The sequence below is a fragment of the Myxine glutinosa genome, chromosome 13 (genome assembly GCF_964187855.1).
Source record: "Myxine glutinosa chromosome 13, kmMyxGlut1.1, whole genome shotgun sequence".
NCBI lineage: Eukaryota > Metazoa > Chordata > Myxini > Myxiniformes > Myxinidae > Myxine > Myxine glutinosa.
The window spans coordinates 53206678-53278766 of NC_136273.1; the positions used below are offsets into that span (position 1 = coordinate 53206678).

At 46.3% G+C, this 72089-nt stretch overlaps 1 protein-coding gene across 1 annotated transcript; it reads right to left on the reverse strand.

The window, feature by feature from the left end:
• Window positions 1-6019: 6019 nt before the first annotated feature.
• Window positions 6020-53618, reverse strand: LOC144888681 (sterile alpha motif domain-containing protein 9-like). Its single transcript, XM_078767500.1, has 7 exons — window positions 53505-53618; window positions 41348-42375; window positions 28902-29032; window positions 28362-28530; window positions 20809-20939; window positions 20261-20438; window positions 6020-12810 (listed from the first exon to the last, which is right to left on the reverse strand). Exons 2-7 carry the CDS (start codon window positions 42180-42182, stop codon window positions 7898-7900), a joined length of 6357 nt encoding a protein of 2118 aa, XP_078623626.1. The 5' UTR covers window positions 42183-42375; window positions 53505-53618; the 3' UTR covers window positions 6020-7897.
• Window positions 53619-72089: the final 18471 nt, after the last annotated feature.

A 72089-nucleotide genomic window follows, 5' to 3' on the forward strand; every position in this document is an offset into this window, starting at 1 on the left:
AAGTAAACTGTTGCAAGTAATTCTGCAGCGTGTTGAGCCAATGAGCAAACGCCGATGCAGATCCTTCAGCGTGTGGGTCGGCTCCGAGAATCGACACCACGGTCCAGCTGGTGGGCAGCCATTCGGCGAAATAAATGATATTAAGTGTCGTGAAAATCAAGCTCAGACACGACTTGACCTCTGGGTAGGTTTAATATCATTTAGATCGGCAATTACATCCTGTGAAAATACATACATGGAACATACATGAGCATACATACATGAGCATAAATCAGGGCATACATGAGCAGCAAAGGGGTAGTCACCATATAACAATGGTTAGCGCAGCACAGCATTTGGGGGGGCGTACATACCATTCATACTACTGGATAATGTCACAGTGAGTCCCGCTGAAGTGTCCGCACGCCCCAGTTGTCCCGGGTCTTATAGACGGCCCCTTCCGTAGCGAGCACCCCTGGGTTCACCTTGGTATATTTTCACTACAGTTACCTTCCAAAACCAGCTCATCTAGAATCAGCCAATGTTGGTTTGACGCATCAATTAAACACTTGCCATAAGAAAGTCTGTGCATACGCTTGTGGCTAGGTGCCATAACAGAGATAGAGACTGGCATCATCATCACAATATCAAGAAGGAAATGCAGAAGATCTGTCGCCAGACCTGTAATAAATACCCGTCTGACATCAATAGTAGTGACCCAGATGGCAATAAGAAGTTGGGATCGTTGGTGAAATCTAAACGCCGTGATCAAATGTGAGTTGCGCCGCTGAATGAGGGAAATATTATTCACTGCGATCGCGAGCACAAAGCGAACAGCTTGAACAAACAGTTCTCTTCAGTATTTACTGATGACAGTGGTTTATCACTACCTGATTTAGGCCCCAGCCTCCATCCAACCATGGATGACATCACTGCTGGCTGCGAAAGGAGGAACCAAGCTTCTCAAAAACCTTAAACTGCACAAAGTAGCTGGGCTTGCTCTGCGAAACTGCTAAAGGAAACAGCTGAAGAAATCTCACCTGCAGTCGCCTTTCTCTTTCAGGCATCCCTGAATCAGGGCAGTCTACCATCTTCTTGGAAGAAAGCACCAATCGTACGTATCTTCAAGAAGGGCTGCCGATCATCTGCCTCACATTATTGGCCAGCTCACTTACATCAGCCCTTTGCAAGCTGTGTCAGCATATCGTGCATTGTGCCATCCATAATCTCATCAACCATCGGATATACTAACAGACACACAGGATGGATTCAGGAAACGTAGATCTTGCGACCTCCAACTGATCCTCACCATAGATGAGCTTGCCAGAGGACCAGAAGAGAACGACCAAATAGACCTCATCTTGCTGGACTTCGCTGAAGCCTTTGACAAGGTATCCCACCGAAGACTTCTGTTGAAGGCGGAGTTCTACGGACTTTGTGGATGCATCCTGTCGTGGATAAAAAGCTTCCTCCATGACCGCACCCAGCAAATCTTGACCGATGACCAACTGATGATCAATGGATTGAAGGCCAAGTACAGTGCATACTTGATTTTAATAAAGAGGAATAAATTCCTGTGTGGGGCTGATGTGAAAGAAATCTGACTCCACCCCGAACACGAAGGCAAGGACCTCATCGCTAATGTGGCAACAGCCAACTGAGCTTATTGAGTCATCAGGATAACCTCAGAAATTTCTCACACCAACACTGCAAGCTTTACAATCACTGACGAAGAGCATGAGGGTAAATGTATTAAAATCCTAGCCACCTGGTGTAATTCATTAGGTGAGAGCTGATAGGTTATTCCCTCCAATTACCGGTGAGAGACGTGATTGGGTCTTGTTATATATTGTGACGGTTGTAAGTGTGGGGTTGGTTGTAAGTGCGGGGTCGGACTTTGTGCACCCTCCCCTTTTCCCTTCTCCTTTTCCCTTCCACTCCTCCCCTGTGCAGGTAAAAGCACCAATACATAAATATTAGTCATTATATCCTTTTGTTTAGTTTAGAAATCATGTAAACTGTATACAGGTGATCAATATGCAATATACGTTGTCGATGTCGATGATATAGGGGTTTCTCCCCTGCCTCCCATATCTATTTCCCTATTTCTCTATCTTCCTTTCACTTCTGTTTCTTTATTTAACTCTTTATTTTCACCATTCACATTCATTACAACACCTGCTTACTCAATTGCTCACCTGGTGGTAGAATGACAATGCTCCGGCACCAGGAAGACAGAAGTTGCGGAGATAGAAGTCGCAGAGCCAGAGGTTGCTTTGTGCATCTTAGCGTGACTTGAATGCAGCATGGCTAAGCCAATGATGAGCAACCAGCTCATCCAGGAAGGACAGGGTATAAAACCCAGAGTGGAGGCAAATCTCTCTCTTTCTTCCGCTCTGCCTCTCTCCTTCTCTCTAATCCCCCTGCCCCCCTCCCCAGCCCCCCCTCCCCCTTTCCTCTCTCTCCCTCTCTTTCTCTCTCTCGCCACCTGCTGGTGGTTGCTGCGTTGGGCGTGGCGCAATAATGGTGGTTGCGTGTGCTCAGTGAGGGCGAGCTGCTCTGCCTTTCGATTCTTCTACCCCTTTTTCACATCGTTTTTTCACTCTTTTCATCCCATTCATTGGTGGCCAATCAGTATCTCGCTCCTTCCACCTTCCTTCCACCAATCACGGGGAGGCTTCCCTACCCTGACCAATCACATGTCCTTCCCCACTCTGCCAATCGGCGACCTGCTTATTACTCGCCCCTCCCGCCTGTCAATCACGCGTCCTTCTGGGCGTGGCTATTTTATGCCTGTTCGATGTTCCATTGCCATGCTTGCGTAGTGCGTGGTCGCTTTCTGGCTGTTCTTCTGGTCAGGTTTTATTAAATGCTATGTGTGGTGCTTTTTATGGTGGGATTCCTAACCTATGTGTCTATGTGTGTTGCCATACGGGACAATGGATAGATCACAGAGGGAACGACGTACAGTGAAATTTTATCCTTGTGCCCTATTTCTAGTTAACAAGCCCCGCCCCATCGTGGCGGGGACGAAAACACAAGCTTAATCCGACATTCGGGCTAGACAGGTCCCTTACTTACTGTACATCAAAGTGGTTCTTGCTATCCACAATCATCGGAGCACCTACCGATGCAGATCTACCTGAATCTATATATGTCCCCACCCAAAATTCATCAGAGTATTCTATGAATACCATCTAGTTGTTTATTTGCACATCGTTATTCTCTCTCTGTACCCCACTATTCCCTTTTCATCAGGCCCTACACTCCTGTCTTCTGCCCTGCACTCCGCCCTCCTGTTTCCTCCCCACCTCACACTCCTCGCTTGTGTTGCTATCTCTGTTTTATTTCTTCCCCGTTCGTTCTTACTCTGAGATACAGAGACAGAGCCCACAGCGTACGTTGAAGCGGAAGAGTGAGTGTTCTTCCATCGACACTCTGACGGTTTGCCTTGGTTTCTCGGCCTTTTCGTCATTGACAGCTGTGTTTTCCACGATAGTTTCACTCGTGCTGGTATATGCCGAGTGACGTTTTTTTTTGCTTTTCCCTGATTGTCCAGAAAGCTGTATGGCCCCCTTCCCCATTTCCCCAAACCCAACTCGGACTGGCCTTAAATCCTTGTGTGGATGATGACGAGTCAGGTCGAGACTGGACTGGGGGACAAAATGGCCAAAGTTCGATCCCAGTGTTCCAACTTACCTAATGACGACCCTTCAACCCCAATAGTCGTTGTCCCGGCCATCTTAGAAAATGTGCCTCAGCACAATGATAGTCCTGAGGAAGAGCCGCAATTTGTCCAACATGTTGCAGAATCTCCCCTTCCCCCCACATTACCTGACGGCCCGTTAAAATCTCACCCTCAACCTGCTCTTATAGAAACAGTGCAGGCTGACACCTGCACACCACAGATTATTCCGGCGTCTCAGGAGCCAGTGATCACAAGTTTCCCGATAGCGCTCTGACATGTCGGAGGGGGAATCCGATGACATTGAAGAGTTTCCTACAACATATGAATTTGATGTTTCATCAACTAAAATCCTTAAATTTCTCATCCGCACCTTCAGAAAAAGACACATCGACATGAAAGATAATTTTTTCCGATCTGCGCGGCTTTATTAATTTCATAACCTCGACCGCTTCTACGTCAATTCACCTTTCATAAGCCTCTTTGTCCAGAGCCTGGCTTAGAGACCTGTATACATCTGCTACTAAAGAGAATTTGAAGGTTGATTTGAGTAATAGACACATATAGCGTTGAAACTTTACCGGGTGGAATTTTGAAAAACCCAGCACAACCGGGGAATGGCCATGTTTCAAAATGGCTGACACATGTCCATCGACCACCAATAAATGCACATAAGTTTTGATGAAGACATTGTAAAAGAATGGTTTTGCAGTCTATAATGTTTTTTTTAGGTATGTTGAATTCAATGGTGTTGTGGAAATTGATTTTTGAGGATGCCTCGTTAATAACATTCAAGATGGCCGCCCATAGCAACTCGGTGAAATTTTCCCACGATCATAACTCAGAAACTATTTGGCCTGGACTAGAGGGATGAATGAGGTGTCTTTCCCCACTAAATCAAGGTTTCCTGAGTGATGGAAGGGGGTTTCAAGGTTGCCTGAGGTGTAGGTCACCTGAAACCCAAGATGGCAGCCCATAGCAACTATGTCACATTTTGCCATGGACCATGGTCATAACTCAGACACTACATATTTGTCCGAGACCTAGTGGGATGAATGGTGTCTATTCCCATTAAATTGAGAGTATCCTATTCAATATATGTGTTTGGATGTGGTCTGGAGTCAAAATCAACAGAAATTGATGCATATGATATTTAAAGATATTTATTAAACATTTTTGCTTTTAGAAATATATGGTTTTAAAATGAATATTTTCCATAAGAACCTTGAAACCCCCTTCAATCAATTCGGCAACCTTGAAGCAACAACCCAATTTCATGTTGGTACCCAGGCATTGAGTGCCAAAAGCTCCCACCTGGCCACTGGAAGTCAATGAGGCTGTGCTATTACATGGAGGTATCTCCGTGGATAGCCACTCTAACTCTGCTTATACACTGCCTTGAATGTTTCACGAGGAATTTGAAGAAGCTAAGTTTCAAGAAAATACGAAAAGCTGAATTAGGACTTATAAATATCACAAAAAGGTCTGCACAATCAACAGGCAACTACTGTTCATGATCATGAGCTCCACCAGCGAAGGTGAACAAAGGTTACCTTTTCACATCTGTCTGTCTGTTTGTGTGCATGATATCTGAAAAGTTGTGGACTGATTCGGATGAAATTTGGTGGACAGGTTAGGTGTGCGACAAGGCCGAATTGATTAGATTTTGGTGAAGATCCGGATTCGGATCAGGATACTAGAATTTTAAAAGTGATTCTTCACCATTGAGAGATCCGGCCAAAGCGATATGTAGCGCGATATCTCAAAACGTTGTGGACGGATTCGGACAAAACTTGGTGGACAGGTTGTGAGTGTGAAAAGGAAGAAGTGATTAGATTTTGGTCAAGATCTGGATATGATGATTTTTTTACTTTTAAAATAATTTTACTTTTAAAATTCACCATTTGATTGAGAGATGGGGCCAAAACCGATGTGTAGCTTGATATTTCAGAAGGTTGTGGAAGAATTATGACAAAAGTTGGTGGATGAGTTGGTTAGGCGACAAGAACAAAACAATTAAATTTTGGTTCAGGTCCGGATCCAGATCCGGCCTCTCAGTGGGATCCAAAACGTAAATTGTTCAATCTGGCAGAGGTATATACGCTCTACTGAGTGCCGTTTGATTAATGTGTCAAGCAAAGAGTATACTTTACCAGACTTTCAAACTTTAATCTTATTTTCAACATCTTTTTTTCTGTAGAAAAAACTCATCAAAACAGCTGTGAATGAAACGTCATAATGTCCGACATTACAGCTTTCTTGGGTGAATGTCCTCAGACCCTCTGATGAGGCCAACACTTTGCTCGTTCCCATCCCAGACTCATCATTTTTCGAAAAAAAACGACTTGAGACGTCTTTACACTTCCACATCAATCTTTTAATGATCTGCCCCAGTCAAATATGGATGCTCTCACCGATATTAACATATTCTGCAACAAGTTGTAAATAAATTTCAACATCCTCAAGGTGTTTATTTTGTTCAGACATGATTACATGGATATTGTTGACCAATGCTGTAAAAACAAATACCCACAAAAATTATTAATCCGCATTCATTACTCAAAGTATTATAAAGTATTATAAACAAAGGTCTGAATCAAATTTGAACCAAAGCATAAAACATTGCATAGATATAGATAAAGATGGATCATGCATAAGCAGCCATGCCGATAGTAATATATTTCTGCTTTTTGAAAAAGAAATCAAGAAATTTTTATGATGTGAATGAATTAAAGGATTGTAACGCAAAACGATGCAAATTATTTTACTGAGATTTTTTTTGTAACCAATACCAAGTGTAAATCAACATTTGTCTGAGATGCTCATCTTATTCAAAACATCATGCATTTATGAGTAGGTACACAATATTTCTCTCCCGAAACGAATAGATGAGTTTGAAAACAGTAAAATGGTATTTTCTGCATTTGCAACAAATTGAAAAATTGCTTCCACATTCTGTAACATATATCAGATTACTTCATCAAAAAAAACAAAAAAAAACTCGTGCAGTTAGAGTAAATGTCGTCGGTATGTGGGGTGTTGAATATAAAAACGAGTAAGATTGGAAAGATACACAAATAAAGAATCGAGTTGTATATTGTCAAATTTAATATACGATACTTGCATATGTAGTTGTGTCTAAGACTATTGTGAGCATCACATTCATTGAACGTTATGAACAGGACGTCCAATTCTTCTAGTTATATATAGTTATATACGAGGTTATACTTGTAGTTATATACGAGGTTAAATGCGGCCATGTGACCATTGGTGAGTCAGCCCACAGGACGCAAGCAGCTGAGCTACGCCTCCAAGAGAGGGGGAGGGCTCAATTAAGCCACACCCACAAGGCACACCCACTCTGGTTTATGGGTGGTTTAAAAAAAAAAAGATTATGGAGCAGGTAAAATACCCAATGCAACATTTACTTGGGATACAGAACAGTGCTCCAATGCCAGTTGTGTAAAAGTAAATACTTCATTTACAATATGCACAGGAATAATTAATAAAAGGAAATTAACCTTGTCTTATATTATCATTAACACACAGGCCTTCGCTGTACATGGGGTTATGACAACATCTAATAAGATAAATCCAAGATCTTTTGAGGGGATATCTTCATCCATTGTAGGAGCTGGAGTGAAAGTCATGGAGAGAGAGAGAGAGAGGGAGAGAGGGACAGAGGGAGAGAGAGATACAGATACAGATACGACAGTTCACGAAAATTAGCTTGGCATATAGAGCAGTAGTGGCAGTCTTAACCAGATTCCGTGGCCTCTCTTTTTACCACCTCTTTCATTCTCGCTCTGGTCGATGGCCTTTCTGTGTTCAACTGCTTCCTCACTGCCCTACTTTGTGTTCATACCCTCTGTCACCTAACTCTTCCATGAGCTTCGATCTTCCGTGAGTGGAGAAAAGTTTTTTTAAGCTACAATAAAAAACAGCATCAATATATCATGAGTTACATCAGTCATAACATGACATTCCCCATCAAGACCAGAGCAAATTATCAAAGAAAAATTCCTCTTTTTGAAAGATTAAAATGGAAAAGATATACTGTTGGTCATGATTGTTAAAGTACACAACTACCTCAACAATAAAGAAAAAAAAAGATGACAGAAAGATTCTGCCTCACAAACAAAAATAATTATGTCTGTAATTTGCAAAACAAAAAATTTCAGAAGTAGAAATAATGAAACAGAAATGGGTTTTAGCTGCCATTGCCAGCAGAGATTAACCAATTGCCTGCACATCATAAGCAAGAAATCCATCCATAGAAAATCCCATGAAAAAGGAAACTCTCTCGATGCTCCGGCCTCTGCGAAGTTGCCCTTTGCAAACAGGGCGAATTAGGATCTGTAGCCGATGGTCTTCACCTGCGGGGAATCCAAAATTCACACAGATGTGCTGCCCTTCCTCACTGGTTACGCCATTAACTCGGAGGAGGAGATCCTGAACCTTGCTATCCTTCAAGATTTCTCCACTTTGCCACAGCTGTTTCAGCGACTTTCCTGACGTTTTCAGCTCTGAAACTTCGTCAATTTTGCTCCGCGGTAAGATTCTGTTCAAGCCCTCGCCTTTTCCAAGAAAAAACATGACCACTGGTTGTCTGGTGTGCAATCTGGAGCCAAACCTGAGACGATAAAGACGGCGCATCATCTCGGTGCAGTCTTTGAGGAGAATGATGTCATCCTTGTTTATGGGATGATGTTTGTCTGGTGAAAAGAACAAGGAACCAAGAAAAAATGGATCTGGATGACTCCATTCTTTCTGTTTTGCATCCCTCACCACGCTTTTCACCAATGGCACAAGTTGCTGATAAGGAGGCAGGTGTTTTGATTTTTTATTCAAGCAGTGAAGAATGACACAAGCAAAAACGTAGTTTTGTTTTTCACGGATCGCAGAAGCAGTAGTTATGCCTATATTTTCATACTCTTTTACAATGGCCTCCACACCTGTTGCATCCACATGAAGCAAGAGCTTGTAAAGACCAGAAAATCTGTCACCACTCATTTTCTCAATTTTGTTGTGGGAAGAGTATTTGGCAGCAATGCCTGTTGCCTCAGACAGGTCAATACCACTGATGAAAATGTCCAGGTACCGACGAAAGTACTTTGTTGTTGTGTGATAGTTCTTGTTTTCTTCCAATTCATTTTCACTTTCCCTTGCCTTAGAAAATGTGTGAATGCTTTCCAGCAACTCCAGGTTTTCCTTCAGGCCCATCTGTAAGCTCCGCAGATATGATTCATGTCTTTTCAGAACCTGCACAGTTTCTTTCGTTGCTTCCTCCTCTTCAGGACCCATAGGGATTCTTGAGAGATCACATTCCCCTTTGAGATACTTCACCAATGTCATCTTCTTAATTGGATTGGTTTTGTCAAACACTTTATTGTAACTCAGCAATTCGATGAAATGCAAAGATGTCTGAACTTCACCGTTAAATCCAGAAGTGTTCAAATCATCATCCTCTTTCTTTGCCAGTTCTTGGGCTTTTTTGAAGAAATGTGATGCTTTGTTTGCCAACTCCAGTGCTCTTTGAAGTTGCTGCGCTGACAGTCCATCACGTTCAATTTCTTCGAGGTTGCAGGTTTTCTGAAGTTGATGCTTGAAGGTCTGTCCATTGGTGGCCGCAATGTATGAATTTTGTGGACTCAATTCCATTGCTTTTTTGCCCCAAACCTGGGCTTCTTCAAAATCATTTTCTTCAATGTCACAGTATCTTGCAAGAGCTTGGGCAAGAAATGCATCTTTTGGAAACCTGTGTGTAGCAGCAATGAGCAGAATTTTGCTTCTGTTTTCATGAATTGGTCCTTGGTAGCTCTTCACCTCCTCAATCAATGGTGAGAACAAAGTGTTTCTGTCATCTCCTAGCTGTTTACGCTGTCTTTTTACCATCATGCGTCTCACGTCGCGCTCAACCAGGCTTCGTCCCATTCCTGATTCAAACAGGCAATCTTCCTCCAAGAGATCTTTCGCAATATCATCTTGCGAAATCGCAAAATCTTCTTCGAGGATCTTCAGGATTTGCAATGCAACCGAAGGATGATTTATCTTCATCGACTCGTACGTTCCGTTCACTTCATCCATCCGAAACCTTATGAGTAGCAACCTAGCCTGGGAACTGAGAGTCTCTTCCAGAGTTTCTTGTCCCCAAAATGATTGCTTCACTGTTGATACACCAAGGAGAGCTTCACACTTGGACACTGAAATGCAGGAATTTTTCACATAGTGGTTTAACAGAGCCAAGTAACTGATCAGTTTTGTGTCTTTGGTCTCTCTTTCAATTCCCTTCAACATGTTGCCAACAGCCTTCCGAATGTACTCTTCACTGAAACTTTCTTTCATAATCATGAAAGATAGAAACGTTTCGATTTCTTTATGCTCCTTCTTGATTTCTTTCAGTTTTTCTTCAAAAAGGTGTTTCTCATTTGCTGACAGCTGCTGCTCCAAATGCACGCTCTCCAAAATGCTTTTCTTTTGGCTTTCAATTGGGTCCTGTGAGCGCATGCAGTTCAGTATGATCACCACAGGAGTCTCAAAATGGACTTTGCTCTCATAAACGGATGATCGAATGTGATAGGCCAAATTATTGACATTCTCCAACTCTTCCAAGTCATCAATGAGCAGCACAACTGGAGTGTAAACATCTGGATGAGATTCCCCAAATGTAAGCAATTTTACCACATGCTTACTGATCTCTTGGTAATCATGTTCATTGTCTTTCACAGCAGCGCACCTGTACTTCTTTTTCAGATGCCAAAGAACATGCCATGCCAGCGTTGTTCCCCCACATCCTGGGTGATGGAAAAGATTTACCCTCTTCACTGCAACATCACATGTCATTGCTGATTCAATACACTCCACCAATGAATCAAACTGGTCTCTTTTAATGAACGCCTTTCCAGTTTTCTCTGCAAAGTAAAAATTCCATGGACTGACCTTATCACCTCGATGAAAGGCCTCTTCACGTATCTTTCTCGATTCCTCTAATTGTTCTTTCTGCAATTCTACTGCTGTGCCTTCACACTCATTTGAACACAATATTTTTATACTTGATAAAAACTCTTCATCTGCAGCTTTCAATGTGAAATCGGTTCCAGAAGATGTGCGCAAGTAACGCTTGTCACTTCTTGTGGCTGACTTTATTTTCTGAATTGTACAGTTCACATGCTGCAAGCTTGACCTGCTTATTGACCTACTTTGTAACTCTTCTTCGGTCAACCTAGGCTTTGTAATGTTTGTCCAACTTTGAAAAGTCTCAGCACTCCCCGTTATGACCAGCACATCTTCCAGGCCACCCAATTCCTGGTAGAAATTGAAAAATATTTCCATAAAAGGATCAATTGGGTCCTGGACTTCAAACAAGACAAGAAACACCACAATAACTCTTCCACTTGGTGTAATATCTTCATGGCAAAGAAACTGCACGAGGTTCCGGAGCTCCATGCTGCGTTTCTTCCAGAACTCCTTTGGATCCATTGGCCTGTCTCTTGTGTCAGTCATGTCTGCCCGTCCATTGCAAAAGATCCAACTTGTTTGCTCGTACAGATGCAAGTCTGTAACCATAGTTTCTTTGTCTTTGTTGTTATTTTCGACATATTGACGAGGGAAGTGAAGGTTGACAGCTTTCTCAGGTCGAACAATGCTGCAAAGACCTGATGCATTTGATTCTGGATCAAAGTCCAACACAGCGAGCCAATTAATATCCTGAACAAATGCAAGATCTTTCAGCTGATCTTTGGTTGCTTTATTTACAACCAAAATGTGTGTTTTGTACCGTGAATTGTCCAAAGTGCCTTTTCCTCCTGTTAACAGGATTGCCAACTTTCTGCCTTCATCTTCCCTCTTTACTGGAACCTTTGGCATATCATCCTTGCTTTGCCTTTCTTTTGTCCATTTCTGAACATCATCTTTGAGCTTTCCAACGCTATCAATGCGAATTCTTTCATTTTGATTTGCCATTATGTCTGTGGTAGAAGCCCCATCTCTGAGATAGATATGACCATTATCAGCTTCCCATTTTCCTCCTACAAAGACCATTTGCTTTGTGTTGTATACTTTATTTCCACATGTTGTACCTTTTGGGACAATATCAACCTCAATTACATGTTTATTGAGGGTCACATAAGCTTGAGAGTTCACTTCAACAAATCTTGGGGGCCTCACACAATCTTTGGCATCATCTATGTCATTTTTATCAAAATACTTGGTGAAGTTCTTTTTCAAACAGTCTCCAAACTTGTCTCTGCTTCCATCATCCTGAACACCAACCACTTCCCCATGTACATATCGTGACGTTTGCTTTCCAGGCACCTTATCTACCACCCCAAAATGAATTGTACCATTTGTGCGTCTGTTCATGCATCCTCCTGCAAACCTGAACACCTCATTGCAAAATTTCTTCATTTTTGATTCATCATCTACACCAAGACATTCAAACAGCTTGTATTCGTGTGCTGGCTCCAAGTAATTAAATTTGCCAGACTTTGGGGGCAGGACACCACCCTGAATGTACCTTTGTCGAGAATACATTTCATCAAATGGGTGAGGAGAACAATATAAATGATGAGAGCTTGGAATCTCAGAATTTAAGCTTTCTTTGGAAACTTGAAGAATGTTTTTGTCGACTTGCTGCTTCGATGAAGAACAAACCTTTGCTGTTCTTGAGGCCAACATTTCATTCTCATCCATCAAGAAATCTGAACTTGGCCCCACTAAAGAGGTACCACTTCCATTTTTGTCATCATCTGTGCTCTCATTCAATCCTTCTTGTTTATATGTATAACACTCCCTTGTTTTTGACTTCTCTGGCTTGTTAATCTTGTGACTGTTTCCACTCTGTTTTGCTTTTTCTCTCTCTTTAGCTTCCATTTGTTTCAGGAATATGTCTCGTTTTTTTATCAAAATCAAGCTTGGACCAAGAGGAAGCCCAAACTTTTTCAGATCATCTTCATTCATAATCTCGAGTAATGAACCTTGGCATTCTTCATTGTATAACTTGTTGATGTCCGCTTGGGCAATTCGCACCTCAGTCATCAGCCAATGTTGCACATCATTCTTGTCCCAGTTCTCCATGTTTGCAGGCAGGAACCATTGGTCAGCAACAGTTGATGTTTCCTCTCCTGCTCCAGATCTTGTTTTCTGGCCTGCCAAAGAAAACAGACTGAGATGTAGACAAAGACGCTTGGTTCATCATGCCAGTACCAGAGCCACATCACATTTTCAAAACAAAATTAACCACCAACTCGTATAGATTAGCTACCCAACAGACAAGGCTCAGATCTAATGTTATAAACACTAAGTGGTGTTTTCTGGGATTGTGCAGGCAACGCATGCTCTGTAGCAAAGTCTCTCCAAAGGGGATAGCTTAAAGGGTGGAGAAATGGCTTGCAGTGATCGTCGGGAGTCAGGGAATGGCTGCCTCCATGGCTACACATGCCGTTTGATGCCATCTCCTATGGTGAACAACAAACCATCTCCCAAACTGTAATGTACGACATCTTTTTAGAATTAGCAACTTCACCTACTCCTACCTCTTCATAACCTGCTTTTCCACATTCCCAACATCTCCTTTCACCCCATTCACAATATAGGTAGCAACGAGAATCTCTCGTGAGAACAATTATCCAAACTTCCTTCAGTCCCATTCACAACCTCGCGAGATATATCCCACGGAAATTTCATGTAATTGCCATTCTCAATTAAATGTGAGTAGCCTAATTTTGTAAATACAGTGCCTTCCATAAGTATTCGAACAGTGAAGTCAAATTTGTTATTGCTATGCACTCAAGAAATTTGGATTTGAGATCAAAAGATGAATATGAGGCAATAGCACAGAAGATCAGCTTATATATCTTCGTATTTTTTATTTTTTTTATTTTGAATACAGAATCGAGGCTCGTAAGAGAGCTAACATTTATTTCACTAACAAATCAAACAGACAAACAAAATATATAAAAAGAGGAAGCGAAAGACAAGATGGGGAGAGAAAGGGAAGCACACAAACACAACATTTGAGAGCAGGGACATCGGCAGATGTGTGGGAGGGAGAGGGCTTGGGGGGAGGAGGCATGGGAAGGGGGGGGGGGAGAAGTAATAAACACAAGGACACCAAGGACTTCAAGGACAGAAGTTGGTATTTCAAAAAAGTGGATTTGGGGTGAAATTAGCGGGGGTAGAAAAGATCAAGGTTTTGGATGGGGGAAGATAAGAGATGGTGGTGAACAGCTGTTTTAAAGACCTGGAGGGAGGAGTGGGATTGAAGGGAGTGAGGCAGTTTGTTCCAGAGGCGGGAGAAAAGAGGAATGAAGGAGTGAAGGTGAGCAGAGAGTCTTGATTTTGGCAGTTTAACCATAAGGGTTGCAGGCAGATCTTGTGCGACCTGTAGGAATATTTGGGGGACAGAGCCCAGAGAGAGCTGGGGGGGGGGGGGCAAGGCCGGAGAGGAGTCGGTAGAAGACGGAAAGACCGCCAACCTGCCTGCGGTGAGTGAGTGAAAGGCCCTTGGAGTTAGCCTCATCGTGGGAGATTCCAATGATTCTGAACGGTTTGGTTTCAACAGCGTGAAGACGAGCTAGGTGTGAGGCAGCAGTATTCCATTGAGCTGCGGATGAAAGCCTTGTATGTGGTGAGGAGCTCAGGTGTGCCAAGGAAGGACGTCGCACGATGGAGGATGCCCAATCGGCGACTGGCTTTGGAGGCCAGATTTGAAATGTGGTTTTCCCAGGAAAGATCATGGCAGATAGTGAGACCCAAAAGCTTGAGTGACAGAACTTCTTGGAGAGGATTATTCAGAAAGTGGATGGGGAGGGTTGTCCAGTCGGTCTTTTCGGAGAGACATCGTAAGAGTGTGAGATTTGTCAGGATTGAAAGGCATGTTCCACTTGTTTGCACAGTCTGTGATTTTGTCAAGGTCTGCAGAGAGTGAGGAGGCTGCAGACTGCCGATCTGAGGGATGAGGAATGGAACGGCAGAGAGTAGAGTCATCAGCAAAGAGATAGAGAGGATTTTCAAGAGAGTCAGAAAGATCATTGATGAAGACCAGAAAAAGCACAGGGCCCAGAACACTGCCTTGGGGAACTCCAGCCTGAACAGGAAGTGGCGATGAGAGAAACCCATTCAGGGCCACACGTTGACTATGACTAGAGAGGAAGTCCGCCACCCATGCGTGGAGATTTCCATGGATACCAAATGAGGAGGGTTTGGTGAGCAGAGCGGGGTGCCAGACCGTATCGAAGGCACGTGATATGTCAAGGGAGACAGCTCTAATTTCCTGTTTGGCTTTGAGGACCTCCATCCATTGTTGAGAAATCAGAAGCAGCATGTCCAGAGTAGAGTGACCAGGTCTGAAACCAAATTGATGATCAGAGATCAAGCCATTGAATTAGAGGAAAGATTTCATATCCAAAGCAATGATGGATTCCATGACTTTGCTGATAATTTGGAGAAGGCTGATTGGTCTGTAGTTGCTAGGATCTGTTTTTGCACCTTTTTGTGTAAAGCGGTAATGTTTGCTAATTTCCAAGCAGATGGCAGTTGACCTTGAGCAAAAGAGAGGGTGAAAAGAACAGAGAGAGGGAGTGAAAGAGCAGAAGAACAGGCTTTTAGGACCCGTGGGCTGATGCCGTCAGGTCCAGTTGCAGAATCAGAGTCGAGGGTTGACAGAAACTTTTCCACCTTGTCAGGAGGAAAGAACACAGAGTCCAGGAGCAGCTGGGTACGACTGGGTACGGTGGGTACAGAGAGGGATGGGTTTGGGACACAAGATTTAGAGGCAAACACAGAGTTGAGGCATTCAGCTTTTTCACGTGCGGAGTCAGCCGTGTAGCCGTTTGAGGTGAGGGAGGGGATGGAGGGGGAACAAACACGAGAAACAGATTTGACCAGACGCCACCAGGATTTGGAAGAGGGAGACAGATAAGAGAGTTCGGTCTTGAGAATGGAGAGATAATTTCATGATATTTTTCATGATATTTTTCATGATAATTTCATGATAATTTCATGGAAGATATTTTCATGCCTACATGTTTACCATTGTAGAACAATAGGATTTTTTATGATCAGTCCCCTCGTTTTAGGCAGCCATAAGTATTAGAACAGATTAACTTAAAGTAAATTAAAGTAGTATAATAGTTAGTATTTGGTTGCATATTGCTTGCATGCAATAACTGCATCGAGCCTGTGACCCAATAATATCACCAAACTATTGGTATCTTCCTTTAAGATGTTTTGCCAAGCGTTTACTGCAGTCTCTTTTTCAGTTGTTGTTTGTTTTTTGGTGGTTTTCTGACTTCAGTCTCAATCAAATCAAATTTCAGTTGAATTGAAAAGACCTAGAACAAGTCGTGAAAGGACTAAAAGTGTTCAGTTCCATCAAAGTGAAATACAATAAAATTGTCCAAAAAAATATTGTTACGGATCTCGGGGGTCGGCGCTCCCCTTAATCAAGAGGGGGTTAATCCCCTTGTCTTTTTAACTGGCCGACCCGAGTCCTTAGGAGTTATAACGCTCCTTCCGGTCGGTATTGGCTAGGGTTATTGGTCAATGGAGTCCCAAATACCTACTTACCAACCCAACCATAAAGCAGGGAAATAACTCCTGCTCGGACCACAGATACGATGGAAATTGCCTAGCAGTTAGCAATCCGCGACCCGAGCCATTAACAAGGGACTAAACCCGATTTTAGCGGTCGTAATCATGCCACAGGTATTCAATGGATAGAAAGGACGGATGCGATCAGATTAGGGAAAACCAAGAAAGAACAAGGCAATTTATTTACAAACCAAAAAGAAGAGGAAAGGAAAGGATGTACAAAGAAGAAGAAGGAGAGGAAGCAGACACAGGGCAATCTTAAACGGTCTTATTCTATGGGCCCCAGACAAACAGACAGACTCACACGGGGATTGTAGTTGGTGGGGTGGAAGGTCCAGGTAGAGGGTCCGGCGATGAGGTCCGGCTCCAACTCGTACCGTGGTGGTGGTGGATAGCAGGCCGGCAGCGCTCCGCGTGTCGTTGACCGCGAGCGGACCTTACGTATAGCGGGGGGACAGGAATGCCTCGCACGTATGCGTTCCTCAATCGGACTCATATAAACGCGTCTCCGCCACTGAACGTCCTCAAACCGCCTCTCCAAGATCCATAACAAGATCCAGAGTTCAATACACGTTCAAAGCGAGTTCTCTGCGCAGTCCCAATCCGCTCAAAAGAGTCTTTCTGCGCTGTTCAATACAAGTCTGTCTCCGCTCAAAGTCCATGTTAATCAGTGCCAGCGAGTCCAGTCCAGTCGAGTCCGTAAAAGGGCTTTCGCGTTCGCTTATATCACGCGATCCCGTATCACTCCGCGCTCCACAAAGCCACGCCCGCCAGCGACCTTCCCTCAGCCCTGGTTGGCTGGTCGGGGCTTACTGGCCACGCCTTTGATGGCTTGTTGACAGGCCACACCTTGTCCTTGGCGTCCCGCCCCCTTCTTCCTCGAGCCAGACCGCATGGCTAATGGCGGCGCTTTTAGAGGGAAGCCGCACAATGACCGGAATGGGATTTGGGGGCCTATTCTTATTTAATTGATGCAGCGCAGATTCAACTATTGGAAACACGGCCTTATCTGAAACACATAATAATGAAATAACTAAAGTTCCTATGGTGGCCTATGTGTTGCTTGTGGACTAATTAGGGTGCTACCTTTAATCATTTAATAAGTGGAATATTTACAAGAGATTATTTACAAGTGAAGGTTCTAAAACCGTAACAATATATTATGCATATACAAGACCACTACAAATAATAATCATACAATAAAATCAAACGAGATAATATCGTAAACTAGAACGACACTCTTTGACGTCACGATGTCGACCGATATGCCTCTGCCCACATTATTACATCATGATAATACTTGCACAAAGTTTGCTTTAAATCCATTCAGTTGTTCTCAAGTTATCACATTTTTACCTGACATGACCTCTGACCTTTGACCTCTTGACCCCAAAATTGAATCAGTTCATGTTTACATCATTATACATACCTGCACCAAGTTTTAATTTGAATCCTTTCAGCTGTTCACAAGTTTAGTTGAGACCAAATTAGAGCTTTTCGGTGAAGCACATCATCTCGATGTTTACAGAAAACAAAATGAAACCTTCAAAGAGAAGAACACCTTCCCTTCAGTCAAACATGGAGGAGGTTCAGTGATGTTTTGGGGCTGCTGTGCTGCCTCTGGTACTGGGTGCCTTGAATGTGTGCATGGCATCATGAAATCAGGAGATAACCAAGGCATTTTAAAGCGCAATGTTCAACCCAGTGTCAGAAAGCTGGGTCTCCATCCAAGGTCATGGGTCTTGCAGCGGGACAATGACTCCAAACACACCTCAAAAACCATCCAGGAATGGTTCAAGACAAAACGCTGGACTGTTCTGAAGTGGCCAGCAATAAATCCAGATCTGAATCCCATTGAACACATGTGGGGAGATCTGAAAACAGCAGTTGGGAGAAGGTACCCCTCAAATCTGGGAGAACTGGAGCAGTTTGCACAAGAAGAGTGGGCCAAACTGCCATTAGATAGGTATAGGAAGCTCATCATGGCTAGAGGAAGCGCTTGACTGCAGTTATTTTGTCCAAAGGCCATGCGTGCTGCGCAATATTAAGTCTAGGGTGTCAATAATTTTGTCAATGCCATTTCTTTTTATTTTCTGATTTAAAAGGATATATTAAGCTCTGAATCAAAAACAAAAGATCTGTAATATTAACAATGAAATAAGGAATTGTGGAGACCAAATACTTTCAACTTATTTTTCATAAAAATTGTGAGGTATTTGAAAAAAGTGCACGGGTGCCAATATTTTTGGCAACGACTGTACCAGCTGAATCATGAAAGGAACGGATGGGTTTTTTTTGGTTTTGGTTCACCAAGTCGAGGCTCGTGTAAGAGCTAACACATAGAACGGACAATAAAAGTGGCAGGAGACAAGAGGGGGAGAGAGAGGGAAGCACAACAACAGTGGAGAACAGGGACATCGGAAGATCTGTGGAAGGGAGAGGGCTTGGGGTGGGGTACATGGGATAAACAAGATGGACACTACAAGGACTTTCAGGAAAGAAAACGGAATTTGAAGGAGGTGGATTTGGGGTATATTAACGGGGTAGAAAAGATCAAGGTTTTGAATGGGGGAAGATAAGAGATGGTGATGAATAGCTGTATTAAAGACCTGGAGGTAGGTGTGGGATTGAAGAGAGTGCGGGAGTTTGTTCCAGAGGAACGAAAAAAGCACCAGCGAAGTTTGGGAAGAGGGGGGGGGGGCAATGCCCCCACCTTAATTTTTTTCAGTATTTTATAATTAAGATAAAAACATCCCGTATTTAAACGCGAGTAACAATAATGAACGTAAACTGTATTTTTGATTTCACGTACACTGTAAGTACACTGACGAACATTAATTTTGGAAGTCAGACCTTGCTACCCATTATTAATATAAAGCCCTTGCCCAGCCACCCAACCCCCACCCCCACACAAATAAAAAAGTCAAACCGCTTATGGAAAAAAGAGGAATGAAAGAGTGAAGGTGAGCAGAAAGTCCTCTTTTTGGTAGTTTGGTAGTTTTGGTGGCAGATCTTGTGCGTCCTGCAGGAATATTTGAGGGACAGATCACAGGCAGAGCTGGGGGAGCTAGGCCGGAGAGGAGTCGGTGGAAGACAGAAAGATCACCATCCTGCCTGCTTTTAGAGAGAGAAAGACCCTCAATTTATTGTGTGGTTATAATTGCTTGTTTTCTCACCACTTCTTAACTTGCTAGCTGCAATTAAACCTGTGTGGTATAAAGAACGTTATCTTGACTTGTCCTGTTCGAGTTTGGGTAACTTATCCTGGGGGTAATTAGCCGAAGCGGTTTATTCCTCTCTGATATAAGACATGGTGCAGCATGTAATATTGGTTTTTGGGCTAATTCACATCTGTTGCGCGGCTGCCGGCATGGTTCCCCATCTGCTTCAGTCATCTCACAGGTACGGTAAGCTGACACAGGGCATGAGCATCCGGTTAGAGGTGAGTGTTGTGGATGAGGTCTGTGATCTTTTTATAGATGCGGTGGCCTTTTAGAGTTATCTGTGACGACATCCATCACAATATAAACTTGAACGGCACTCGGTAGAGCGCATACCTCTGCCAGACTGAACAGTTTATGTTTTGTATCCCACTGATAGGCCAGATCTGGAACCGGAACTGAACCAACAGTTTATGTTTTGTATCCCACTGATAGGCCAGATCTGGAACCGGAACTGAACCAAACTCTAATCGGCTTATCACCTACCCTGGTCATCCACCAAGTTTGGTCAAAACCCATCCACAACTTATTGAGATATCATGCTATATAATGTTTTTCACCCATCTCTCAAGAGTGAAGGATCACTTCAAATATTGTCGTATCTGGATCCAGGTCTTCCCAAAAATCTGATCAATTCGTCTTTGTCACATACCCACCCAACTTGTCCACCAAATTTCATCCAAATCCGTCCATAACTTTTTGAGATATCCTGCTCACAGACAAACAGACTGGGATGAAAACATAACCTCTGGCCACCTTCGATAATAACAGTAAATCTAAATACCTGTGCTCGCCGACATTGTCGAGTTGCTGCTTGTGGTGTGTTTCAGATTTTGGGGGACAGGCTCGCTGAGCGTCGTCTTGTCAATGATTTCTTGAGCTGCCATGTGCTTGGCTTTCTTAATGGTGTTTGTTGTTTTCTCGCAGCATTGCTCACCTAGCACCGGCTGCACTGTGAAGGGCTACATCAGGGAAGACGACAATAAAGAGTGTTATCAAGGGGGTAAAGCAAATGGATGCCAGGCCATAAAATGGACCGTTAGATGCATTGAAATACAGAGTGGCTCAAAAGGTATTACATGAGATACGAATTTATAATATCATGAAAATATTTGCACATGAGAACATGGAGCTAACTTGGCCAGCAACTTAAAAACAAAATGAAAAAAATTATCACAATGATTGCTCCAAAAAAAAAATTGAAACAATACGCAACTGGAACAAAATAATAGACGACACATTTTCTGAGTAAACTGTTTTGAGGCACCATATATTTATTTATAAAGGACTTTCAATTCATATGGATCAAGGGGGCCAACTTTCATTGCTGACCTTGGTATGAGGAGGACCCTCTTCCTTGATGACCTTGTACTGTGGCTTCAGATTGTTGAAATCAGCAAATTCGTTCAGCGGACTCATTGGTGTCTTCTCCTTGAGGTCAGCCTGGCTCTCTGGCAAATAACCTGTTGACAAGGCCCACGAGTCTTAAGGCTAGATGGAATTCGTGCAGGCCTACCCATTTGTTTTAAACCCCAGTGCCATATAGAATGCTAGAGTTTGTGAAGTTAACAACAGGCACCATGTTGCTAAGTGTGTGAATTACGATCTCCTGGCATGTACCTTTGAGACCTTAAGGACTTTTAGATCCCTTAGACGTTAAAGAGCTTGTATTTTAGACCTTAGACGTTAGACCCTTTGAACTCTCAGACCCCTTACACCCTTTGGATCTTTACAAACCTTTGACTGTGGACCTTTCAGATATTTAGACTTTTTAGTCCTTTACAGACCATTGACGTTAGCCCCTCAGACCTTTCACATTTTAGACACCCTGAACCTATCGATCCTTTAACGGCCTCACGACCCTTTATACACCTTACACCCTTAAGACCCCATTAGACCCTTTGCCATGAGCCTAGCATTTTAATAACTTCGGATGAACTCTTTGAATGCACCAGGTATGACAAGTCACAGACAAGGTTTCTTAAAACTCGGCGTTTGCCTTTACCGAGATGGAACGTCACCATAACATGTCACATTCAGTGATGTTTCATGGTTTCTATAATCGTAGTAAATGTAAAATACATTTATAATAGAAGAGATTTTCCATTATAAGTGAGGCAGGGGTGGAGGAGGGTGGGGGACTATAGTAGTTCAGCTAACTCACTAGGAAGTATCACTTTTTGAAACACCCTGTAAACCTTAGGGTCACCACTACTCCAGGACCGTTCTTGATATGTCTTGTTACCAGGTGGGGCACAGAATGACGATGTGATGAAATACACTACAGTAGCCGCCAAACTATGGTGGCAATTCCAGAAGATCTCGGGTAAAGACCGTTTTACCACAGCAGGTCTGGCCAGATATGTGGGCAGAGTGTGGGGCACGTGGAAGCGCAGGCGGATCAATGTGAATAGATAGCCTGCTTGTAGCAGCCATCTATGTTGAGCTGGGCAATCATAATTACGTACAGGTATAGGTTCGATGTGCCTGCGCTCTCTGAAGTCTTTGTGATCTCGATGGTAGACCCTTCAGTGGTGTTCTCAAGCCGCCGCCTGCTGCTGTGCAACTCATCATCATAGGTTGAGCATGGGTCCTGCCATAGCGGGTACCTGGTGGTCAGATACTCCCCAAGAGTTACATCTGCAATGTTAAAGCAATTTTCCACCATTGCGGCCTGGGGATGGTGTTCTTTGTGCACCATTTCGGCAAGGTACTTTTTTGCCTCATCCGATTGCGGGTAGGTGTGCATGCCTTGGCTGTTCAGCTGGTTGGAGACTCCCTCAATGATCACCTCCACCTTGGTGATTTTAGAGTTGTAGAAGTCCTCAGTGTCTCTGTCATAGGCTTTATTTTCTTTGGAGTCTTCAAACAGCATCAGTATACCTTGCATGCTGCATGCCGGGGTATTCAGGTTGATGTCCTTTCTTCACGGTCATCTTACGGTGGCGAAGGACTCTGTCGTATAAGATTGCAAGGCAGCTGTTGTACTGACTGCAAATTATCTTCGCCAGCTCTGGATGCATCATCATATCGTACTCGAGGTTGTAGCTTACTTCCGGCGTGCTATCAATCAGAATCACGCATAAATAGTCATTAAACGTGAGCTCCTACTCGAGTCTGTCTCCCCAGGCCACCTGTAGAACAACATGCGGGTCTCCAGCAGTTCAAAGTCCAGCGGGATATAAAAACGGTTGCCGGAGGCAGCTGCGATAGCTTTATCCTGCTTCTTTTCGGATTTGTTACCAGCTGCCATTCTATGTCTGTTTACATTTCAGTCTTTGCTTGCGTCAGTGTTTGGTAGGCTGCGTTTTTGTGCTTGCAGGATGTTTTCCAGAAGTCGCAGTTGCATTGAAAGACACCAGAGTCATCTATATTCTATACTCATCACCTCATTGCCGCTAATCCTGATTGTGGTCTTTTTCACAATCGCACGGCCTAGGTTCTGGACCATCGTGTGGGTGTCTCTTTCACCGGACATCGGCCGGGTGATTCTGAAGGCTAGACGTACTGTTCCTGGGACGATCATATTGTACTCTCCAAGATTTGGAAATTGTACCTGCATCATCTGAATCAGATCGATTGTCGAGGGATTGTTGGTGCCAACCACACTTTGCTGAATGCCCTTAACCTCCCAAGGGGGTCGTAGCTGGCGGTAAGGGTTATGTTTGTGTCCATATTGTGAAGAAGGCATTGTGCTGTTCCTGTGAAAGCACTTCTCGTAATTAAATGCTCTGTGGTATTTGTTCAATACCACTGTTGTTTCAACCTTATTGCAATGCACAACAGTGTGACAATGGCAGAAGGAGGGATTGTTTGGATATGGGGTCCAACCAAGCAGGGTGGGAGAGCGATAAAGGGAGAAAGATAGGGAGAGAGTGGGGGAGGAGAAGGGAAGATGGGGTGGGGGTGTTGTGGGGAGAGCTGAATCAAGAAACACGCTCCCTCATGGAAGCTGTGCATAACTACGACGCCGCACAGGCAGCCAGGAGGGATACCCCTCCCACGCGGAAGGACGACTCCAGATTAGAGGTGGATAAAGATGGCTAATTGCGGTTCAAGGCCCTTCAAGATTATGATATCTTTGCCGGGAACACTAAAAATCTCTAGCGCTGTTGACAATAACCTGTCGGAAATGTGGCAGAGCTATCCGCGATCAGCTAGGGTTCATTGACTGGAAACCAAAATATAAACTGCACCGCAATGTCCTCCCTCACTCGATACATCGAACCTCGATACACCTGAGCTCCTCACCACATACAAGGCTTTCATCCGCAGCTCAATGGAATACTGTTCACCCCTATGGGCTGGTGCTCCTGCCTCACACCTTGCTCGGCTTCAAGCTGTTGAAACCAAAGCTTTCAGAATCATTGGAATCTCCCACGATGAAGCTATCTCCGAGGGTCTTTCACTCACTCACCGCAGGCAGGTAGGTGGACTTTCTGTCTTCTACCGACTCCTCTCCGGCCTTGCTCCCCCAGCTCTCTCTGTGCTCTGTGCCCCAAATATTCCTACAGGTCGCACAAGATCTGCCAGCCACCCTCTGATGGTTAAACTGCCGAAATCTCGGCTCTCTGCTCACCTTCACTCTTTCATTCCTCTTTTCTCCAGCCTGTGGAACAAACTCCCACACTCCCTTCAATCCCTCTCCTCCCTCCAGGTCTTTAAAACAGCTGTTCACCACCATCTCTTATCTTCCCCCATCCAAAACCTTGATCTTTTCTACCCCCGCTAATTCACCCCAGATCCACCTTGTTTAAAATTCCAACTTCTTTCCTGGAAGTCCTGGCAGTGTCCATATGTTTTATACCTCTCCCACCCCCCATTCCCATGCCTCCCCCCCAAAGCCCTCTCCCTCCCACAGATCTCTTGATGTCTCCATGTCTCTCGGTCCCTGCTCTCAAATGTTGTGTTTGTGTCCTTCCCCCTCTCTCCCCATCTTGTCTGCCGCTCCCGATGTTATTTGTTTTATGTGTCGGCTTGTCTTTCTGTGTGATTAATGTTCGCTCTTTCACCAGCCTCGATCTTGTATACAAAAAAAACCCCAAAAAAACCTGGATACCTAAGAGATCAGAGATCTTGCAGGGCTTGACAAAGCCATGTGAGCACAGCAGGGAGAGATTATCAACAACCAAGCGAGGCTCTTGGAGATAGTGGCGGGGATCTCAAAGTTAGATGGCGACATCACCCAGAATTAAAGAAAGCTGGAGGGAGTAGTACATTGCCTCAAAGGTCAGATAAGGCATTGAGGCACATCTGCGAGACTTTGAGAAGCAGCGGCAAGAACTCAAAAATGAAAGCGCTCCCCAATTGGAGGCTGCCTCTACTAACAGCGGGAACCTTCACTCCCAAATCTCTCGGATCCCTGACACAATCAACAGGATCATGCATGAGGACACCACACTTGGATAGCTCCTCCGCACCCTATTTCAGGAGCAGGGTATTACAATTGTGAGCATTTTGACCTCACTTGCATTTATCGTCTCAACCATGGTGCTCTCACTCACAGGTGGTGATGGTGTAGGAATACCAATGCCCCCACCTTAATTTTTTCAGTAGTTTACAATTAAGACAAAAGCATCCCGTATTTAAACGTGAGTAACAATAATGAACATAAACTGTATTTGTGATTTCACGTGCACTGCAACTACACTAACAAATGGTAATTTTGGAAGTCAGACATTGCTACCCATTATTAATATTAAGCCCTTACCCCCTACCCCCCCGCCCCCCCCCCCCCCACCAAATAGGAAAGTGAAACCGCGAAATAGAAAAGTGAAAAAAAGAGAAATGAAAGAGTGAAGGTGAGCAGAGAGTCTTGATTTTGGCAGTTTCACCATAAGAGGATTGCTGACAGCTCTTATGCGTCTTGTAGAAAAATTTGAGGGACAGAGCACAGACAGAGCTGGGGGAGCTACGCCGGAGAGGAGTCCGTAGAAGACAGAAAGATCACCAACCTGCCTGCGGTGAGCGAGTGACAGACCCTCAATTTATTGTATGGTTATTATTCCTTGTTTTCTCACCACTTCTTGTCTTGTTAGCTGCAATTAAACCTGTGTGGTATAAAGAACAGTGTCTTGACTTGTCCTGTTCGGGTTTGGGTAATTTATCCTGGTAGACTAGACGGATTTATGGGAAAAGGCCATGTATAAGCTTGTAGGTGCATTTTTGGGTAAAAGTTGGGAACCTCACTTTTTAACATAATTAGGGTATGCTGAATTCGATTAACCTGGTTCCCAAGCCAAATTTAGAATTTTTGAATATTGAGTTTTTGAGTTTTGAATTTCCCATTTCCCACGTGCACAGTGTGAACATCTTTGGATGATGTCAGGTACATCAAAGAAACGGCGTTATACACCAATTGATGCTGTTTTAAACAATCTACCGAGAAGTTTGTCCACAGCACTGCTACCATTTCACGCATTAACTGGGTGTGACACCACCTCCTATTTTGCAAATCACACCAAACGAACATCATGGAAAGTCTTCAAAGAGCACCATAAACTGCTGAGGAATTTGGGCATTTGTGAAGTCACAGAGGAGACAATCAAATCTGCAGAAGCGTTCGTCTGCAGAATATACAATGTGCACAGAACAACCTCTGTTGATTCAGCACGACATATGTTGTTCTCCAAGACTGGTAAACCAGAAGCAATGTCACTGACAAGTGATGCTCTTCATTTCCATTTGATGCGAGTACACTATCAAGCCATGGTATGGAGAAATGCTCATTGTGCCATACCTGACCTTCCTGCACCTGTGTAAATGGGATGGAAACGTGGTGATTCAGGACTAGAGCCTATTCTGATGTCACCGAGTCCAATCCCAGAAAGTTGCCTCGAGATGATTTGTTGTGCATGCCAGAAGCAATGCAAGACTCGATGCTGCAAATGTCGCTATTCAGAGTTGAGGTGCACATCAATGTGTGCCTGTCAGCAACAGATTGATGATCAGACCTCTTGTATGAATTTGATGTAGTTTGGCAAAACAACATGTGTGACATTCCTGAATGTTTGTGCTTCATAGCCATGTATACTTAATTTTAGAATAAATGGTTGTCGGAAACATTGTCTTATTAAAAACATTTCCCATTTTAAAGTGTCCAATTTCAATATCGGTTTGAATGTCTCTTTCAATATGTCGCCAACCATAATATAGACTCGACGGATTTATGAAAAAAGGCCATGTATAAGCTTCTCGGTGCATTTTGGAGTAAACATAAAGTTAAGTGAAAGAGCTGCATGTATATACATGATATATAAATGCTTGTTCAAAGAAATTGTCCAAAAATGGCAATTTGGCGGTGTAGAAGTAGGACTTCTACATGGATTAATTAATTAATACTATCTTGAATTAATTGTAGTTCTTGCAGGAAAATCACAGAAAGTTTGTATAAAATGTCTGAATCATTCCATCTCTTTATACATATGGAAAATGTATTCCTTGAGCTGAATAATGAGTAATGCTGTATTGGGAATTGTGAGGTGGAAAGAACATGTGGTCGAACCGAATTCTTTTTCAGCAATGCTTGTATGAAATCAGATATACATTCTTCAGGCTGACAGAAATCCAAAGGGAGTACTGCAGTGAGAATCATGTTAAAGAAGTAATGTTTGCTCAGGGAGACCCGAAAGGAACCTTTTTTCTACAAAACATCTGTGCGCAATTCTCTCAAAGCATACCTACGAGTTCCCATGGTTTGCAGGAGCAAAGCCAGATGGAACCATAATGTGTGCAAATCCCCATCTTTCCCTTGAGAGGGACTTCCAAGGACTTTTACATGCGTAAAAGGAAGTCGGAAAGCTGGGAGGTGGAGACGACGACTGACCTGCTCTACCGTTATGCTGTGCAATTCTATGTTGTAACCAAGTGAACTCTGTGACATTTTGTATGTAATCTGTGCTTATTAAACCGAGTTTCTTCTTCCTAATGATACTTAATAAATTCTCCGAAAACCAACCGATTGGTGGACATTGATGAGACCAGCACACCTCTCTTCTTCCGCACCTCATCTCTCTCCAAATAATCCTTCTTTGACAGTGGCCATTTTGTTTATGCTAATAAGAAGGTGAAAAACTCAAATTTGGCTTGGAAACCTGGTTAATCGAATTCAGCATACCTTAATTATGTTAAAAAGTAAGGTTCCCAACTTTTACCCCAAAATGCACCTAACATTCACATTTCTCAGAGATCCGTCTGGTCTATGGGGGTAATTAGGCGAAGCGGTTTATTCCTCTCTGATATAAGACATGGTGCAGCACGTAATGTTGGTTTGTGGCCTAATTCACATCTGTTGCGTGGCTGCCGGCATGGTTCCCCATCTGCTTCAGTCATCTCACAGGTACGGTAAGCTGACACAAGGCATGAGCATCCGGTTAGAGGTGAGTGTTGTGGATGGCGTCTGTGAACTTTTTATAGATGCGGTGGCCTCTTAGAGTTATCCGTGATGACATCCATCACAATATAAACTTGAACGGCACTCGGTATAGCGCATACCTCTGCCAGACTGAACAGTTTATGTTTTATATCCCACTGATAGGCCAGATCTGGAACCAGAACTGAACCAAACTCTAATCGGCTTGTCACATACTCTGGTCATCCACTAAGTTTTGTCAAAACCTATCCACAACTTATTGAGATGTCATGCTATATATTGTTTTTCACCCATCTCTCAAGAGTGAAGGATCACTTCAAATATTGTCGTATCTGCATCCAGATCTTCACCAAAATCTGATCAATTCGTCTTTGTCACATACCCACCCAACTTGTCCACCAAATTTCATCCGAATCCGTCCATAACTTTTTGAGATATCCTGCTCACAGACAAACAGACTGGGATGAAAACATATCCTCTGTCCACCTTCAATGATAACATGAAATCTAAATACCTGTGCTCGCCGAGTTGCTGCTTGTGGTGTGCTTCAAATGACGGGGGACAGGCTTGCTGAGCGTCGTCTTGTCAAGGATTTCTTGAGCTGCCATGTGCTGCGCTTTCTTAATCGTGTATGTTGTTACCTCGCAGCATTGCTCACCTAGCACCAGCTGCACTGTGAAGAGCTACATCAGGGAAGACGACAATAAAGTGTGTTATCTAAGGGGGTAAAGCAAATGGATGCCAGGCCATGAAATGGACCGTTGATGCATTGCAGTACAGAGTGGCCCAAAAGGTATTACATGAGATACGAATTTATAATATGAAAATATTTGCACATGAGACAACATGAAGATAAACTTGGCCAGCAACATAAAAACAAAATGAAATAAATTATCACAATGACTGCTTCAAAAAAAAATAATGAAACAATACGCAACTGGACCAAAATAATATATGACACATTTTCTCAGTAAACTGTTTTGAGGCACCATATATTTATTTATAAAGGACTTTCAATTCATATGGATCAAGGGGGCCAACTTTCATTGCTGACCTTGGCATGAGGAGGACCCTCTTCCTTGATGACCTTGTACTGTGGCTTCAGATAGTTGAAATGAGCAAGTTCGTTCAGCAGACTCATTGGTGTCTTCTCCTTGAGGTCAGCCTGGATCTCTGGCAAATAACCTGTTGACAAGGCCCACGAGTCTTAAGGCTAGATGAAATTCGTGCAGGCCTACCCATTTGTTTTAAACCCCAGTGCCATATAGAATACTAGAGTTTGTGAACTTAACAACAGGCACCATGTTGTTACGTGCATGAATTACGATCTCTTTGAATATACCTTTGAGACCTTAAGTCTCAAACTTTTAGATCCCTAAGACGTTACATACCTTGTATTTTAGACCCTTTGAACTCTCAGACCCCTTACACCCTTTGGATCTTTACAAACCTTTGACTGTCGACCCTTCAGACATTTAGACTTTTTAGACCTTTGCAAACCATTGACGATAGCCCCTCAGACCCTACATATTTTAGACATCCTGAACCTTTCGATCCTTTAACCCCTCATGACCCTTTAGACACCTTACACCCTCAAGACCCCAATAGACCCTTTGCCATGAGCCTAGCATTTTAATAACTTCGGATGAACTCTTTGAATGCACCAGGTATGACTGGTACACAGACAAGGTTTCTTAAAATTCGGCGTTTGCCTTTACCGAGATGGAACGTCACCATAGCATGTCACATTCAGTGATGTTTCATGGTTTCTATAATAGTAATATTGCTTTCATGCATGTAATGTATGATCTACTCATTACCTCCGCCACCAAAGGTGGATGGATGTTATGTTTTCACCGATATCTGTTTGTCTCTTTGTCTGTTTGTGAACAAAATATCTCAAAAATTTGTGGTCGGATTGGGATGAAACTTGGTGGATAGGTTGTGTGTGTGACAAGGACGAATCGATTAAATTTTGGTGAAGATCTGAATATGGATTTGGACATGAGAATTATTGAAATTTTAACTGATTCTTCACCAATGAGTGATATGGCCAACCAGGCGGAGGTATGCTCTCGACTGAGTGCCGTGCTAGTTTACTTATTAAGTGATTCTTCACCATTGAGAGTTTGGGTGAAAAGCAATTATACAACATGATATTTTATAAACTTGTGGACCAGTTATCACTAAACTTGGTGGATGTGTTAGATGGGTGACAAGAATAAGCCGATTCGATTTTGGTTCAGGTCCGAATCCAGATCTGGCCTATCAGTGGATACAAAACATAAACTGTTCATCCTAGCGGAGGTATGCACTCTATCGAGTGCCGTTCTATTTATTCTGTGTGATCCCATATATGTAATAATATGTAATTTTACATGACATATGCATGTAATGTATGATCCACTCATGATTCTGAGTGTTCCATGTATGTAATAACATGTAATATACATGTCAGCGCATGGAGATTATTTTATTATTCGGACCTGAACTTGTAAAATGCATTTATAAAATAGAAGAGATTTTCCATTTTAAGATTGTGTTATCATATCATAAGATGTCACGTGGGGTCGGGCAGGGGTGGAGGAGGGTGGGGGACTATAGTAGTTCAGCCTCGCCCGCTGGGACCCGCTGTCCACCCCGTCAGGTCTCCTAGCCCCAAAACTACATTTTGAGGCTACACGTCGAAGCTCCGTATATCCGTTCTCATCAAGGCAATAGCTGAGGCCTGCACCCCCGAGTCTCAGAAAATAATCGAGCATGCACTACAAACCTGAAGGTTTCCAGCCCACAGGGGTGTTATGAAATCAAGTCGAGACCTCGTTTCCAGATATGAGGCTTTATTGAAATCTATCCCCACATACCCTATACGCAGAGAACAAGGAATAATATCAGAATTACAGCACAGATTCTACTAGCATGTCATTGTCAATAAGCAAGCGGACCATTCATTCCCTGTCATACCTTTCTCGAGCGTCTGCTCACAAAAGACAGATACGAAACCAAAAACTCCTCCTTTCTCGTACAACCCGTTATATTCCCTTCTCAAGGCTATTGTTCGAAGCCTCTTCTTCATTTTTATCACATTCACCCTCCGTTAAAATTGAAGCTAGCGAACAAACAAATAGGCAACGCGGCAGTAACAAAGCAAAGCTCTACCAACCGAAACGAGTTGGGGGTTGGCACAGTCTTCCAGCACGAGTTTGATAAATCTCCTCAGTTCCAGGGTCCCCGGATTCACAAAGAGAATCATCCTCATCAGTCTGCCCCTTTTGAGATCTCCCTGACTCCAAGGGGATCTCCGTTACCTTGACATTGTCAAACATTACTTTATCCCCGGTCGATTCTTGCTGCGACCCCGCTTTGACGGGTGAACCCGAGATTCTGTTTCCCGCATCGTCAGCAACACACTCGTTTCCCTTGCCGCAAGGCGCGAGATGGCAAACAGATATAGTAGTCTCACGGCCGTCCTGCAGCCTCACATGAGCATACTCTGGATTTGCCTCTAGAATTTCCACGCGGCGACCAACGGCTCGTATTTACTCTGTCTGATCGCTCTTTTGAGAAGAGCCAGACCGGGCCTGGCCAACCAAGAGGGCAACACTCGCTCGATAGCAATACGTTGCCTAAAGTGAAACATTGTTTCATGTGGAGTTTCATTCATAGTGGTACACAATAACGACCGGATTGGGTGCAGTGCATCAGGCAGTACACGTTCCCACCACTGTGAAGGTAAATCATGCGACTTCAGGCTGATAGACACGGTTCTCCAGATAATCCCGTTATAATGTCCCACCAAGCCATTGCCTTGAGGATTGGTTGAGGATTGCCTTGAGGATTGCCCATTCCGTGGTATGGCTCGTGGTGACACCTCGATCCTGGAGAAACTGTTTTATCTCTCGAGACAGAAAAGCCGTACCTTTCTCGGAGTGAATGAAAGCAGGATATCCAAACATTAAGAACAATTGCCGCAAACATTCAATAACTGTGGCAGAAGACATGTCTGCACATGTAAAAGCAAATGGAAAGCTGGAGTACTCATCAACAACAGTAAGAATATATCAGCGCCCCCTGCTGCTGGCAACGGACCCTTGAAATCAACGGTCAAACACTCCCACGGCCGTCCGGCATGAATCAGCGTCCCCATAGACAGCTTATAAAAACTCAGTTTTACTTTGGCACACATGGAGAATGCCTTGCAAAGACGTCTGACGTCATCTATGGAAAAAGGCAAATTCCTGCTTTGCACGAAATGAGCCAATCGAGTCACCCCGGGGTGACAGAGCGAATTATGAATATCCCATAAATCACCGGTGGTCATTCCGAGAAGACAGGACGAGACAGTGTATCGGCAGCCAGATTATCTCATCCCGGCCTGTAAATGATGTTGAAACTGAAGTCAGTTAATTGTACACGCTGACGCGATTTTTCTCATTTTTAATCTTCTACGTATGACGTCCGTCATACATGAACGCGACGGACTGTTGGTCCGTAATTAACTGGAAATGTTTTCCGAGAAGGAAATGGCACCACCATGTGACGGCTTCCACAATCGCGTAAGCTTCCTTCTCGATAGTGGAATGACGTCTTTCAGTTGTTCCCTGGTTAAAATGTCATCCATCACCCGTTGGAAACATGAACCCCATTTGTGACACTGAAGGGAATTATACAAAACTGATACAGCCTTTGACAAGCTTCGAAAGTGGTGTAAGGTTGATCACCCTCCCTGATTGGTATCTGGTGGTATGCACTGCAGAGGTCCAAGGTACTGAATACCTGGTCGGTAGATACTTCTCTGACCATGTCATTCATCTTTGGGAGAGGGTAGGCTTCAAGTTGGGTGAAGCGATTGATTGTCTGGGTCGAGACCCGTCGAGACGTCAGAAATCGAGACCTCGTTGAAATCGAGACTTGAATAGTCAAGTCGAGACCTCGTTTCCAGATATGAGACTTTATTGAAATCTATCTCCACATACCCTATATGCACAGAACAACAAATGATATCAGAACAACAGCACAGATTCTACTAGCATATCATTGTCAATAAGCAAGAGGATCATTCATTCCCCGTCATACCTTTCTTGAGCGTTCGCTCACAAAAGACAGATACGAAACCAAAAACTCCTCCTTTCTCGTACAACCTGTTATATTCCCTTCTCAAGGCTATTCCATTCGAATCCTCTTCTTCATATTTTATCACAAGGGGGATGTAGATAACCCCCATAAGAAAGGGGAGCGTCATAGAGAGGTACGTCAGCTTGATGATGAGGTCACAGCTAGCCTTAGGGCTAATGCCTCCAACCAGAAGACCAAAACGAATCCAATAAAGCGTCTGCTCACCCATCGGAGGATCGAAAAATTAGCCCATCGGCGTGAACCCCTTGCTCATACAATCACTCGAGAAGGACCTCAGATCTTGAAGTCACGACTGAAAGAGGAAAGGGAACCCCTCACTTGTCTGGCCATAAAAACAGTGCAAAACCTTGACCCGGCTCGCGACTACAGTTTATATGTAGATCATGCGAGCCAGCTGTTCACCGATGGCCGATATTTAAAGAAAGGTAGCTACATTGCTCTTGATGAAATTTCCGAAGAAGCCAACTAGGTATTAGGAGGAACACCACATATTGAGGTTGAACTGATCAGCCGGGGTCCTGCTCAAATGGCTGATGGTTCTATATATTGGTTTTCTTACAGACGGGACAAGATGTGAGTCGCACTGGACATGATGTATGAAGCGCTTGAAATGCTAAACGTTATTTACAGTGGTGGGGAAGGCAACCAATGAAACAATGGATGTTGTGAGTGAAGAGGAAGGATGCTCTTAGCATAAGATCAAAGCTTGTTGTTATTAGCGACCAAGTCACAGCAGGGTCCTTGCATGGAATTTATGAACAAATGTGTAAGATGGGAAAAAGAGTATGTAGTCCATGAACACTATAAACTTTGGCCCTTGCCTTCCAAAAACAGTGAACCCGGTCCAATGAAGATCCCAGAAGGGGGTGGTGATCCACAGCTTGCCAATTGCGTTGTACAACGCGTTGCCGATCACTTTCAGAGTAGAATCACTAAATGCCCGGCTGGCCTGATGCAGTTTGATGTAAAGGTGGCCAGCAAGGATTGTACCAAGGAGGATGTATTTACCCTGGTAAGAGCCCTCAAAACCAAACTGATGGTAGCTGGGGTATACCATGTGGGATTCTTAGAACAATGGTGGTTATTTACGCATCATTATTCCATGTCACACCAATTATGCATGTGCTGAGCTGCCAATGGACCCACCTGCGATCGAAGACACAGTCATCATTAATATGCACATTCATCAATAACACTGGGCAACAACAAAAAAAACTTTTCGTCTGCTATTAAGGGAAATGCAGGTGTTCTTGGCTAAATCTGGGCCGCTGATTTCACATCTACAGTCAGAATTTAGCCAGCACGTCAGGTTTTCAAAATATGTATATGTATTAATGATACTTGGCATGCCATATTAGATACTTCATTATTGCAGATCGCCACATTGTACATCTAATATCAGTGCTTAGTAATTAATTTCACGTCATATTTAGATAACAATGATTGATCTCTGTGTATAATGTGCTGTATAATCTGTGTATAATCTGTTATACACAGATGTGTCTGCCAGACAAGTGAGGGGTTCCCTTTCCTCTTTCAGTCGTGACTTCAAGATCTGAGGTCCTTCTCGAGTGATTGGATGAGCAAGGGGTTCACGCCGATGGGCTAATTTTTCGATCCTCCGATGGGTGAGGAGACGCTTTATAAGTCTGTCTCTGTGTATAATCAAGAACATGAACAGGTTGCAGAAAAAGAAGTTAATAAAACATTGGAACATGTAATATTCGGAAGGGTGTAAACTTGTAAGGGAAATCTGCCCCCATTGTGAGTGATTCCAAAACAACACTGCAAGTTTACACTATTCCTTGCAATATAGTCAGTGTAGGCCAAACTGTTCAGACTTGTTCAGAAGTGTATGAGACACCTGCTCTTGCGCTTGTGTGTGGAATTGGTCTCTCGTAGTTGGAACGAGCAGTAATCACCCATCATGTTTGGGTTGAATCGGCCTTGATACCTCGTTTCCATGACCAAAATGTCTTGGTGCAACCTTTCGCCATGCTCAGTCTACCTCACCCAGATTAGGTGGGAAGAAATCAAGATGAGAATGCAAGAAATGCATTTTAAGAGACATCCTGCAGCCCATTCGCTGATAGGCCTTTAGCATGTTGTCCACTAACTCAGCATACTGTTCAGCTCTGTGGTTCCCAAGAAAGTTCTGCACAACCAACACAAATGCTTGCCATGCTGCAAACCTAAGTGGGTTCAGTTTATTTTTGAACTCGGGATCACCCATCAGTTGTCGGATCTGGGGCCCAACGAAAATGCCTGCTTTGAGTTTAGCATCAGTTTCCTCTCCGCCAAACTTTTCTCTGAGATATCGGAAGCCATTACCGTCGTGATCCAATGCCTTTACGAAGTTTTTCATCATGCCAAGTTTGATGTGAAGTGGTTGAAGGTAGACTTTTTGTGTGTCTTCCAATGGCTTATGATGCACATTGTACCTGCCAACTATGTGTTCATGCCTTTCAGTCCAGTCTTTTACAACATAATGATTGCTGTCATCGTAGCTGCTCCATAGGCACAAGAAGCACATGTATATTGTGTACCCCAGCTGCAGTCCGAGGAGGAGAGAAATCACTTTTAGATCACCACAAATGTTCCACTTATGATCTGAGTAATTAATCACTTTTAGAAGGATTTCCATGGACTCCGACACGTCTCCTTCTTGCCGATAGCATGAGCTACAGGAATAGAAGGTTTTTTTGTTACCCTTGTGCAACAAAACAGCTTTGAGATCACTTTGCTGGAGTCTATGAAGAGCCTCCATTCATCAGGCACATGTTTGTTTCCGAGCTCATGCATTCGGCCATTAACATCAGCACAGAAAGAAACATCATTTTCTTTCTTTAAAAAGGCAGCTACGTTTGTGTTGCGATCACAGAAGCAGGAAATTTTGGTTCCTTCCTCTGGGAGATTGCAATGATGTAGTTTGGAGCCCAACACTTTAGCCTTCTCCTTTGACAATGACAGGTCTCTCACCAGATCGTTCAATTCTTCTTGATTGTGCAAGTGTGGCTTCTTTTCTTCAGACGCAGGTTCGTACAGTTCATCCATATCACCCATAGCATCATCAGAGTTGTCATCACTTTCATCTGCAGCAGCTTCTGGTGGAAGTGGCACAGGAGATCCAAGCCATGGGGGACCGGCTTCAGAGCAGACTCAAAATCTGGATATACAATTTTTGACTTGTTTTTCATTGATAAAGCAGCAATATTTGTCATACCAAAGTAGCATTCAGAGTGATGATTCGTTGGCTCACACCATATCACTGGCACAGCAACAGGCATTCCCTTCCTTTTACCACTGAACCACTCACTGCATAAGGCGCGAGTTACACACGGTGCAGCGAACATGAGGTGCCCAGCTTGTCTTGGTCTCCAACTTTACATTCAAAATAATACTTGTAAGCAGCTTTCACCCTCTTGGTAAGGTTCTTGCACTGGCTACGTGGAGTGTATTTCCCACAGATATAACAAAAGTTATCAGGGTGATTCACACAGCCTCACGTATTCACGATGCCTGCGGTTACTCTAGTAGCTCATGGTGGTTGAGTATGCACTTTATTGTACAGACCTAGACTCTTCAGGAATCCACTAATTGAAGGTCCAGGAACAATATTTGGTTGGTAACACATTTGCCACTGACGGCGAAATAGCTGAAATGGCCACACCCCTTTTTGGGCCATGCCCCCTTTTTTGCCGTGACTGTATCTACAGAACCGTTGGACCTAGGAGGTTGCCCGACCACTCAAAATTTGCGCAATGGCCACATTATGGGGGGTCAGTAATACATTTTCATATCCAAAAGTCAATGGTTTTTAAGATAATTGCCAAAAACCGATTTCAACATGTTACGAACTACAATATTATTCGTAATTGTTCCTGTTCCTGTTCCTATTGTTCAATTACTTGATTCCTGAAGAGTCTAGACTAGACTAGAGTCTAGACTAGAGTCAAGACTAGAGTCTAGACTAGAGTCTAGACTAGAATTTAGTCTAGAGTCTAGACTAGAGTCTAGACATGGCTAGAAATTCCGGTCATGGGTGTTTTGTCGTTGAGCCTGCATGCAGGCAGCGGTATCCCATAAAACAACATGGCGTCGCACCGAGAAGCAAGTAGAGGCCGAAGAGGCCTAGATTACAGGCAATTTAACTCTTTCTCCTCTGTTCTTAGGTGAAGGTGTTTAGGTGAAGTGTTAAAGTGTTCTCTGATGGCAAGTAATTCTACTTTCGATCCCTGCTTGCTGTGACTAAAACATGGTAAGTTTTTAAATAATAGTTGCATTTATTATATGCACATTAAATCAATCTGAAACAATATTTGTTCCATATCATTAATTAATCAAAAATATTTTGTACAGGAAACTTCAGTGTTATCAAGCCCAGCAGACGAAGCAGTTTACGATGGGACTGTATGCATTATATGCAACACTGCATCAGGGAAAACGTTAACAGGTAAATTTTACCATAATCTCCAGTTTGGATTCAGTTTACAAGTTTTATGTGAATTGTATGTACTAGGGCATGCCCGTACTATATCTATATCTAAAATTATATCCCCCCCCTCTATTTACATGAAATGGTTTGGTCCAAAGCGAACGGCTTGCGAGTGGTGACAATCCCCCCCCTCTATTTACATGCAATGGTTTGGTCCAAAGCGAACGGCTTCCGGAGTTTGGTAAAGAAATCGCCATCGCGTGCACAAACGCGCAGGAAAGCGAATGAATCGCAAATTCGTTTTTATTAGTTTTAAAACATCGTTTAACGCCAACATAGTTTGCAAACGTGAAATAAATGAATACGCTGTCAAATGTGCCATCCGAGGCAGAGTGTGTCCTCCACGTTCGGCACACGCGATCGTTCGCTGCTCTCTGATTGGTTGAATCGTTTTTTGGACATAGCTCGGTAAGTAATTGTCCGATTAATATGAAACCTTGAAAAGGCACATCCTCGGGTCCCCAGCAATATACCTGGCAAGTTAAAAGTATATCGGACCCGTGGTTGTCGAGAAACAGCGGTCACAGACAAACAAACGTACAGACGTACAGACGTACAGACAGAGATTACTGGAATTATAGATAGACTAGGGCATGCCCGTACTATATCTATATCTAAAATTATATCCCCCCCCTCTATTTACATGAAATGGTTTGGTCCAAAGCGAACGGCTTGCGAGTGGTGACAATCCCCCCCCTCTATTTACATGCAATGGTTTGGTCCAAAGCGAACGGCTTCCGGAGTTTGGTAAAGAAATCGCCATCGCGTGCACAAACGCGCAGGAAAGCGAATGAATCGCAAATTCGTTTTTATTAGTTGTAAAACATAGTTTAACGCCAACATAGTTTGCAAACGTGAAATAAATGAATACGCTCTCAAATGTGCCATCCGAGGCAGAGTGTGCCCGCCACGTTCGGCACACGCGATCGTTCGCTGCTCTCTGATTGGTTGAATCGTTTTTTGGACATAGCTCGGTAAGTAATTGTCCGATTAATATGAAACCTTGAAAAGGCACATCCTCGGGTCCCCAGCAATATACCTGGCAAGTTAAAAGTATATCGGACCCGTGGTTGTCGAGAAACAGCGGTCACAGACAAACAAACGTACAGACGTACAGACAGACGTACAGAGATTACTGGAATTATAGATAGATATACATGAAGTGCTACAAGATCAGCAGTTGGCCATATAGATTTTACTCATGCTGAAACTTTTTTCAGGAACTGATGATGGTCGTGCCAAAATCCGGATGGCAGCACAACAATTGGATGATTCTTTCGTCATCTCAAGAATAAACATGTGCAGCAACACATTCAAGTACCATCAAAAGCCAAAAGCCTGTTATTCCACTTACATTCTGAAGTCGAAGAGATCAGTAAAAACCAATAGTGAGCCAGAACCTATGGAGGTTGAAGAGGGAGAAAGCAGTGACAGATATAAGGCCCCCAAAAGAAATATTCTTTGGAGGAGTATATGGGGGTGAATGCAGGAAACTGTTAGCTGGCACTGAAACACAGATCGCAGAGCTCTCAAGCAACCAAGAAGAAGCCGACGACAGAATCATGTTCCATATTAATGATGGTGTTGTGAAACACGGGGTTCAATCAGTCTTGGTCGACTCGCCTGACACAGATGTCTTTGTCAACCTCATCTTCCACTTCAACACAACCTGGCAACTACAAAAGCTGTACGTGAAGCTTGGTAACCGGAAAACAAAGAAAACTGTACCAGTCCACATGTTGGTTGATCAACTGGACAACGGTTTGGTGTCGTGTCTCCCAGCCATTCATGCTCTCAGCGGTTGCGACAGTACCAGCAAGGTGGGTCCAAAGCTGTCTGGCCTGAAAGCATCCATCGATCTCTCCCTACTGGAAGGGTTTGGTGTAGAAGAACTGTCACCACAGATAACAAGCAATGCTGAAAAGTTCCTTGTGTCTGGATTAAAGAAGACCGACTGTTCCACTTTCGATGAATATCGATGGGAGCAGTACCACAACTCCAAGAAAGAACTGGACTTCAACCAGCTTGTGTGCTGTTCATCAACGCTACGAGAACACATAAAGCGAGCATTTCTTCAGTGTAAGATGTGGTTGCAAGCCCCAACTCCTGCCGTCACCAAACCAGATCCACTCCAGTATGGGTATGAAGCAACGGACGTTGGCATAACACCAGTGATACTGCCAGTATCGTGCAGGCCCGATGACCTGCCTCCTCCATGCAAATGCCCAAGAGCATGTATGAGTACCAAAACGTGCACTTGCAGAGACAGGAACATTAAATGTGTCACGTTTTGTGGCTGTAGTAAAGGCGAAAAGTGTAGAAATCCAAATAAGTAAATTCCAAAATAGGATGATGCAAAAGGTATAAGTGTCATATAATGTTGTGGCCTTGGTGGTATCATACAATTGTAGTTCGTAACATGTTGAAATCGGTTTTTGGCAATTATCTTAAAAACCATTGACTTTTGGATATGAAAATGGACTGGACTGGAGAAAGAACTGGACTTCAACCAGCTTGTGTGCTGTTCATCAACGCTACGAGAACACATAAAGCGAGCATTTCTTCAGTGTAAGATGTGGTTGCAAGCCCCAACTCCTGCCGTCACCAAACCAGATCCACTCCAGTATGGGTATGAAGCAACGGACGTTGGCATAACACCAGTGATACTGCCAGTATCGTGCAGGCCCGATGACCTGCCTCCTCCATGCAAATGCCCAAGAGCATGTATGAGTACCAAAACGTGCACTTGCAGAGACAGGAACATTAAATGTGTCACGTTTTGTGGCTGTAGTAAAGGCGAAAAGTGTAGAAATCCAAATAAGTAAATTCCAAAATAGGATGATGCAAAAGGTATAAGTGTCATATAATGTTGTGGCCTTGGTGGTATCATACAATTGTAGTTCGTAACATGTTGAAATCGGTTTTTGGCAATTATCTTAAAAACCATTGACTTTTGGATATGAAAATGTATTACTGACCCCCCATAATGTGGCCATTGCGCAAATTTTGAGTGGTCGGGCAACCTCCTAGGTCCAACGGTTCTGTAGATACAGTCACGGCAAAAAAGGGGGCGTGGCCCAAAAAGGGGTGTGGCCATTTCAGCTATTTCGCCGTCAGTGGCAAATGTGTTACCAACCAAATATTGTTCCTGGACCTTCAATTAGTGGATTCCTGAAGAGTTTAGGTCTGTACAATAAAGTGCATACTCAACCACCATGAGCTACTCTAGTAAGTAACATATGCCTAACCTGAAAATATACAGAAATATTTATTGGGTTATAACCTGAAAATATATAGATACTATTAGCATGATATGGGGGAGGGGTGCGAGGGACACAGTGGGTGAACAAGATGGATACAGCCACAAACATTCCATCACAGAATGGAAGGAAAAGCTGGAAATTTGGAAAGCGGTGGATTTGGGAAAGGTTAATGGGGGTAAAAAATATCATAGCTGTTACTTATTACAAAGTCAATTTTTCATAAAAAATGTTTGGAAAAGCTGATGACTCTCATTGTCTGAATAAAATATACATCACGACTCCCCCCCCCCCCCTTCCCACGCCGCCTCCCCCCAAGCCCTCTGCCTCCCACGCATTCCCGATGCCCCTCACAAATGTTGTGTTTATGTGCTTCCCCTTTTCTCCCCATCACGTCTACCGCTCCCCTTTTTATATACTTTGGTTGTTTGTCTGTTTGATTTGTTTGTGTGATAAGTGTTAGCTCTTTAACGAGCCTCGATTATGTATACAAAAATAAATAAATATCACGACAAGGCAGATTCTATATGGTCTTTATATATTCTCAGCTCAACTTTTTATATACATCACGACAAAGTTTATCTTGGAAAGAGGTGTTGGGTGCTCTACCTGCTACTTCTGTGCCTACTTCTATGGCCAGTCTATTTGTTGCAGGTTTCCCAGCCATGGATGCTGGACCACTTGGAACTCCTCTTTTCCCCATCAATGCTGGGTCACCGTTTGCCACTTTGTTAGCCATTGATGTCGGGCCACTGGTCGCTGCATTGTTCACCACCGATGACGGGCTACTGGGCACTGATTTGTTGATCAATGATGCTGGCCGTGCAGCTGTTGATTTGCCAGCCGTAGATGCAGGGCCACTGGTTTGTGTTATAACGGCCACTGGTGCCAGGGTACTGGTCGCTGCTTTGCTGGTCACAGATGCTCGGCTATCGGCTGCTGCTTTGTCGAACACAGATGCCTGTTCACCAGCCCCTGCTTTTCTGGCCAGAGACACTGTTCCAACGGCTGTTTCTTTGCTGGCCAGAGAGACCGTTCCACCAGCCCCTGCTTTGCTGGCCAGAGTCACCGTTCCAGCGGTCCCTGCTTTGCTGGCCAGAGTCACCGTTCCACCGGTCCCTGCTTTGCTGGCCAGAGACACTGTTTCTCTGACCGTTGCCCTGCCGGGCACAGATTCTGTGCCACCATCTGTTGATTTGCCGGCCACAGATGCTGGGCCAGAGGCCACAGTTTTGCCGGCTATATCCGCGGATTTTTCGGTCACAGGAGTTGGGCCAGCGGCTGCAGCTTTGCCGGCCATAGACACAGATTTGCCGCCCACAGACGCCGAGCGAGAGGCCACATCTTTACCGACCACAGGCGTGGATTTCCCAGCCACAGACAGGGCATTGCCAGCCTCTGCTTCTCCAGCCACAGATGGTGGGCCACCTGCTTTGCCGGCCATTGATACTGGATTACTTGGTTAAAACTCTTTTCTGGCACCTGAAGATAATCCACCTTTTTCGCTTCGGCAGCCAGTTAAGGAGGAGTACTCGTCGTTCCACCCACCAGGCCTACTTAATTGGCACCAAAAGTAGTTGCAGGCTTTGCATTGGCACCACCTTGTAGGTGGACATTGTGTTGCGACATCCTCAAGTCTAGGAAATAAAGGACAAAAACACACCACCAAATTGTGTTAATCCTCCACAATTATTTTAAACATTTTCAATTTAAAATTTTTTTCTTTTGTGAAATAATTTGGTGTTGTGTAGCGTAATTCAGATTCATAATGGTAATATTTATCAGAATTATCAAATAATTGACATTAAAAGAGTTTTTAAAAGTCTTTAATTTAGATACCACAAACGTGTCCAAACAAAACTACTAAGTCTAAGCCTTTAACGGCCAAAATATAATTTACAAGCTTGGCCGAAGTCTTTCACAACCTTGCTGGCCAGGCCTGATGTTTGAGTAAGAATTTTGATTCCTTCTTGGTGCTGGTAATAACTCAACCAGTTTTCGCGAATGGCAGATGAGTCACACAGCTCAATGCTGCACTTTGGAATACAACACTGTGCCCATTAAGCACCAATCCAAAATGATATAATCGGGTCAGGAATTGCGTCCTATCGAAATAGTTATACAAGGAATGGAGATGCAAAAACAATCAGGCAACCTAAATTTATATATACTGTATATACTAGCAACATTCAGCTCGCTACGCTCGAACCACCACACGTTGCTGCAGAGGCACGGACTTGTTTAAACTGAGGATAATGACTTTATTGAACTTGAGTTGCTATGATTTACACCAATCATAAGACAAACATTTCCTAATACAAACATTTGTTTTGTATAAATGTATTTGTAATATTGGTGATATTATTTATACTAGGGCGTGCCCGCACGTACGTACTTGCCCGTACGTGCGTGCAAAAAAACATGCGTACAAACAACAACAACAAAAAAAAGACTTTGAAACCACGTGGCAGTAACGACCACAGAACCCCCCCCTCTATTTACATGAAATGGTTTGGTCCATTCGCAAAGCCAGTAACGACCACAGAACCCCCCCCCCCCCTCTATTTACATGAAATGGTTTGGTCCATTCGCAAAGCCAAAGCGAACGGCTTGCGAGTACGGTGACCATACCTTGGGAAGCACTTGTCCGATTAATTTCAAACCTTGAAAAGGCACATCCTCGGGTCCCCAGCAATATACCTGGCAAGTTTCAAGTATATCGGACCGGTAGTTGTCGAGAAACAGCGGTCACAGACAAACACACACACACACACACAGACACACACACACACAGACACACACACATACACACAGAGATTACTGGAATTATAGATAGATTTCAAACCTTGAAAAGGCACATCCTCGGGTCCCCAGCAATATACCTGGCAAGTTTCAAGTATATCGGACCGGTAGTTGTCGAGAAACAGCGGTCACAGACAAACACACACACACACACACACAGACACACACACACACAGACACACACACATACACACAGAGATTACTGGAATTATAGATAGATGTAATTTATTTGCAATCAAAAAGTGTCCAAGTGGTGCAAAGCTCCAACGTCTAAATGGCCAAGGGTCCAAGCTGTCTAATCGGTCTGAAGGGTGCAGGGGGTCTAAATGGTGTTGAGGTCTAAGTGGTCGAAAGGGACTTAAGGAGTGTAAAGGCTTAAATGGTAGATAAGGTTGGAATGGTGAAGGGATCTCAAGGTGTCTAAAGTATTGAAAGGGTCTTCAAAGTAAAAGTGGTCTTGAGGATCTTTCGGGTCTTGAGGATCTTGGGGTTTAATGGGTCTAAAGGGTCTTTTGGGTCTTACAGGTCTTCAGGGACTTTTGGGTCTTCTGGGTCTTTTGGTTGTTGTGTTGTATCCCTGTTCTTAATTTTCCCAGTGTGTACCCCAGTTTAGAATAGGTACACGGTATCCCCGCATGTCGTAATAGGTGACTAAAAGGATTGGCGTCAGGAAGGGCATTCGGCCATAAAACATTGCCTCAAAAAGGGAACCATGACAATTCAATTACATATGGGCAGGGTACAGCCCGAAGTACCCCGTGGGGGTCCTCACCCCCTCTTGTCAGAAAGCAAGGTGGGGAACCCGATCGAAGCAAGGGTGGAAATCACTCCAATTATGACAACGAAACGTCTGATGCCCCACGTGGAGATCGGTTTCTGAGGTTTGGGACATAGAATGTGGGGAAAATGACAGGGAGATCAGGAGAAGTGGTGGAAGTATTGGTCAGAAGAAGAGTGGACATATGTTGTGTGCAGGAGACGAGATGGAAGGGAAGTGATGTGAGAATGGTGAAGGGTAGGCAGGGACAGAAACACAAGTTTGTGTGGCAAGGGTGCCCGGAAGGTGTGAATGGTGTTGGTGTCCTGTTTTTTGAGGAGTAGACAGTGTGGTGAGTGTGACTCGAGTAAGTGAAAGGTTGATGATGGTGAAAATAATGATTGGAAAGCTCTTGGTGAACGTCATCTCAGGTATGCTCTGCAGGTTGGTCGGAGCGATGAAGAGAAGGACAAGTTCTGGTGTGCGATAGAGAAGCTGATGGAAAACGTGAAAGATGAGGAAATTGTTGTGGTAGGAGGAGACCTAAATGGACATGTGGGAAGGAGTATAGATGGTTTTGAGGGAGTTCATAGGGGTTACGGTTATGGTGTGAGGAATGGAGAAGGTGAAAGGATTTTGGAGTTTGCTGATGGAGCTGATTTGTTGTTTTGTAATACTCAGTTCCAGAAAGAGGATAATAAGCTTGTTACATACACATCAGGTGGGTCGACGACAACCGTTGACTACCTGATGGTGCGTAGGCGAGATAGGGGGCACCTCTGGGACACAAAGGTGATCCCGGGGGAGGAAGCTGTTTCACAGCACCACTTAGTTGTCTGCGACATAAGGGTGAAAGGTGTGAGGAGAGCTCGGCGGGTGAAGTACCAACCGAGAATGAAGGTGTGGAGGTTGAAAGAGGTGACAGTAAGGGAGGCATTAAAAGAGAGGCTGAGTAGGGTAGAGGATGATGTGGTTGAGCTTGAAAGTGGTTGGATGTCAATGAAAGATAGCCTGTTTAGAGCCGTTGGTGAGGTATGTGGATGGACAAAAGGACCAACGAGGCACTCGGAAACATTGTGGTGGGATGATGAATTTGGAAAGAGGATTGATGAGAAGAGGAAGAAGTTCAAGGAGTGGCAGAAGGCGAATGGTACGGGGGAAGAAAAGGCAGAGCATGAAAGTTATAAGGCAGCCAAGAAGGCTGCAAAGAAAGAGGCAGCAAAAGTGCAGGAGGCATGTAGGAAAATGTTCAGACAACGCTTGGATTCGGAAGAGGGTCAGAGAGTGGTATTCAGGATTGCAAAGCAGATAGCAAAAGAGAGATGCGATGTGATGGGGGTGAGTTGCTTGAAGGATGAATTGGGACAAATCGTTGTGGATCCAGATGGAATTAAAGGGAGATGGAAGAGATGTATGGAAATGCTGTTGAATGCAGAGAATGAATGGGACATCAACATCGAGAGTAATCCAGTTTTTGGACCGGCAGAGAAGATAACGGAGAAGGAAGTTGAGCAAGCGATAAAAGCAATGAAGAGTAGAAAAGCAGGAGGGCCGACGGCAGTTGTGGGAGATATGTTGAAGGCAGCGGGAAGTTGGGGTGTGAAGAGAATGACAGAGATCTGTAATCTGGTGGTGAAAGAAGGCCGCATTCCAGTGAATTGGGAACTGAGTACCCTCGTCCCTCTATACAAGGGGAAAGGTGACTCTCTGGACTGTGGATCGTATCGAGCGATAAAGTTATTGGAGCATGGAATGAAGGTAATGGAAAGGGTGTTGGAGAGGAGGTTAAGGAAGAAAGTGAAAATCGACGAAATGCAGTTTGGATTTATGCCAGGAAGAGGAACGACAGACGTGCTTTTTATTGTAAGGCAGTTGCAGGAGAAGTACATGGAGAAGAGGAAGAAGTTGTTTCTTGGGTTTGTTGATCTGGAGAAAGCATTCAATAGCGTTCCATGCGAAGTAGTGACATGGGCATTGAGGAAGTTAGGAGTGGAGGAATGGTTGATCAGAGTGGTGATGGCAATGTACGAGAGAGCGTGCACAGCTGTAAGGACAAAGGACGGGAACAGTGGTGAGTTTGAGCTGAAGGTGGGAATGCATCAGGGGTGGGTACTAAGTCCACTACTATTTGTAGCTGTGATGGAGGTGCTGGCTCGGAATGTAGAGGAGGGTTTGCCGTGGGAGTTGTATGCAGATGATCTGGTGTTGATGGCGGAACGTATGGATGGACTGAAGGAGAAGATGAATAAGTAGAAGGAATGTATGGAGACAAAATGTCTGAAGGTGAATATAAGAAAAACGAAGGTGATGGCAAGTGGTAAAGCATGTGGTGAAGTGGAAAGAACTGGGAAGTGACCTCGTGCTGTGTGCAGGAAGGGTGTCAGAGTGAACTCCATTCAATGTACAATGTGCGCTGAGTGGGTTCATCAAAAATGTAGTGGGCTGAGAGGGTCATTAACCAGTGTGGCAGCTACATTTAAATGTAAGGTGTGCACATAGGGAGCTGCAGATGGAGGAAATGTTGAGTTGCATCTTGGAGACAGTGTGAAGCTGGAAGGTGTGAAAACATTTTGCTACCTCTGAGACATGCTGAATGGAGAAGGTGGATCAGACTCCGCAATGCTTGCTGGAGTGAGATGTGCATGGAAGAAGTTTCGGGAACTGAGTGGTGTGCTGACGAGGAGGGGAGTGTCGTTGAAGCTGAAGGGAAAGGTGTATGCTGCATGTGTGAGAAGTGTTATGATTTATGAAAGCGAGACATGGGTAATGAATGTAGAGCAGCAACGAAGGCTGGAAAGGGTGGAAATGCGAATGGTTCGGTGGATGTGCGGTGTGTCGTTGAGAGAGAGGAAGACAAATGATGAATTGCGAAAGATGATGGGAATATAACCTGTGATGGATGCTGTGAAGAGAAACAGGTTGAGATGGTTTGGTCATGTGTTGAGGAAGGATGAAAGTTACTGGTTGAGAAGAGTGATGGAAATGAATGTCGAAGGAAGTAGAGGACGGGGAAGACCGAGAAAGACTTGAGTAAAGGTGGTGGAAGAGGAAATGCGGGCAAGGGGGTTATCAAGGGGAGATGCAGAAAATAGGGCAAAATGGAGAAGATTGTCATGGGGCCACAAGGCTAACCCCCGCTCTAGCAGGGAAAATGGCCTTAAAATGCCTGTTGTTAAAAACATTTCATTCAAAAAACGTGTCTGCGAGCAGTTCGCATGGAAGTAAGAATTCAGTTCAAAACTATTATTAAGTTAAATTAAAAAAAACAACCTCAGAATGAGAATTACAGCGTCACTTAAATAAATGTATATATACACTTGTAAAATCGCAACATGTACTACATCTTGTCAGATTTAATTCCAGATTTGGAGATTATTTCGTTTACAGCATCAAATCCACATATCCGAATCCAGATTTTGCTGATATTGTTACGTTTGTTGGGGGTAAGCAGTGATTAGTTTAGTCCAGGTAGAATTGCATAGATTGGTGTGCTCCGACTGTCGCGAAGAAGAAGAACCACCTCAATGTACTTTTAGTAGGGACTTTGTATTAGACCAGACTGTCGGGTTAAGTTTGTATTTTCGTCCCCATTACGAGGAGTGGGGTATGTTAATTAGCTCAGGGATTATGGGTAATTATCCCTTGTACGTCGTTACCTCTGTAATTTATTTCCTATGTCCCGTTTTGGCACCACACCGTAGACACGTAGCCACACAATCACCCATATTTAAACGCCCAAATAAAAACATACCAGAAGTCATACATCAAGCCCTACCACTGACAACCCCGACTTGGGAAGCGCACAGGTTGGGCAGGCTGAGGCCACACCACGAGGAGCCGTGATTGGGCGGGGTTTTTGATTGACGGGAAGGACTGGTAAGAAGCACACACTGATTGGTGAAGCACGAAAGATGGCATCAGAGCAGTGTGTACAAAGTAGTTGGAGCGGCGGACATTTTCCCTTCTCGTTCTGGATGCCATAGTGAACGGTCGTTGTTGCTCCTCTCCTCCCCCTTCTGGGATTTGGGTCTGGCAGTGACGGTTGTGTGCCGGCATCTTCTCCTCGTCCCCTTGTTCGTCTGGCGTCTGGGCATTGAGAGCGAACGTTCCCTCTTGAGCCTCTTGTTACCCAGCGCTCACGAAGCAAAAACCAGGATTAAGCATTCAAGTGCGTACGTGTGCCATGTGCTGTGTCTGCATTTTAAAAATTCATTTTCTCAGCAACCGTTGGTCCGAGTGACATGAAATTTTCACCATAGGAGGGCCTCCGCCCGTAGAATATTTTAATGATTATTATGACGTCATATCTCATGTGGTACAGGTGCTATTATGGAAAAACTTCGCACCTCTATATCTCTGAAACCACTCCATGGAAAAAATTGAGACCTGGCTCATTGTCAACTACTCCCCATGGGGAATAAGATATGTAATGATGATGTCATCGGTGCCTTCGTTATGACATCATAATTTGACAAATACAACACATCCATCCGATCATTATAAAAAAAAATTCAGCAACTGTTGGTCTAATAGACACGAAAATTTCACCATAGGAGCGCCTCCTCCTTTAGAATATTTTAATCATAATCATGACATCATAGGTCATGTGGTACAGGTGCCATCTTGGAAAAACCGAAAAATGTTGCACCTCTATATCTCCAAAACCGCTGCATGGAAAAAATTTCAACATGGCTCATTGTAAAGAACGGGAAATAGGTGTTGTTAACGATGACATCATTGGTTCCATAATTATGATGTCATAATTCGACAGGGAAAACGCTTATTCTGATCAGATTGAAATGTATTGAGCGTGATCTCTGCAACAATTATATTTGAGAATATAAATTTATGATGTCATCGCTCACGTGGTCTTGCAGCCATATTGGATCAAAGAAGAAAAATGTAAAAAAACAGAAGAGTTGGCTCGCAACAAGTTGACTGCACAGCGTAAGTATTCTATGAATACCATCTAGTTCCAAAAAGAGATAGTGGACGGTTGTGCTTCGGTCTCTGCATGGGGAGGCTTCATCGCGAGCGCCGTGTTCCGGCATCGGGCTGGTGTTCGTGAGATGGAAGAGCCACGGACGGAGAGCTGCAGTTTTCCCCAAGCAAGAACGACGAGCTGCGCGACAACTCCTGTTTGTTTCGCGCGCGAGGCCCGGAGTGAGCGTGACACGCCTCAAGGCCTGGTTTTTACTGCCCACGCACTGTGCGGAAGAGTTTACGGCCACTAGGTTCCATGATTTTGGAGTTATGGAGGAGACGGACGGACGGACGGACACTGCCTTTTATTATTGTAGACTAGCAAAAGTACCCGGCGTTGCCGGATAACGAGTCGTTTCCTGACAGGAATATGATATACGCAAGCTGGGTCCAGCATCTTGAGGGAATTTTAAAATTCCCTCTACAGTGGGTGCAGGTACAGTGGACTCTGATGGAGTGGAGTGACACCCTATTCCCTGCAAGTGGGAATGAAGTAAAAAATTATTTTTAGGTTTATGAGGATTTTCCCTGTTTTCCAACCGGTGGAACTTGTTAGCCGATGTCTGTGACTTAGGGGTGTGCTACGATGACCACGACAGCACTTGGATTCCGGCTCCAGATCGAGTGGCCTGAATAATCCTCTAGGATTCCAATTAATCCTCTTCCTCGGTATAATAAGGGCTCAAAAGGGGGTCCTCATGCTCTTCCTGATATGCAAGTATTCGCCCGACACACTGTCCATATGAGTCCTGCTCTACTGGCAAAAGTTGCAGCTTCAACATGGCTTGCAATTGTGCGAGTATCGCTTTGCGCCGCCTCGCTCTGCAACACACGCACAATTGGTCCCCGCTCTCTTTGTGCACCGAACAAGCCGTCGTGAGAAGAATCGCACCTGGTCCTTCGATCGTTCGTTCTGCACTCCGCATGCAGCAGCTATAAATGTCGATAGAAAAACCCGGACACACCGTGCGACGACGACCCGAAAACGCCGAGAGAGACGCCACGAGCACGGGACCTCGCGATGTATTTATCAGAAATCACTGCGATGTAAAAATTGCACCTCGTTCCTTCCTGGCACAGCGGGAGTACGAAACAAAGGCTCCCTCAGCAGCCGGCGGAGATTTATTTGCACGATTGGGGGGGGAAGAGGGAGGGGGGACTGGACAATTTGGGGGAAAAAAAGTTCCCCTCGATACTGAACGAAAAACACATGCGTACACACACATACACACACACATACACACACATACATACACACATGCACAAACACGCGTATCCACGCACACATACACAAACACGCGTGTGCACGCACACATACACACACATGCACAAACACACACACACACACACACACACACACACACACACACACGTACACATGTACACACACACACGCACGTACATACATACACGTACACACGTACACACATGCACAAACACGCGTGTGCACGCGCACATACACACACACACACACACACACACAGACACACACACACACACACACACACACACACACACACACACACACACACACACACACACATACACACATGCACAAACACGCGTATCCACGCGCACATACACAAACACGCGTGTGCACGCACACATACACACACATGCACAAACACACACACACACACACACACGTACACATGTACATACACACACGCACTTACATACATACACGTACACACGTACACACATGCACAAACACGCGTGTGCACGCGCACATACACACACACGTACACACACACACACACACACACACACACACACACACACACACACACACACACATACACACACACACACACACACGCACACACACGTACATTCATACACGTACACACACACACACACACAAATACATTTTAGGGGTACTGGTGCTTGTCATGGGGGGTGTGGGTTTGAGCTATGTCTGTCTGCATGCCAAGATAACAGTACTCCGCACCCATCTCCTTTCCTAAAGCTTTAACAACTGTCAATAAACACTCCTTGATTCTCTGTAATTGGATACCGTGAAATGGGGTGAATAGGGACAGCAAGGTGAATAGGGACACAAACTGAAAAAGGTTGGGAAACTTTTTTCGCTGAAAATTGATAAACATACTGATTTGTTGATATTTGGGTTGAAAGTGTTCTCTTGTTTTAAAAAAAAAGCAACTTATCGTCCCTATTAACCCCATATATGGGTTAAATAGGAATAAATAGGATTTTTATGGCTGTCCCTATTCACCCCGTTTTACGGGTGAATAGGGACAGTCACTAATACAAAAAAAACAAGCGTTACGCCTAGGTCCCCCGTCGGTGAAGTGATGTGAGTTGACAAAGTGGAAGACGCAAGGCGGCCATCTTGGATTTTGACGTGGCGACCCAATTTTCAATAGCGTTCTCCCTTATGCGTAGATACACCCACACACCAGATTAGAAGTTGGTACTTCGCTTATTTTTCAAGATATTCCGCTCACAAGGTTCAGACTTACATGACGGCGGCCATCTTGGATTTTGACGTGGCGACCCAATTTTCAACAGGGTTCTTCCTTATGCCTCGATACACCCACACACCAAATTAGAAGTTGGTACTTCGCTTATTTTCCAAGATATTCATCTCACAAGGTTCAGACATACATAGCGGCGGCCATCTTGGATTTTTACGTGGCGACCCAATTTTAAATAGCGTTCTTCCTTATGCCTAGATACACCCACACACCAAATTAGAAGTTGGTACATCGCTTATCTTTCAAGATATTCAGCTCACAAGGTTCAGACATACATGGCGGCGGCCATCTTGGATTTTTACGTGGCGACCCAATTTTAAACAGCGTTCTTCCTTATGCCTAGATACACCCACACACCAAATTAGAAGTTGGTACATCGCTTATCTTTCAAGATATTCAGCTCACAAGGTTCAGACATACATGGCGGCGGCCATCTTGGATTTTTACGTGGCGACCCAATTTTAAACAGCGTTCTTCCTTTTGCCGAGATACACGCACACACCAGATTAGAAGTTGGTTCTTCGCTTACGCACACACGCATGCACGCACGGACGGACGGACGGACACACGGAAGGAGGGGAAAACCATAGTCCCCCTTTCGCTCCGCGGTACGATGGGGGACCATAATATAATCAAGAAATCGGGACAGTTTGGAGAAACTTTTTATCCCATATTTTTTTTCATTGGCACCGTGGTTTATATTATGGGTGCATATTATGTGCATCCATCTGAGCTATCAATTTAGCAATAAGTTGGAAACTCAGGATTGTTTCTTGATTGTTATTTTTTTGTATTAGTGACTGTCCCTATTCACCTGTAAAACGGGGTGAATAGGGACAGCCATAAAAATCCTATTTATTCCTATTTAATCCATATATGGGGTTAATAGGGACTATAAGTTGCTGTTTAGAAAAACAAGAGAACACTTTCAACCCAAATATCAACAAATCAGGATGGTTATCAATTTTCAGCGAAAAACGTTTCTGAACTTTTTTTCAGTTTGTGTCCCTATTCACCTTGCTGTCCCTATTAACCCCATTTCACGGTACCTGATTTACCACCTATTTACTCAAGATACGACGCACACCAACTTTTTGGTTGCAGGATATCTCAAAAAGTTATGGACAATGGGGATGAAATTTGCTTGACAGTTTTGGTGTGTGACAAGGACGAAATCATTAGATTTTGGTGAAGATCCAAATCCGGATACTATAATTTTGTCAACGAATCTTCACCATGGAGAGATAGGGACAAAAACTATATATAGCACGATATCTCAAAAAGTTGTGGACGGATTCGGCCGAAACTTAACGAACATGTTGTGTGTGTGACAAGGAAGAATTGATTCCATTTTGGTGAAGATTAGAATTAGAATCCGTACACGAGAATTTTAAAAGTGATTCTTCACCATTGAGTGAAAGGGTCAGCAGAAACGTTATGGAGGATGACGTATAAAAAATGGTGGACGAATGATGACAAAATGAAACTATTATTTAAACTATTAATAAAAACCCAACATTTTATCGTATTTTAAACTTTTAAACACTTAAATTAACTACAACGTACAATCATGTACGTTGTAGTAACTACAACGTACGTACATCATGAACGTACGTACATACACCATACACGTACGCACAACGTACGGGCACCATCAAACATATTTTTCAGCGTCGACTATCATCACAATCCGTTTCAAGGATCTTTTTTTTTCTCTGACACTCACAGTTCATGTTGCGACGACCATGTACGGAGCAACCAGGTATCTGGACGTCCGAAGAAACCAGAGGGGACGATTACGTGTTTCCAGGAAATTGCTTATTTTGTGACTTTGAGGTGTGACGTGATGAACAAGAAAAACAAGTCAAATGCATGGGCGGCCACACCCCAGGACCATGCGAATCATTTCTCATCAGTGACGTCGATGGGTTTTCTTCCTTTTATTTTTCCCCCAATTTCAAAATGTCTTCACTCTGTGTCTTGTCCAAGATGCCTTCGTTTTGACACATTGTTGAACTTTGTCACAATATTATACACATGTACAAATTCAAAATTGATATTAATTGAAAACTTGCTTCATTTAAACAGGTAATCATATATTCGTCACTATTGTAAGTTTACAACTACTGTACTGTAATTTGATCAACAATGAAACACGAGATATGAAGATTATCATATTATTACCTTCTAAATAGGAAACGAATTGTTAAGACACATCAACTCCCTTCGTTCTTCATGTAATTGAATATAATTTGTGTGTTCTGCTTATTCTTTGATGACCTGCACCATTATCCCACCTTTTAGACTTGGGTCGGCCGGGGGAAGCTTGGCCAGTCTTCACAAACTGTCTGGCCAGGCCTGACATTCGACTTGGCCAGAAATTTGGAAATGGTGCCGGCGATAGCTTGCCTTCTTTTCGCAAACACGTCGTGGGATATTTGACGTCCACCAACTAAGGCTGGCAGACAAGATGCCAGTTCGATGCCCATCCTAGGGACGGCACACACACTGAGGAATCGACCTCCTACCTGTGAAACACCGGGATGACAGTTTATAACTGCGTCGGGGATCGAACCCCGAATGGACAGCAATCTCTCTTAACTATATACACTACATGGCCAAACGTATGTGGACACCTGAACATCACACCCGCATGTGCTCGTCGAACACCTCTTTCCAAAATCATGGCCATTAATACGGAGTTGGTCCCCCTCTCCCCCTATAACAGCCTCCACTCTTATGGGAAGACTTCTTATGGGAAGACTTCGCGGTGCGAAGCTCCGGGGCGACGTGCGTAGGCGGGTGCCCGTGGTGCGCCGTCGGCACCGGGGCGAACCTCCGGGCTGTCTCCTGCAGCGCGGAGCGCTCCTGCGCCGCGGACCATGGTGCCATGGGGTCGGGGAGGAACTCGCCCGGCACCCGCAGCGGTTGTCTGAAGACCAACTCCGCCGCGGATGCGCACAGGTCGTCCTTGGGCGCCGTCCGGAGGCCCAGCAGGACCCAGGGGAGCCTGTCGACCCAGCCGCCGTCGCGGAGGGTGGCTCGGAGCGCGGCCTTCAACGAGTGGTGGAACCGCTCGCACAGGCCGTTGGCCTGGGGGTGGTAGGCCGTGGTTCGGTGCAGCTGGACCCCGAGCCCCCACGCGACTGCCCCCCAGAGCTCCGAGGTGAACTGGGGGCCGCGGTCGGACGAGATGTCCGTGGGGGCGCCGAACCGGGCGACCCAGGTGGCGATGAACGCCTGTGCGACGTCCGCCGCCGTCGTCGCCGCCAAAGGTACGGCCTCCGGCCACCGGGAGGTGCGGTCTACCATTGTCAGGACATGGGTGAAACCCCGCGAGGGGGGCAGAGGTCCCACCAGATCCACGTGTACGTGGTCGAACCTTCCTTCTGGCACCGTGAACGGGGCCAATGGGGCCTGGGTGTGCCGGTGCACCTTCGCGCGCTGGCACGCGAGGCACGTCCTGGTCCAGCCGCGGACGGCCTTCCGGAGTTGCCATGCCAGACAAACTTGTTGGTGACCAACCTCTTGGAGGCCTTCGTGCCCGGGTGGGACAGGCCGTGGATGGCGTCAAAAACCTGGCGCTGCCAGCCCGTGGGCACGATTGGGTGAGGCCGCCCGAGGGAGACGTCGCACAAGAGGGCCGCGCCGTCGAACGGCACTTTGGTGACGCGGAGGCCCGTGACGGCGGTCCGCAAGGCCTGGACGCCGGGGTCGGCGGCCTGGTCCGCCACCATCCGGGCATAGTCGATGCCAAGGTGGACTGCGTGGGCGACGGACCGGGAAAGGCAATCCGCCACTGGGTTGTCCTTCCCCGCAACGTGCCGGATGTCCGTTGTATATTCGGACACGGCCGAGAGGTGACGCTGCTGCCAGGCCGACCACGGCTCGGCGACCTTGCCCATCGCGAAGACCAGTGGCTTGTGGTCGACGAAGGCCGTGAACGCACGGCCCTCGAGCAGATGGCGGAAGTGCCTGACCGCCAGGTGAAGCCCGAGCAACTCGCGGTCGAAGGTACTATAGCAGCATTCGGGCGGGCGAAGCTGCCGGCTGAAGAACGCCAGCGGTTGCCAAGCACCACACACCCATTGCTCGTGCACCGCGCCCACCGCGTAGTCCGAGGCGTCGGTGGTGAGGGCGATCGGTGCATCGGGCGCCGGGTGCGCGAGCATGGTGGCGATAGCCAAGGCGAGCTTCGTGCCTGCGAATGCCACGTCCATCTGCTCGGTCCAGGTAACGTCACCTTTGCCCGGCTTCCCTCGGAGGGCCTCGTGCAAGGGGCGCAGGAGCTGGGCGATGCGGGGCAGGAACCGATGGTAAAAGTTTACCATGCCCAGGAACTCCTGGAGCCCCTTGATCGTGCGGGGGCACGGAAACCCCTTCACTGCCTCCACCTTGGCCGGTAGGGGGACGGCCCCGTGCCTGGTGACACGGTGCCCCAAAAGGTCGATGTCGGCGACGCCGAACCGGCACTTGGCGGGGTTCACGATGAGGCCATGCTGGCCCAGACGTTCGAAGAGCGTGCGGAGATGGTGAAGGTGCTCTTCGCGGGACGCGCTGGCGACGAGGATGTCGTCCAGGTACACGTACACGAAATCCAAGTCGCGCAAGACGCTGTCCATTAGTCGCTGGAACGCCTGAGCCGCATTCTTCAAACCGAAGGGCATCCGAAGAAATTCGAAAAGTCCGAACGGCGTGATGACCGCCGTCTTCGGGATGTCCTCCGGCCTGACGGGGACATGATGGTAGCCACGTATGAGGTCCACCTTCGAAAAGAAGGACATGCCCGCCAACCGGGCGGAGAAGTCCTGGATGTGGGGGACGGGGTAGCGGTTGGGGGTGGTGGCATCGTTGAGGCGCCGGTAGTCCCAGCACGGTCGCCATCCCCCACCGGGCTTTGGCACGATGTGAAGCGGCGATGCCCAAGCACTCTCAGAGCGCTGCACGATGCCGAGCCGCTCCAGCGTAGCGAACTCCGCTTTAGCTACCGCGAGCTTCGTCGGCTCGAGGCGGCGTGCCCGGGCATAGACCGGTTGCCCGGCGGTGGGGATGTGGTGTTCCACCCCGTGCTTGACGGCCCCCGCCAAGAAGGTGGGCCGCGTAAGGGCCGGGAAGCTGGCGAGGAGGCGGGTGAAGTCGTCCGCTGCCGGAAGCGTACAAACTAACCTCGCTGGGACCGAACCGCTCAGCAAGCCGCTTGGCGAGCCGCTCGGTGAGCCGCTCAGTGAGCCGCTCAATGAGCTGCTCAGCGCGCAAGCCAACGAGCTGAACGTTTCAGCCTGGATGAGACGTCTGTTCTTCACATCTACCAACAACCCGTGTGCACAGAGGAAGTCCGCACCGAGCAGTGCCATGGGGACACTAGCGGTTACGAATGTCCATGCGAAGCGTTGCCTTCCGAACCGCAGGGAGAGGCAGCGCTTCCCGAATGTGCATATGGGTGTTCCGTTCGCGGCAAGCAACACGGGGCCCCGGCCTGCGGTGTGCTTGTCGGACGTAGAGGCAGGGATAACGCTCACCTCTGCCCTGGTATCACATAGGAAACGGCGCCCGGACAAGGTGTCCGTTATAAAAAGAAGGCTGCCGGAATGGCCGACGCTCAGGGCCGCTACCGAGCGCCGGCTTTGTAGTTTCCCGACTTGCCGAAGGAGCACGGCGGGCAACAATTCCTCGCCTTGTGGCCAAACCTGGCGTGGAAATGGCACCAGGTTTGCGGCGAAGGCGGAGGCCGCGGTTTTCGTGGTGGTGGTGGGCGTGGCGTGGCGGTGGCCACACGGCGTGTATCAGCCTCGGGATCCCCAAGGTGTGGTGCATCAGCACCAGGGTCAGCCTCGGGATGCGCGACGGCCGCACCAAAACTCGCCTGTGTGTCCAAAGCCACGAAGAACCTGTCGGCCTTGGCAGCGAGCGCTCGGGGTTCCGTCGTCACAGAACCGGCCAACGCGAGGCGGACTCATGCCGGCAGCTGGCGTCGAAATAAGGCCCGGAAAAGAGCGTTCGGGGTTTCGTCGCCTATCAATGACAGCATATGGTCCATGCGGACCGACGGTCGTGTGTCACCGAGCTCGGGGAGGTCCAGGAGGCGGTCGGCCCGTGCGCCCACCATGAGGCCGAACGTGGCGAGGAGGAGACGCTTGATCGCCTCGTACCTGCCGTCGGCCGGTGGGTTCCTCAGGACTGACACGACGCGAGTGGCTGTGCCGGGCCCGAGGGAGACGACCACGTGGCAGTACCTGGTCTCATCCACCATGATGCCTCGACGTCGGAAATGGGCTTCTGCCTGCAGGAAGCAGACTTCGGCTTGCGTCTCCCAGAACTCGGGGAGTTTCATTTGGACCGCGTTGTTTGCCATGGCGATGGCGTATTCGGGTGGTCAGCGACGGCTGACCAGAACGTCGGAGGGTCACCAATGAAGTGCGGTGCTACACGCGCTTACTTGTACAACAAGAAGGAAGCGGACAACGCGGTAAGTTCAAGAGTCTTTATTATCCGAGCTCAACTGTAGCACTGGAGTGCTCCGGGCTGCGCGCCCGGTGTATATCCCGCGGCCACGCCGACCCCTCGGGCGTGGCTGCCGCCCACTTGGTGCGTGGAATGATGCCCTCACGCCAGTGAGCTTTCGTGTCCGCCACACATCTATGATTGCTATAATAGCAGTAGCTGCTGATATATAGATACATCTATGAGTGGGATAATAGCAGTCGCTGCTGATATATAGATACATCTATGAGTGCGATAATAGCAGTAGCTGCTGATATATAGATACATCTATGAGTGCTGTAATAGCAGTAGCTGCTGATAGATAGATACATCTATGAGTGCTGTAATAGCAGTAGCTGCTGATATATAGATACATCTATGAGTGCTAGAAAAGCAGTAGATGCTGACAGATAGATACATCTATGAGTGCTGTAATAGCAGTAGCTGCTGATATATAGATACATCTATGAGTGCTGTAATAGCAGTAGCTGCTGATATATAGATACATCTATGAGTGCTGTAATAGCAGTAGCTGCTGATATATAGATACATCTATGAGTGCTGTAATAGCAGTAGCTGCTGATATATAGATACATCTATGAGTGCTGTAATAGCAGTAGCTGCTGATAGATAGATTCATCTATGAGTGCTATCATAGCAGTAGCTGCTGATATATAGATACATCTATGAGTGCTGTAATAGCAGTAGCTGCTGATATATAGATACATCTATGAGTGCTGTAATAGCAGTAGCTGCTGATATATAGATACATCTATGAGTGCTGTAATAGCAGTAGCTGCTGATATATAGATACATCTATGAGTGCTAGAAAAGCAGTAGATGCTGACAGATAGATACATCTATGAGTGCTGTAATAGCAGTAGCTGCTGATATATAGATACATCTATGAGTGCTGTAATAGCAGTAGCTGCTGATATATAGATACATCTATGAGTGCTGTAATAGCAGTAGCTGCTGATATATAGATACATCTATGAGTGCTGTAATAGCAGTAGCTGCTGATATATAGATACATCTATGAGTGCTGTAATAGCAGTAGCTGCTGATATATAGATACATCTATGAGTGCTGTAATAGCAGTAGCTGCTGATATATAGATACATCTATGAGTGCTGTAATAGCAGTAGCTGCTGATAGATAGATTCATCTATGAGTGCTATCATAGCAGTAGCTGCTGATATATAGATACATCTATGAGTGCTGTAATAGCAGTAGCTGCTGATATATAGATACATATATGAGTGCTGTAATAGCAGTAGCTGCTGATATATAGATACATCTATGAGTGCTGTAATAGCAGTAGCTGCTGATAGATAGATACATCTATGAGTGCTGTAATAGCAGTAGCTGGTGATAGATAGATACATCTATGAGTGCTGTAATAGCAGTAGCTGCTGATAGATAGATACATCTATGATTGCTATAATAGCAGTAGCTGCTGATATATAGATACATCTATGATTGCTATAATAGCAGTAGCTGCTGATATATAGATACATCTATGAGTGCGATAATAGCAGTAGCTGCTGATATATAGATACATCTATGAGTGCTGTAATAGCAGTAGCTGCTGATAGATAGATACATCTATGAGTGCTGTAATAGCAGTAGCTGCTGACATATAGATACATCTATGAGTGCTGTAATAGCAGTAGCTGCTGATAGATAGATACATCTATGAGTGCTATAATAGCAGTAGCTGCTGATAGATAGATACATCTATGAGTGCTGTAATAGCAGTAGCTGCTGATAGATAGATACATCTATGAGTGCTGTAATAGCAGTAGCTGCTGATAGATAGATACATCTATGAGTGCTGTAATAGCAGTAGCTGCTGATATATTTATATAGATACATCTATGAGTGCTGTAATAGCAGTAGCTGCTGATATATAGATACATCTATGAGTGCTGTAATAGCAGTAGCTGCTGATATATATATACATCTATGAGTGCTGTAATAGCAGTAGCTGCTGATAGATAGATACATCTATGAGTGCTGTAATAGCAGTAGCTGCTGACAGATAGATACATATATGAGTGCTATAATAGCAGTAGCTGCTGATAGATAGATACATATATGAGTGCTATTATAGCAGTAGCTGCTGATAGATAGATACATCTATGAGTGCTATAATAGCAGTAGCTGCTGATAGATAGATACATCTATGAGTGCTGTAATAGCAGTAGCTGCTGATAGATAGATACATCTATGAGTGCTATAATAGCAGTAGCTGCTGAGTGCTGTAATAGCAGTAGCAGTATAGTAGTAGCAGTAGCAGTAGTAGCGTTACGCGCGCTGCTTGCGAGCAAGGAGGAAGCGGACAAGCGGTAACTTATAAGCGTCTTTATTTGAGGAGCTCACTGTAACACTAGCGCGCTCCGGGCTGCGCGCCCCGTGTATATCCTCAGGCCACGCCTACCTCTCGGGCGTGGCCGCCGCCCAGTTGGTGCGCGGAATGATGTCACCATGCCAGTGGGCTTTCGTGTCCGCCACACGCGCCCCCCCAGAATTCCCGCGCACCTGGAGGGCCAGTTTGCGGTAAACGGATGACCCGGCCGAAGCGCCCCCTGGCGATCGGCGGCGTCCGGGGTGCAGGGATGCCAGGTGGGATGCCCCTGGCTGCCCCTGGGATGGGTGCAGGACCGGGGGGCGGCGTGGCGGCGGGGATGGGTGGTGCCGGGGGTCCGCCCGCAGGGGGGCGGCTCCGACGCGGGGGTCGGGCCACTGGCGGTGGATGGTCCACGTCGAGGTGGGCCGGCTTGAGGCGGTCTACAGAAACGCGGTCAGGAGTACCGCCAATGTCCAGGGTGAAGTGCTTCGCCCCGGTCTCCAGCACGCGGAAAGGCCCGTCATACGGGGGCCGCAGTGGTGTCCGGTGGGCATCGTGGCGGACGAAGATGTAATCCACCGTGCGAAGCTCCGGGGCGACGTGCGTCGGTGGGTGCCCGTGGCATGCCGTTGGCACCGGGGCGAACCTCTGGGCGGTCTCTTGCAGAGCGGAGCGCTGCTGTGCCGCGGACCATGGTGCAGTGGATTCGGGGAGGAACTCGCCCGGCACCCGCAGTGGTTGCCCGAAGACCAACTCCGCCACGGATGCGCGCAGGTCCTCCTTGGGCGCCGTCTGGAGGCCCAGCAGGATCCAGGGGAGCCTGTCGACCCAGCCGCCGTCGCGGAGGGTGGCCCGGAGCACGGCCTTCAATGAGCGGTGAAATCGCTCACACAGGCCGTTAGCCTGGGGGTGGTAGGCTGTGGTTCGGTGCAGCCGGACCCCGAGCCCCTGCGTGACCGCCCCCCAGAGCTCCGAGGTGAACTGGGGGCCACGGTCGGACGAGATGTCTGAGGGGGCACCGAACGGGGCGACCCAGGTGGCGATGAAAGCCTGCGCGACGTCCGCCGCCGTCGTCGACGCCAAGGGCACGGCCTCCGGCCACCGGGTGGTGCGGTCCACCATGGTGAGGACGTGGGTGAAACCCCGCGAGGGGGGCAGAGGTCCCACCAGGTCCACGTGGACGTGGTCAAACCGGCGTTCCGGCACCGTGAACGGGGCCAACGGGGCCTGGGTGTGCCGGTGCACCTTGGCGCGCTGGCACGCGAGGCACGTCCTGGCCCAGCCGCGGACGGCCTTCCGGAGGCCATGCCAGACGAACTTGTCGGCGATCAACCTTTGGGAGGCCCTCGCGCCCGGGTGGGACAGGCCGTGGATGGTGTCAAACACCTGGCACTGCCAGCCCACGGGCACGATGGGGCGAGGCCGCCCGAGGGAGACGTCGCACAAGAGGGCCGCGCCCGCGCCGTCGAACGGCACCTCGGTGACGCAGAGGCCCGTGACGGCGGTCCGCAAGGCCTGGATGTCGGGGTCAGCGGCCTGGTCCGCTGCCATCCGGGCATAGTCGATGCCGAGGTGGACTGCGTGGGCGACGGCCCGGGAAAGGCAATCCGCCACCGGGTTGTCCTTCCCCGCGACGTGCCGGATGTCCGTCGTGTACTCGGACACGGCCGAAAGGTGACGCTGCTGCCGGGCCGACCACGGCTCGGTGACCTTGCCCATCGCGTAGATCAGCGGCTTGTGGTCGACGAAGGCTGTGAACGCACGGCCCTCGAGCAGATGGCGGAAGTGCCTGACCGCCAAGTGAAGCCCGAGCAACTCGCGGTCGAAGGTACTGTAACGGCGTTCGGGCGGGCGAAGCTGCCGGCTAAAGAACGCCAGCGGTTGCCAAGCTCCACGCACCCATTGCTCATGCACCGCGCCCACCGCGTAGTCCGAGGCATCGGTGGTGAGGGCGATCGGTGCATCGGGCGCCGGGTGCGCGAGCATGGTGGCATTAGCCAAGGCGAGCTTCGCACCCGTGAACGCCGTGTCCATCTGCTCGGTCCAGGTAACGTCGCCTTTGCCCGGCTTACCTCGGAGAGCTTCGTGCAGGGGGCGCAGGAGCTGGGCGATACGGGGCAGGAACCGATGGTAAAAGTTCACCATGCCCAGGAACTCCTGCAGCCCTCTGATCCTGCGGGGGTGTGGAAACCCCTTCACCGCCTCCACCTTGGCCGGCAGGGGGACGGCTCCGTGCCTGGTGACACGGTGCCCCAGAAAATCGATTACGGCGACGCCGAACCGGCACTTTGCGGGGTTCACAATCAGGCCATGCTGGCCCAGGCATTCGAAGAGCGTGCAGAGGTGGCGTAGGTGCTCTTCGCGGGACGCGCTGGCGACGAGGATATCGTCCAGGTAGACGTAGACAAATCCAAGTCGCGCAGGACGCTGTCCATCAGTCGCTGGAATGCCTGAGCCGCATTCTTCAGACCGAAGGGCATCCGCAGGAACTCGAAGAGTCCGAATGGCGTGATGACTGCCATCTTCGGGACGTCCTCCGGCCTGACGGGGACCTGATGGTAGCCGCGTATGAGGTCCACCTTCGAGAAGAAGGACATGCCCGCCAAACGGGCGGAAAAGTCCTGAATGTGGGGGACGGGGTAGCGGTCGGGAGTGGTGGCGTCATTGAGACGGCGATAGTCCCCGCACGGTCGCCATCCCCTGCCGGGCTTCGGCACGATGTGCAACGGCGACGCCCAAGCACTCTCCGAGCGCCGAACGATGCCGAGTCGCTCCAGGGTAGCGAACGCCGCTTTTGCCACCGCCAGCTTCGTCGGCTCGAGGCGGCGTACCCGGGCGTAGACCGGTGGCCCGACGGTGGGGATGTGATGGGCCACCCCATGCTTGACGGCCCCCGCCGAGAAGGTGGGCCGCATGAGGGCCGGGAAGCCAGCGAGGAGGCGGGTGAATTCGTCCGCTGCCGGAAGCGTACAGATCAACGTGGCCGGAACCGAACCGTTCGGCAAGCCGCTTGGCAAGCCGCTCGGCGAGCTGCTCGATGAGCTGGGCAGCGCACAAGCGAGTGAGCTGAACTTCTCGGCCTGGACAAGACGTCTGCGCTTTACGTCGACCAGGAGCCCATTAGCGCACAGGAAGTCCGCGCCAAGCACTGCCATGGGCACGTCGGCGGTGACGAACGTCCATCGGAAAACCTGCCCTCCGAACCGCAGAGAGAGGCAGCGTTTTCCGTACGTACGGATGGGCGTCCCGTTCGCGGCAAGCAGCGCGGGGCCCCCGCCCGCGGCGTGCTTGTCTGACGTACCGGCGGGAACGACACTCACCTGCGCTCCCATGTCGCACAGGTAACGGCGCCCGGATAAGGTGTCCGTTATGAACAGCAGGCTGCTCGAACGGCCGGCGCTCATCGCCACTATGGAGCGCCGGCCCAGGCGTTTCCCGACCTATTGAAGGAGCATGGCGGATGACACTGCCGAGCCTCGTGGCCGAACTTGGTGTGGAACCAGCACCAGGTGGTGGAGCTGGAGGAGTGCGGCTGGCTCCGCCAGGCCGGTGGAGTTGGCGGTTTTCCCCGCGGCGGTGGGCGGGGCGTGGCGGCGGTCACGAGGTGCGTATCAGCATGCTGCGTATGCTGTGTAAGCTGATGCTGTGGATCAGCATCATCAGCAGCATCAGCTTCGAGGTCCGTGACGGCCGCACCGACTCTCGCCCGCTTGTCCGAAGCCGCGAAGTACCTGTCCGCCTCGGCTGCCAATGCTCGGGGTTCCATTAGCATGGTCCCGGCCAACGCGAGGCGAACCTGCGCTGGAAGTTGGCGACGGAAAAGCGCCTGGAATAGAGAACCGGGGGCTTCGTCGCCCAACAGTGACAGCATATGGTCCATTCGGACCGACGGGCGCGTGTCGCCGAGCTCGGGGAGATCCAGGAGGCGGTCGGCCCGTGCGTCGTCCGTGAGGCCAAACGTGGCTAGGAGTAGCCGCTTGAGTGCCTCGTACTTGTGGCCGTCCGGTGCGTGGCGAAGGACGGACACAACTCGAGCGGCCGTGCCAGGCCCGAGGGAGGCCACGACGTGGCAGTAGCGCATGTCGTCGTTGGTGAGGCGCCGAAGCTGAAATTGGGCTTCGGCTTGGACGAACCAGACTTCGGCCTGGGCCTCCCAAAATTCGGGAAGTTTAATCGACATTGCGTTGTGGGCCATGGCAACGGCGTCATGTGTGGAAGGATCGCTCCGGCAGATCCAACGTCGAGGGTCACCAGTAAAGCGCGGCGTTACGCGCGCTGCTTGCGAGCAAGGAGGAAGCGGACAAGCGGTAACTTATAAGCGTCTTTATTTGAGGAGCTCACTGTAACACTAGCGCTCCGGGCTGCGCGCCCCGTGTATATCCTCAGGCCACGCCTACCCCTCGGGCGTGGCCGCCGCCCACTTGGTGCGCGGATTGATGTCACCACGCCAGTGGGCTTTCGTTTCAGCCACACTATAATAGCAGTAGCTGCTGATAGATAGATACATCTATGAGTGCTGTAATAGCAGTAGCTGCTGATAGATAGATACATCTATGAGTGCTATAATAGCAGTAGCTGCTGATTGATAGGTGTATAAACACGAATGTGGAACGCCGGTCAGTAGCTGCTGATATATAGATACATCTATGAGTGCTATAATAGCAGTAGCTGCTGATAGATAGATACATCTATGAGTGCGATAATAGCAGTAGCTGCTGATATTTCGATACATCTATGAGTGCTATAATAGCAGTAGCTGCTGATATATAGATACATCTATGAGTGCGATAATAGCAGTAGCTGCTGATATTTCGATACATCTATGAGTGCTATAATAGCAGTAGCTGCTGATAGATAGATACATCTATGAGTGCTATAATAGCAGTAGCTGCTGATAGATAGATACATCTATGAGTGCTATAATAGCAGTAGCTGCTGATAGATAGATACATCTATGAGTGCTATAATAGCAGTAGCTGCTGATATATAGATACATCTATGAGTGCTATAATAGCAGTAGCTGCTGATAGATAGATACATCTATGAGTGCTATAATAGCAGTAGCTGCTGATAGATAGATACATCTATGAGTGCTATAATAGCGGAAGCTGCTGACATATAGATACATCTATGAGTGCTATAATAGCAGTAGCTCCTGATAGATAGATACATCTATGAGTGCTATAATAGCAGAAGCTGCTGATATATAGATACATCTATGAGTGCTATAATAGCAGTAGCTGCTGATAGATAGATACATCTATGAGTGCTATAATAGCAGTAGATGCTGACAGATAGATACATCTATGAGTGCTGTAATAGCAGTAGCTGCTGATATATAGATACATCTATGAGTGCTGTAATAGCAGTAGCTGCTGATATATAGATACATCTATGAGTGCTGTAATAGCAGTAGCTGCAGATAGACAAGGTTCAGACATATGTATGGTGGCGGCCATCTTGGAGTTTGACGTGGCGACCCAATTTACAATAGCGGTCTTCCTTATGCCGGGATACACCCACACACCAAATTAGAAGTTGGTACTTCGCTTATTTTTCAAGATATTCATCTCACAATGTTCAGACATACATGGCGGCGGCCATCTTGAAATTTGACATGGCGACCCAATTTTAAACAGCCTTGTTGCTTGTGCCCAGGTACACCCACACACCAGATTAGAAGTTGGTACTTCGCTTATTTTTCAAGATATATCGCTCACAAGGTTCAGACATATATATGGTGACGGCCATCTTGGATTTTGACGTGGCGACCCGATTTCCAATAGCGTTCTTCCTTATGTCGAGATACACCCACACACCAAATTAGAAGTTGGTACTTCGCTTATTTTTCAAGATATTCATCTCACAAGGTTCAGACATACATGGCGGTGGCCATCTTGGAATTTGACGTGGCGACCCAATTTTAAACAGCCTTGTTGCTTGTGCCTAGATACACCGACACACCAAATTAGAAGTTGGTACTTCGCTTATTTTTCAAGATATTTCGCTCACAAGGTTCAGACGTATATATGGTGGCGGCCATCTTGGATTTTGACGTGGCGACCCAATTTTCAATAGCATTCTTCCTTATGCCGAGATACACCCACACACCAGATTAGAAGTTGGTACTTCGCTTATTTTTCAAGATATTCATCTCACAAGGTTCAGACATACATGGCGGCGGCCATCTTGGATTTTGACGTGGCGACCCAATTTTAAACAGCGTTCTTCCTTCTGCCTGGATACACCCACACCCCAAATTAGAAGTTGGTACTTCGCTTATTTTTCGAAATATTTCGCTCACAAGTTTCAGACATATATATGGTGGCGGCCATCTTGGATTTTGACGTGGCGACCCAATTTTCAATACCGTTCTTCCTTATGCCGAGATACACCCACACACCAAATTAGAATTTGGTACTTCGCTTATTTTTCAAGATATTCATCTCACAAGTTTCAGACATACATGGCGGCGGCCATCTTGGATTTTGACGTGGGTTGCACCCACACACCACATTCGAATGCGGTCCTTCGCTTACGCACGCACACACGCATGCACGCATGCCCCCACGCAAACACACACGCACGTCGCACGCACGGACGGACGGACGGACGGACGGACGGACACACGGACGGACGGGGGGGGGGGGGGGGGGGGAGAAACCATAGTTCCCCTTTCGCTCCGCTGTGCGACGGGGGACAATAAGCGAAGTACCAACTTCTAATTTGGTGTGTGGGTGTATCGAGGCACAAGGAAGAACGCTATTGAAAATTGGGTCGCCACGTCAAAATCCAAGATTGTCGCCGCCATGTATGTCTGAACCTTGTGAGATGAATATCTTGAAAAATAAGCGAAGTACCAACTTCTAATTTGGTGTATGGGTGTATCTCGGCATAAGCAAGACGGCTATTGTAAATTGGGTCGCCACGTCCAACTCCAAGATGGCCGCCACCATATATATGTCTGAACCTTGTGAGTGAAATATCTTGGAAAATAAGCAAAGTACCAACTTCTAATCTGGTGTGTGGGTGTATCTAGGCATAAGGAAGAAGGCTCTTGAAAATTGGGTCGCCACGTCAAACTCCAAGATGGCCGCCACCATTTATATGTCGGAACCTTGTGAGCGAAATATCTTGAAAAACAAGCGTTACGCCTAGGTCCCCCGTCGGTGAGGTGATGTGAGTTGACAAAGTGGAAGACGCAGAAAACATGCTATGATATGATATTTCGCTCACAAGGTTCAGACATACATGGAGGCGGCCATCTTGGATTTTGACGTGGTGACCCAATTTTCAAGAGCGTTCTTCCTTATGCCTAGATACACCCACACACCAGATTAGAAGTTGGTACTTTGCTTATTTTCCAAGATATTTCACTCACATTGTTCAGAGATACGTGGCATCAGACATACATGGCGGCGGCCATCTTGGATTTTGACGTGGGTTGCACCCACACACCAAATTCGAATGCGGTCCTTCGCTTCCGCACGCACGCACGGACGGACGGACACACGGACGGAGGGGAAAACCATAGTCCCCCTTTCGCTCCGCAGTGCGACGGGGGACAATAATAATCAAGAAATAGGGACAGTTTGGAGAAACTTTTTATCCCATATTTTTTTTCATTGGCACCGTGGTTTAAATTGTGGGTGCATATTATGTGCATCCATCTGAGCTATCAATTTAGCAATAAGTTGGAAACTCAGGATTGTTTCTTGATTATTATTTTTTTGTATTAGTGACTGTCCCTATTCACCCGTAAAACGGCATGAATAGGGACAGCCATAAAAATCCTGTTAATTCCTATTTAACCCATATATGAGGTTAATAGGGACTATAAGTTGCTTTTTAAAAAAACAAGAGAACACTTTCAACCCAAATATCAACAAATCAGTATGGTTATCAATTTTCAGCAAAAAAAGTTTCTGAACTTTTTTTCAGTTTGTGTCCCTATTCACCTTGCTGTCCCTATTCACCCCATTTCACGGTACCTGATTTACCACCTATTTACTCAAGATACGACGCGCACCAACTTTTTGTCTGCAGGATATCTCAAAAAGTTATGGACAATGGGGATGAAATTTGCTTGACAGTTTTGGTGTGTGACAAGGACGAAATCATTAGATTTTGGTGAAGATCCAAATCCGGATACTATAATTTTGTCGACGAATCTTCACCATGGAGAGATAGGGACAAAAACTATAGATAGCACGATATCTCAAAAAGTTGTGGACGGATTCGGCCGAAACTTAATGAACAGGTTGTGTGTGTGACAAGGAAGAATTGATTCCATTTTGGTGAAGATTTGAATTAGAATCCGTACACGAGAATTTTAAAAGTGATTCATCACCATTGAGTGAAAGGGTCAGCAGAAACGTTATGTCGCATGATGTATAAAAAATGGTGGACGAATGATGACAAAATGAAACAATTATTTAAATTATTAATAAACACCCAACATTTTATCGTATTTTAAACTTTTAAACACTTAAATTAACTCCAACGTACAATATCATGAACTACCATCAAACATATTTTTCAGCGTCGACTATCATCACAATCCGTTCCAAGGATCTTTTTTTTTCTCTGACACTCACAGTTCATGTTGCGACGACCATGTACGGAGCAACCAGGTATCTGGACGGCCGAAGAAACCAGAGGGGACGATTAAAGAACGTTTCCAGGAAATTGCTTATTTTGTGACTTTGAGTTGTGACGTGTGAACAAGGAAAACAAGTCAAATGCATGGGCGGCCACACCCCAGAACCATGCGAATCATTTCTCATCAGTGACGTCGATGGGTTTTCTTCCTTTTTTTTTTCCCCCCCATTTCAAAATGTCTTCAATCTGTGTCTTGTCCAAGATGCCTTCGTTTTGACACATTGTTGAACTTTGTCACAATATTATACACATTTACAAATTCAAAATTGATATTAATTTAAAACTTGTTTCATTTAAACAGGTAATCATATATTCGTCACTATTGTAAGTTTACAACTACTGTACTGTAATTTGATCAACAATGAAACACGAGATATGAAGATTATCATATTACCTTCTAAATAGGAAACGAATTGTCAAGAGGCATCAACTCCCTTCGTTCTTCATGTAATTGAATTTAATTTGTGTGTTCTGCTTATTCTTTGATGACCTGCACCATTATCCCACCTTTTAGACTTGGGTCGGCCGGGGGAAGCTTGGCCAGTCTTCACAAACTGTCTGGCCAGGCCTGACATTCGACTTGGCCAGAAATTTGGAAATGGTGCCGGCGATAGCTTGCCTTCTTTTCGCAAACACGTCATGGGATATTTAACGTCCACCAACTAAGGCTGGCAGACAAGACGCCAGTTCGATGCCCATCCGAGGGACGGCACACAAACTGAGGAATCAACCTCCTACCTGTGAACTCCGGGATGACAGTTTATAACTGCGTCGGGGATCGAACCCCGAATGGACAGCAATCTCTCTTAACTATAAACACTACATGGCCAAACGTATGTGGACACCCGAACATCACACCCGTATGTGCTCGTCGAACACCTCTTTCCAAAATCATGGCCATTAATACGGAGTTGGTCCCCCTCTCCCCCTTTGCTGCTATAAAAGCCTCCACTCTTCTGGGAAGACTTTCCACTAGATGTTGGAACATTGCTGCGGGGATTTGCTTCCATTCAGCCACAAGAGCATTCATGAAGTCAAGCACTGATGTTGGGCGATTAGGCCTGCCTCGCAGTCTGTGTTCCAATTCATCCCAAAGGTGTTCGATGGGGTTGAGGTCAGGGCTCTGTGCAGGCAAATCAAGTTCTTCCACACCGATCTCGACAAACCATTTCTGTATGGACTTCGCTTTGTGCACGGGCGCATTGTCATGCTGAAACAGGAAAGGGCCTTCCCCAACTGTTGCCACAAAGTTGGAAGCACACAATCGTCTAGAATGTCATTGTATGCTGTAGCGTTAAGATTTCCCTTCACTGGCACTAAAGGGCCGAGCCTGAACCATGAAAAAGAGCCCCTGACCATTATTCCTCCTCCACCAAACATTACAGTGGGCACTTTGCATTCGGGCAGGTAGCGTTCTCCTTGCATCCGCCAAACCCAGACCTGTCCATCGGACTGCCAGATGGTGAAGCGTGATTCATCACTCCAGAGAACGCGTTTCCACTGCTAGAGTCCAATGGCGGCAAGCTTTACACCACTCCAGCTGACGATTAGCATTGCGCATGGTGATCTTATGTTTGTGTGCGGCTGCTCGGCCATGGAAGCCCATTTCATGAAGCTCCCGACGGACAGTTGTTGTGCTAACGTTGCTTCCAGTGGCAGTTTAGAACTCGGTCGTGAGTGTTGCAACCGAGAACAGAAGGATTTTTACACGCAACGCGCTTCAGCACTCGGTGGTCCCGTTCTGTGAGCTTGTGTGGCCTACCACTTCATGGCTGAGCTGTTGTTGCTCCTCGACGTTTGCACTTCACAATAACAGCACTTGCAGTTGACCGGGGCAGCTCCCGCAGAGCAGAAATTTGACGAATTGACTTGTTGTAAAGGTGGCATCCCATGACGGTGCCACGTTGAAAGTCACCGAGCTCTTCAGTATGGCCCATTCTACTGCCAATGTTTGTCTATGGAGATTGCATGGCTGTGTGCTTGATTATATATTGTCGTGTGCCTGCCCTGTGGTTGACACCGCAGGTTGACACGGAGGACCAATCGAGCTTTAACTCGGAGGCGTTCAATTCAATGGCAGACCTTTGTTATACCCGCGGGGAGAAGCCGTAAGCGCTTACCTTCATGGATCCCACCGGCAGTCTTCAAACCTGCAATAATTAATTCAACCGTCACGGAATTAAAATGGACAAAAATCCCGGATTTATTTGAAAACAAGCGTTACGCCTAGGTCCCCCGTCGGTGAAGTGATGCGAGTTGACAAAGTGGAAGACGCAAGGCGGCCATCTTGGATTTTGACGTGGCGACCCAATTTTCAATAGCGTTCTTCCTTATGCCTAGATACACCCAAGCACCAGATTAGAAGTTGGTACTTCGCTTATTTTTCAAGATATTCCACTCACAAGGTTCAGACGTACATGGCGGCGGCCATCTTGGATTTTGACGTGGCGACGCAATTTTCAATAGTGTTCTTCCTTTTGCCTAGATACACCCACACACCAGATTTAAGTTGGTACTTCGCTTATTTTAAAAGATATTTCGCTCACAATTTTCAGACATATATATGGTGGCGGCCATCTTGGATTTTGACGTGGCGACCCAATTTTCAACAGCGTTCTTCCTTATGCCGAGGTACACCCACACACCAAATTAGAAGTTGGTACTTCGCTTATTTGTCAAGATATTCATCTCACAATGTTCAGACATACATGGCGGCGGCCATCTTGAATTTTGACGTGGCGACCCAATTTTCAATAGCCTTCTTCCTTGTGCTTAGATACACCCACACACCAGATTAGAAGTTGGTACTTCGCTTAT

Excerpts from the sequence above, each read along its gene's own strand:
- LOC144888681 (XM_078767500.1), bottom strand. The coding sequence starts at position 42,182 with ATGGCCGGCAAAGCAGGTGGCCCACCATCTGTGGCTGGAGAAGCAGAG. Across the intron at positions 28,531-28,901 it reads AGGGTCCTCCTCATGCCAAG|CTCTTCACAGTGCAGCTGGT; the intron begins GTCAGCAATGAA and ends TCCCTGATGTAG. Across the intron at positions 12,811-20,260 it reads GACAATGTCGGCGAGCACAG|GCCAGAAAACAAGATCTGGA; the intron begins GTATTTAGATTT and ends TTTCTTTGGCAG.